This window comes from Oryza glaberrima, chromosome 1 (assembly GCF_000147395.1).
Source record: "Oryza glaberrima chromosome 1, OglaRS2, whole genome shotgun sequence".
In the NCBI taxonomy this organism is placed as follows: domain Eukaryota; kingdom Viridiplantae; phylum Streptophyta; class Magnoliopsida; order Poales; family Poaceae; genus Oryza; species Oryza glaberrima.
In genome coordinates, this window is record NC_068326.1 from 8,655,864 (window position 1) to 8,721,826 (window position 65,963).

A 65,963-nucleotide genomic window follows, 5' to 3' on the forward strand; every position below is an offset into this window, starting at 1 on the left:
CAAAAAGCTCTGATCCATGTCCAGTTCCTCATCTGCTTGCGGCCACTCAAAAATCCTATCCGACCTTAGCCAAGAGGTCAGGCTCCAATCAAGCTTGTTGTTGCCCCACTTCTCTCGAGCTCAGTCAAACGGGTGGGGCCCTAGTCAAGCTCGTCATTGATCTTGTCTTCTCCTCGTTTGTGGCAAGAGAGCAAAGGGAGGGAGGAGGAAGAAAAAGAAGGTAGGAGAGAGGTGGCATGTCGATGTAGGCTAGATGGCGTAGCAGGAAATAGGATTGGATCGAGAAGCTCGTTGGCTCCTTCATCCATCTTACTTGTCGTGTAATGTAACTTCTATATAGTAACTTATATGAATACCTTAAAAACACGTACTAGCGCACGGATTAGCGTTAAGCGCTTGTGTTCCCTTGTCATGAGTTTCACGTATCTAACAAATTTTTTCCCTCCCTACCACTAATTTTAAAACACATCCGGTTGTTGAAAAAATAATCTTAAAACACATCCGGCAGCTAAAAAAATGGAAGCCCCCACCACCCCCACCCCCCCCCCCCCCCCCCCCCCCAAAAAAAATACTCGATATTGCTCAGTGGGCCAAGTCAACTGGTGCACGGTGGCAGCACGCAGCTGCGTCAAACGCTACCACACGCCACTGGTTAGGTACAAACAAAATCCCGTTGACTCCCATCCCCCAACATTCTCACCGGCGACCCCCTCACGACCCCGCTTCTAAATCCCACTGACAACTCGGCCCCACACATGGTAGGCCCGCTCTGTAACCTGTAAGTGTGTGCATCGTGTCTCACTCGCTAAAATCCACGCGTATTAATTACTAATTAGGAGGAGTATTAATGTATTATTACACGTAATACCCATTTTCTTCTCCTGTTAATTATTCGCTTCCCTCGCAAGGGAGGAGGAGACGCGCCGCCCCTCGAATCCAAACCCCCCCAAAATTCCCAGAGAGATGAACGCGGCGGCGCGGAAGGCCGCCGCCGCGGCGCGGCTGCCGGCGGTGGTGCTGGTGGTGGTGGCGGTGGGGGCGTTCCTGATCTCCTACAACCTCCTGGCCATCGTGCTCCGGGGTGGCGGCGGCGCGGCCGCCGGGGCGGGGAGGGAGAGGGACCCGGTGGTGGCGATGCCGGGGTGGATGCGGGCGGCCGGGTCGGCGGGCGGGGGGCGGCGGCGGCCGTTCCACGTGGCGCTCACGGCGACCGACGCCGCGTACAGCCGGTGGCAGTGCCGGGTGATGTACTACTGGTACAAGCGGATGCAGGCGCGGCCGGAGGGCGCCGACATGGGAGGCTTCACCCGCGTGCTCCACTCCGGTAAGCCCGACGCCCTCATGGGCGAGATCCCCACCTTCGTCGTCGACCCCCTCCCCGCCGGCAAGGACCATGTACGCAAGCGATCAAACCAAATTTTCTCTCTCTCTCTCGTTTCATCAGTTTTGTCTGTTGCGCAATGTGGGGGCAGTGGCATTGTGGTCCAGCAGGTGTTCAGAAGAACACATGTGCTTGTGAATTTTAGACGGGACTAAGTTTTTTTTCCCCTTCATTTTTTGGATGAAAATGACCGCTTCTATGCAACTCTTAATGACAAACCGAATGTTCTTTTTTACAACATTATGATTTGAGAACAGCTTCCGGATAGATAGTGTCTGTGAATTTCGGCAAGAAGATTGCGTGAGAAGTGAACAGTCATGGCTTACTTTTCAATGGTACTTCACAGAACAATAATATCATAACTGAAGGTTTTCTTCAGTTTTCTGACCCACTTGTCTGAACTTATGCCTCCTTTTCTTGCCTTCCCATGTGGGTACTATTCTCTGTTCGGTTGTACATTGAATTTGCTTGTTGTGTTTGTGTGTGTGTGTTTTATGAGGATTTGTGGCGTGTTTTACTTTTGTACGCAACTATTTGCGCCGAAATCACTTTGCAGAGTATACATACATGATCAGTCAATTTGGTAACTGACCAAACTTTTTGTTTTTGTTTTGAATTGTTTGCAGGGCTATGTCGTACTAAATAGGCCCTGGGCATTTGTACAGTGGCTGGAGAAAGCAAAGATTGAAGAAGAGTGAGTTAAAATTTATCTGCCATTTCATTGAGTTACTTTATTTGTGGTTTTGACATTTAACCTTACTCTGATGGACACTTGGACGCATATCTAGAATCCCAACATGCATGATTTAACAACATGTGAATAGCTTAATTATTTTCTTGGTGTTGGGTTTTGAGATGAAGAACATTGTTGGCGTTGGTAATTTATTTGTGCTAAAATAATGTGGATGTTCTGATGTGTTTTTAATTTTCTGTTTTGTTGAAACATGGCAGATACATATTGATGGCAGAACCAGATCATATATTTGTGAGACCTTTACCAAATTTAGCCCGCGATGATCCAGCAGCATTCCCTTTCTTTTACATTACACCATCAGAACATGAAAGTGTTCTCAGGAAATATTATCCTAAAGAAAGAGGCCCTGTCACAAATATCGACCCTATTGGGAATTCCCCTGTAATCATTAAGAAGGTAACACATATTGCAGAATTGACGTGGTATACCTTGAAGTCTCATGCATGAGGAGTATTTCCTTGGATTTTATTTTTACATTACTTACATGCCAGTTGCTAGTTATTAATGTTTTGAATTGATGAGCTTCAATTTTTAACTCTATCCCTTATCATCTGAGGAAACTTTTAGACACAACTTGAGAAGATTGCCCCTACATGGATGAATGTATCGATTCAAATGAAAGAAGATCAGGAGACAGATAAAGCTTTTGGATGGGTCTTGGAAATGTGAGAATTACACTTGTGTATATTTTCATAATGCATTTACTTGCTTGTTACATTGTTATGATTCCAGGTTCTTGTTTTTACTTGACTTCTAGGTATGCATATGCTGTTGCTAGTGCACTCCATGGGGTTCAACATATCCTTCGAAAAGATTTCATGATTCAGGTGCTCTACTTGTTTATGGTTTTTTGTCAATGCTTGACAACAGACTTGCCTGACTTCAGAGTAGTTGTGTTGAGTTTCATGATGAGAGTGCTATTGATGGTCCAGTAAAAATTTGCAGCCACCTTTTGATACCAAACTTGGGAATACATTTATTATCCACTTCACTTACGGATGTGACTATACACTCAAGGTATTGAAATCCCAGATCTGTAATGTTTTTCTACAGATATAAATATTCATCGGAAGCTAAAATTTCTGAGGTGATAAAGTAAAGAAGCCACTATTGTTTTTGTTTTGCTAACATGATGTAATTGACATTACACTGGCAAATGATTTCAGGGTGTACTAACCTATGGAAAAATTGGTGAATGGAGATTTGACAAGAGAGCATACCAAGACAGGCCACCGCCACGAAATCTTACATTGCCCCCTCCAGGAGTACCAGAAAGTGTGGTATGTTTACTAGCAAATTAATTTGTAAAATACAAAATTTTCATTATGTCGTAAAAGAAATATTGTAACCTTTAAGATGTTAAGGTGTTATTAGTGTCTTGTATTTTTTAGTATAATATAGTCTTGCTAGTACAAAACTCAACGTTTTATTTTTGCTAGACAGAAAAATATTTTTTTCTCATTTAAATTAATTCAGATGCCATGTTAATACACTAGAGCAATGCTTCACTGGCACTGTTTTATTATATAACTCAATTGTTATCTGTATAATTTCCTCCTTAACCCAATTATTTGTAAGATATTGTAATTGGCATAATTTTGATTTATATGATTGATTGCATGATGGTCTTGGCATAAATTGTCCTTTTTCTTGGGCTTAGAAGTCAGAGTGGTTTGCCATCTTTTTCCTTTCAAGTGCCACTTTGAGTCCATTGATGGTGGCATCCCCTCTGGAAGTTTGAATACATAATTAAGTTGCTTACACAATGCTGGCACATTGCCATCATCAGCAAATACTAAACTATGTGATTCCCGTGTCAAGGTCATCACCCAATTTTCTGTCTTCCTTTCCAACATGATCATTAACTACTTGTTAGCTAGATTTCTTAGCTTATATGCTTACGTCTGAGTACTGCACAAATTTTAAAGCACAACAGTACCCAGCTAGTAAATTGTTACATAAGGAGTATTAGTATATCATATATGAACCATGTGTTTTTTTCATGTATGGTGGGTTCATGTGGCTTGGAATTGTCCTTTTACCTGACAAATTGTTGTTAGCATTACTTTATTTATGCCAATCCTGAATAATTGTGTGAACAGAACAATAGGAGAAGTGCATAATGATAACTATTGGACTGGCCATATGGCTTACCTGAATAATGTTATACATAATCTAGGATGTAGGAAAATATGGTAGGGAAGTTATCTATGCATTAGAGTCAATCGATGTCTAACTTTAATACTCCTACATAAATTCATGATACAATTCAAAAACTGCAAAGATGAGTATCCAATATACTAAGAAAACTTCTCAGCAGCACCTCAAAACCCCAGTTTACCCCATTCGTACCAGATCCTGTCTGGCACTGACAATTAAATACAAGGCCCTGCAAAAACTGTGTATGCCAAATGAATGTGTCCCAGGGTCTACAGAAAATGTGCTACTGGTGCAGCTTCCGAAATTCACCTTTATTAAACTGGGCGAAGATGAGAAGTGTTCCAAAGGAATGCAATATATGTTCCGCAGCAAAACTGCAAAATGTACATATCTTTTAGTTGTTTAAGATGTTCTGCGGATTCTGATAGAAAATATCCAGAAAATAGATGCTTCATGCATTTTTTTAATTTTTCTAAGTTGTCTGCTGACATTTGTTTGATTTATTCCATGGTCAAGTTGGGTTTCTGGCTCAGATTTTTTAGTTGATATTCTTGAATTTACAAATGCTACTCCCAGTAGCTGGCGTTGTTCCTATAAAAAAGAATAGCTAAAATGGTGTTGCACTAACAAGGGTTAATACCATGCTTGTGAAATTGTACCATTATCCTGTTTGCGAAAAGTCTCTGAGAATTCAGGTTTCATGCTTTTATTTTTAGCCATAACCTATATATTTTCTTAATGCAGGTTACACTTGTAAAGATGGTAAACGAGGCTACCGCAAACCTTCCAGGGTGGGATGATGGAAGATAGACTATGACGACAAATGTTGCTGATTAGTGATTACTCATTCTGATAGCTGCCCCATTCCTCTCTATTCAGGGGCAATACACCATAAATGATAGAAATCGATAGTTTTCCCAGTATACTTACAGAAAGAAAACAAGATAGCAGCCCAAAAGTTTTTTTGATGAAATTATATCGAAATGCTACTAGTATAAACACCTAAAGTATAGTTATGCCAGTAAAATGGTGATTGCACCTCTGACATCTCTATAGAGTTACTGAGCATATGTTGATCTGTTGTCCAATTGTTTGTTCGAACTATACCGCTGTGTAAATAGTGAACTGTAGCTTATTGGCATGCAAACAATGTTTGCGAATGCCAAAGTTAAATATCGCCTATATAATGTCAATAAAATACAATGGTTTAGTCGTTCGTTTTGCAAAATAACTTTGCAAATTGCCTGAATGAGCCACACATATTGCATATTGTTTTTGGTTGCCGCTTGTGACTTGTGTCCGAATTCTATTTTAACTCGATGACTCCAAGACATATGCTTGTGTGCATCTGGACTGATAGGAGCATTCCTTCGTAGATCATACGTTCATACGTTGGTCGCGTTTACATTGGACATTCGAATGGCCTGATCTCTATTTTTTGAAAGATTTTTACTGGATTTAGGTTAAATCCTTCGAAAATCTCTATTTCACACACACAAAAAGAAGTTTAGTTGGCTAGGGCGACAACGAAGTCCATCGGGACTGAAGAGGTCAAGAAGATGAACTGCCTTTATGTGGATCTGAACCATCCAGTGGATTAGATCCAACACAGTTACTTTAGAACAATCCATGCATATTGGCTAAACTTTTTGCAAAATTCAAATCATGCTCCGGGTGAGTTCAAATCACGTAGATTGATCCATTTATGACGAATGTATCAAACCAAGTTGAACAAATAACATTAGAATTAGATACTGCTAAAACACGCATCCTCTGTATCCCTTCCCTTGGAGAGGATCAAAGAGGCAACCAGCGAAAGGAATACACAATGCAAACAATTATATTTGTCTTACACGGCATGATTAAGCAGTAATAATACCTACTTAAATGCTGGACACAATCTAATTAATCAAGTTGTTACTAACGACAGATAAACATCAAACCAAGCAGCCTAAATGAAGATTAGCCAATGAACTACTTGCAAGCGAACTGATCACTGAAGCAGCAGGACGAGGCCGGCGAGAACACCCATCGCCGCCGCGGCGACGGCGCCGCCGGCGCCGCCGGCGGCAACCGCGGCGGCTCCGGACGACGCGCCGGGGCCGGAGGCAGAGGCGCCAGGATGCGAGGTCGCCGCCGCCGCGGCCGACGGCGCGGGGGCCGGGGCTCCCGGCGCCGGGTGCACCATGACGCGCACGATGAGCCTCTGGCCGCCGTCGCAGTGCCCCGGCGCGCCGCTGATGAAGCAGAAGAAGCCCGGGCGGCCGAGCGGCACGGTGGTGGCGCCGCCGGCGAACCTGGCCACCGGCTCCGTCGCGTTGCAGCCGTCGAACGCCTCCCGGTCGACGACGAGCACCGAGTCGCCGCCGCCGTACCTGAAGTCTGCAAGCACACGGATCCAAGAACTCGCCGTGAATCCATCATCCACATCCTGCAACAGACAGCGGCAAGGTCCGCAGGCGGCGGCAATGGCGAGACGAGTGGAAGCAAAGCTACTCACAGAGCGAGTCGCCGACGTGGAAGCGGTTGTTCATCGCCCACCAGGCGTAGCTGGTGTTGGCGTCCGGGACGCGCCACCCGCGCGGCCCGCCGACGTGGAACACCAGCCCCGGCGTCGCCGTCGCCGACGCCGTCGCCGCGACCGCCACGACGACGCCGCCAGCGCCAGGAGCGCCGCCGCCGCAGAGGAGGAAGAGGAGGGCGGAGGCGGCGAGGAGCAGAGCCTGCCGCCGCCGCGGCTGGTCGTCGCGAGGCCTTGCTGCCGTCGCCATCATCGGCGGCGCCATGGATGGCACGATCGATCGAGCGACGCTTGGGTGGTGAGGTGAGGTTGAAACTGCAGAGCGATGTGTGTGTGTGCGCGGGTGAGGGGGTGGGGTTTATATATATAAGATGCGGGTCGTGGGGTAATTAGTAGTAGTAATAATTTGTTTGACCGCGGTTAATTAAATTTGTTTGACCGCGGGGGCGCGCTTCGGGGGTTGGGGGAGGGTGGGGAAAGTCGGGGAGACGTGGCCACGTGGCGGAGTTTGATTGGAGGAAGTGGGGTGACGACGTGGTTTTGACACTTTGACTGCCGTTACGTTGGATGGCCCATGAAATGCAAGCCCGTAATACTAGGAGCGGTTCATCTCCAGTCACACACGCGGACACGCGTAAAAAAAAAATACTCAGGAACTTTTACAGTTTTCAGGCAAAATCTGAATGCTGCAATCCATGCTAGGGCCCTGAGTTTCATAGGATTTAAATCCTATAAGAAATTTTTTTTTTGTCATTTGATATAAAGGATTGAAGTTTTTCAAATCATGTAAATTCATATCGAATGGCTCGTTATCTGTATATTTTAGAGGAAAACTTAGCTAGAGCTACAATCTCTTGAAAAATTTCCTTTGAGTCCATCTCTTTTATTCGATTTCTGTGTTTTTCCTGTTATTCAATTAAACGGTTATTTCTATAAAACAACATTTGTATTTTGCAATCATCTATTTTACATTTACATTTCTATTAGAATCATATCTTTTTTCTATTTCTCTATTTTTTTCGTCCATGTTTTTCCATTCGTGTGATTCAACCTAAATCCTCCTGTTTGCATAAATTTTCATGGATTGCAACCAGGTACGGGCTCGTGGAAACACGTCGGTGGGCCTGGTGCACGAAATGCGGCAGCCAGTTTGCATCTGCTGATCATAGTTGGTACTCCAGTTTGATTATTACCACCTTCTGTAATTCATTTACAATTGCGGAGCGAATTTAGAAAGCATTATAACCATTAGAGGGAAGAGATGGTAGCATCATCATGATTCATGAGCTCACTTCATCCAGTACAAATGATTGCGAAAATGCCATCGAAATTATATGTACAAGCTCGTGTTGTTTCAGTAAAACCGTATACACATGTAACGCATCGTCCTATCTAATTCTACCACGGCTCGGAGTTCTTCGTCCAGTAACTCGTGGCAGGTGATCTGCGGCTGCACCAGCCATCCTCTGCTAAAATCAAGCTTACCCGCGCTCTCAGGGTGTTCACCGCTTCGTCCTCCATGATCTCCAGCGGATTGTTCCAATGCTGCCCAGCCTTGGAGTGAAACAAATAGAGCGACATTTAGAGGTGCTGTGATTTCAACAATGATCGATCGAACGTACCGCATTTGAAGATGTATTATACCACTGCGGTTTGGTATGATGCCAAGTATTGCAGGCAGTCTTCATAGTACCCACAGTGGTAGAGAAGGGCGGCATAATCCCTCAGTTCACGGGGATCGTGGTTCAGTAGGATAAGTCGTTCACATGCTGCCATGAAGATGAAAGGTACGAATCTCTGGTTAGGAACTGCTGAAATGCCAAGCGAGTATTTTGAAGGAATTGCAGGAACACAGAGTTAGTGCAAAACAACGTTAGGCAAAACAATGACCAATTATATGGTACCAAAATTATTACGGCCTTAAAGGAGAAGGATCACACATTTAGGAAGTGGATGAGGTGCCAAAAAATAGATAGGTGACTTGTAACCAAAATCGCGAATGACTTGCAGTGTGTTATATACAACTCCCAGATTATGGTTGAAACATTAAACTTCTCATTTAGGAGATGCTATGGTAGTGCATCATATGTAAAATAACCAACTGTTCACTATTAAAACAGAAAAAAGGTGTTCTACCTGCTAAAGCACGCCGCATATCACCAAACCGGACATTAGTCCATACTCCACGCATCAACCTATGTTGAGCAGCTTTCGCAGCAGCCATCTCTATGGTACTGTCAATGGTTGCATGTCACTGTTATCATGCAGATAATATATGACAACAATAAAAAATACTTTGCTATGCAAGTCATGTTTAGAACAAACCTTATATTGCCATGTGGCGTTGTTTGATTATCACCTACATTACCAGGGCCATGTTGGTTTGCAGAAACAGCATTCAAAAATAAGCTACCAGACTGGTTGGACTGGAAAGGCCAAAATGTATTCTTCAGAGTTTTCAAAATCTGAAAAGGATAAGTCAAAGTAAGCGAAAAATGTTTTCTCATCAGAAAAAATTAACAGTCGAAGTCTCATAGCACCACCTTCAACAGAACACAGACCAAAAACATTAACTAATATAAAGAGCAGGAGCGACATGTCTGACAAAAAGAAGGAAACTATTAATGCTACATTCTAAAGTGCAGATGAAACCATCAACAGTATATATCTACCTATACAACTCCAAATCCAAGATATTTTGGTTTAATTCCAGATAAAATTACAAGTTGACTTGCAGAGATGTTGAATTATGCTTGGATCAGGTGGCACTTCCAAAATCGTTATGCTCCGGTACTTAGGACTACTTGATGACCAAGAAGGTGTACACTGAACTGTAAGGTCTCAAGCATGGCAGGGAGAAACAAATTCCCGGAGGACAAGAAGTAATTGACAAGTGTACCGTGTACAAAGCATGCACAAAGCCATGGAAGTACTTATGGCAACCACCTGAAAAGCTATAAACTACAAAACTCCCTTCTTTATTTCTGAAAGGACTTATACAGACAACCAAAGAACAATTATAAAAGGTTTTAGGCCTGTTCATAAGTGTTGTACTTGTATGTATAAACAAATGACCATAAATTCATGTCTGTACTTATGGAAATTGGTAGGAAATTCGTTCAAAAATAATTGACAGGAAATTGCATATGGAAATTTTCAAGCAGGAATCCAATTCAAGTCTTGTTCAGTAATCTGATGCATAAATGCAAACAATCTTTTTGCTGGTAAAGGTACTTGAGGAAATGGTTCCCCTGAAGCAAGCTAGAACAACATGAAAATTCCCTGCTGTAGGAAAGTTGTTGAGATTGCCACTATGGCTGGCGTGCTCCTATGAATTGGTAATTGGTGGTAAATGCTACCAGATATACAAATAGCTTGTAGCAGACAAAAAACATATTTACAGTTAAAAATGGAACATGGGTACTGAGGATAGAAAAAATACACACCTCAACCAAAAGTGACTTTGATGTCATAATATGCGGTTCATCGCCCAACTTGCTTTTGTGTTTGTCATAACCCCTAGGCAGACTGTTGAGATCATGTGGAAAGAAAATCTCCACATTGAATTCCAGTAAGCCATACAATCGTAGCATCTTCAGTATCTCGGAGTATATCAACGAGAGCATTAGAGCTGATCCCAACCGGCACGTCAGAACCTGGCCACCGTACAAATCAACACAAATTTAGATGAATCACATACAAGTAAGTCAGAAGAGAATACACATACAACACGGACAAGGTACAGTAAGGCTTTACCGAGTGAAGATATATTGCCCGCCCATCTGACGATCCATTTTTTCTCCGAAACCCCTGAATCGAAAGTCGCATAATAACGTATTTAGCACATCAATTCACTGTACGATTAGAGGGTACAGCAAGAAATTCTTCAGGATTTTATATCAAGGAATCGAACTAACAGAGTGAGCCTGAAGTCAAACGATTGAAAGAAGAATGAGAGATTCTCCGGTGCTTGGAAGTTATCTAGTCCATTGATCAATTAAAATCTAACGGTATACAAACAAAGGTACATTAGGAAAGGTAGCAAAAAAGTGGGACAGGTACTTAATTTGTAGATTAGGTGGAAGGTTAAATAGGTAATTGTGTGCCTCTTATCAAATTAAATTAGATAACTGAGAGAAGGCAAATCACGGTGTATGTATTTTTTTCTTTTGATAGTATGCTATACTATGTTGTGCCACTACATTCCAAAATTTCACGTCCGTTGATTGTGGGGGAAAAGTGCACTTAAATGTGTGAATGCTTAAAACTTTCACAAGAAAAAAAAAAGGTGAACACATGTAGATTGTGTAACGGGCGATAAATACCAGTTGATTATCTAGTATAGTCAAACAATACTAAATTGTTGTTTTATAGGAAACACAAGTTGGTTGATGCGTATTTTATTATTGTAAAGAAAAGAAGAACGTATTTAATACACTGATCATGCATAATTAATGATAAACTAAGTAATTAATCAATAATTGTGTATTTCCCTTCAATCTATACGATCAGATTCTAGTATTGTTCCCAGATAAAGAAAATATTCTCATATCAATTTGTCATGCCTTATGCTCACTCGAAATGGGAACAAATTAACGATCAATTTCATCCATGAGCCGGAGATGCAGGTTAATTTAATTTAGGTGAGCAACGGATGCCTGAAAAGTAGATGGACAGTTATGGCTAAGAGCTATTACTAAACTACCCATGTTTTTATAATTTTATTTACAAAATATTATCATTGAATCAACGGTGCGTATTTACTAGAAAGGGAGGTACCCACGGTACCTCTCAAGCACACTAAAAGACCTCAAGAAGAATATGCTTGTGCGAAATGATTTGTACCTTGTGGACGTAGAGGTAGCGGTCGAGGTGGTCGAGGAAGACCTGGGGCGGCGCGCCGGCGGGCGGGAGGTAGCCGTCGGCGAGGAAGCCGGTGGAGAGGTCGTCGAGGCGGGAGACGAAGGCCTCGACGGGGAGCGGCACGGAGGAGTGGGAGACGAGCGAGTCGTCCTCGGCGGCGACGCAGAGCGCGGCGCGGGCGAGGTCCGCGCCGCGGCTGATGGCGATGCTGGTCTCGGCGTCCAGCCGCGTCAGCCTCCCGACCTGCTTCGCGAACCCCTCCCTCGCCGCCCTCGCGTGCTCGGTCGACACCCCCGCCCCCTCGAGCGAGTCGTGCAGCACCATCCGCGCCGGCCGCCCTCCGCCGCCGCCGTCGCCGGACGCGTCCCCGCCCGCGCAGGCCCGGAAGGCGGAGGACGACGAGGAGGAGGCGCTCCCCCGCCGCCATCGCCCCCGCCGGTGCCGCGGCGGCACGGGGGAGGGCGAGCAGGGGGAAGGGACCCAGACCGCCGCGCAGCTCATGGCTCCGGTGGATCGGTCGGGGAGCAGCCGCGCGGTGAGGGCGGCGGCGAGCTACGAGGCGCGGTGAGACGGCGACACGACGCTAATATCTCGAACTGCACAAGATTTTTATTTTCTTTTTCGTATCTCTTCTTCTTCTCTTTTTTTTTTCTTTTTCTGAAAGGGATTTTTTTTCGTAACTCTCCCGTAGTAGTGATTATAGAGATGAGAGCTTTTACAGTGCTTGGAGGTATCCTAAGTACCTCCCCTGCTATTAAACATCCACCATTGATCTGTTAAAGGGTAGTTTATAGAGATAGAAATTAACATAACATGGTAGTTTAGTAATTGTTAAATTTTTTTATCAATTATCAACTAGAGGAACTTCTCTCCTAACTGTTTTTTTTCTCTCCACATAATCTTTACATAGCCATCTGTCGCTAGTTGTCGCCGTAGTTATTAGGACCGGACCGGACATCGAACCGGTCGAGACCTCGGTTCACGGTTTGATTGGTTCAACCGGTTGAACCGCCGGCCCAAGACGGTTTAAATAAACTGAGATATATAGTCCAATCACACAAGCATGCATAGCTCAGTGGTGGGGTTTCTTGAGTCTAAAGGGGAGGTTTCGAACCCCTCTGCCCATATTTTTCTCCTATTTTCTTCCCTCCCCCCATGCTCCCCCATGGTTTCAGCCGCACTTTCTCACCCACGTGTGGCCGGTCTTTAGCGGTTTATCTGCTCGGTTTTTCACCGGTTCTGGCTAAAAACCGGCGGTTCAATCGGTTTTTCCCGGGTTGATTGCATGGCCGATCTTTAAACTGGACCGGACCGGCTGAGCCCTTGGTTCCGGTTTTTTCCGGTAGGACCGGCGGTCCTAATAACTATGGTTGTCGCTAACTTTGTGAATTCTGCGACATATATATATCCTACCACTTAGCAAACTAATATCAACTGATTCTCATCAAACTAATATCTTCTTCCCCAACTGATTCTCATCTAAAATTGAATTTGACCACATTATTCTCCTCCATAATCAGACCACATCATTCTCCTCCATAACTGATTCTCATCTAAAATTATATTACTAACTGAGAGGACCACATTATTCTCCTCCATAATCATGGCTTAGGTTCCCCAACTGAGTCTCATCTAAAACTGAATTACTAACTGAGAGGACCACATTATTCTCCTCCATAACTGATTCTCATCTAAAATTGAATTACTAACTGAGAGGACCACATTATTCTCCTCCACAACTGATTCTCATCTAAAATTGAATTACTAACTGAGAGGACCACATTATTCTCCTCCATAATCATGGCTTAGGTACGTGGAGCCACCGGTGCACAACCAAATTTTATTGATATCATTTTATTGATATTTTTACTGAACGTTATAACTCATGATCAACCATGGCTTAGGTACGTGGAGCCACCGGTGCACAACCAAATTTTATTGATATCTTTACTGAACATTATAACTCATGATTAACCATCGTGATAGCAAGTTACTTCTGCCCATCAAACGTTGCCAGGTTAGCTTCCTCGCATCGTCTTTCTCATGTCGTATTTCTTCACCTGCATGCTTTGTCATCTATAAGTAACTGCGTACTAGAGCATCGACAGTTGATTTGCGCGGACCATGGCTGTGATGGCAGCATTGCTTAGTCTACTTCTTGATGAGATTATGGAGCAGATTCAATTAGGAGAAACATAGATTTTTATTATTAGCCTGCGCCATTGATTGTGGTACTACTACAAATTACTAATCTAACCTTTCATTTTTATGTTCAAGTTAATACCTGGCCCACATTTTTAAATACCTCCATGTTGGTTCTGACGATAGATTCTCTTAACTATCGTCAGATTGAAAGTAATCAACGGCTGTCATGCCTCCCAAGCACCTTAGAAATCTCTAGACATAACCAGTAGGGGGGCCTAGGCCCCCACTTAACGGCTGCCATGCCTCCCAAGCACCTTAGAAAACTATATAGAGATAACCAGTAGGGGGGCCTAGGCCCCCACTTAATTTTGCAGCGAATGTGTCTTTTTTTTTCTTTTTTTTGAAGGGATGTTTTTGGCACTTCTTCGCGTAGTAGTTATTATACGAATCGCTACGCTCTAGTTCGTAAAAGGGTAGTAGTGATTATAGAGATAACCAGTAGGGGCCTAGGCCCTACTTAATTTTGCAGCGAATGTGGACAAATGCCCGCGCGTGCATGTGGTCAGCTAGGCTATAAATACACCATGGCCTCACCGTGTTCCCTCGCAACCAACCAAACAAAGCTTGTTTCTGATCAAGATTGAGCTAACTGTGTCTGTGATGCTCAACGTGTTCCCTCACAACCAACCAAACATCAAAGATTGAGTTTCCTCGCAACCAAGATTGAGTCCTCGCAACCCACCAAACATCAAGATTGAGCTAACTGTGTCTGCGATGGGGAGAGGGAAGTTAGTGTTTGCTTTCTTTGGGTTCAAGAGTCGAATGTGCCTGTGATAGGGAGAGGGAAATCAGTTTTGCTTCCTTTGGGTTTAAGAGGCCTATGATGGGGAGAGGAAAGTCAGCGTTTGCTTCCTTTGGGTTTAAGAGCAATGGCAGCGAATGTGCCTGTGATGAGCGCCTGTGATAGAGAGAGGGAAGTCAGTTTTGCTTCCTTTGGGTTAAAAGAGCAACGGCAGCGAATGTGCTTATGGAATGTGCCTATGATGGAGTGCTTCCTTTGGGTTCAAGAGCAACGGCAGCGAATGTGGACAAATGCCCATGCGTGCGTGTGGTCAGCTAGGCTATAAATACGTATGGCCTCACTGTGTCGCCTCGCAACCAACCAAACAAATCTGGTTTCTGATCAAGATTGAGCTAGCTGTACCTGTGATGGGGAGAGGGAAGTCGGTGTTTGCTTCCAAAAACCTTTGGTTCAAGAGCAACGGTAGCAGCAGTGGTGTAAGGAAGGATGAGGCGGCGGCGGCGGAGAGGGAGCAGCAGAGGTGATGGGGAGAGGGAAGTTCGGTGTTTGCTTCCAAAGACCTTTGGGTTTAAGAGCAACGGCAACGAATGTGGACAAATGCCCGCGCGTGCGTGTGGTTGGCTAGGCTATAGGCCATGTCCCCTCACAACCAACCAAACAAATCTTGTTTGTGAGCTAGTTGTGCCAGTGATGGGGAGAGAGAAGTCAGTGTTTGCTTTCAAAATACCTTTGTTCAGAAGCAACGACAGCGGAGAGGTAGTAGTAGAGGTACTACGGCCACCAACAGCAGGAAGTACTACGACCACCAGCAGCAGGAAGAGGGAGAACGACGACGAAGGTGCGGTCAAGCAACTACGATGACGCCAACTACTACGGGGCTGTAGTGGTACGCCAAGCGTGACATCGACCGGGCCTCCGAGTTCATCGACAGGGTGCACCGCGGGATGCTCACCGACTCCAGCGGTGAGCAAGACGGATAGCCGGCCGCGGCTAGCTGGCGACGGTGGCGGAGAGGGAGCAGCAGAGGTACTACGGCCACCAGCAGCAGGAACGGGGGAGGACGACGACGAAAGTGCGGCCGAGCGACTACGATGACGACATCTACTACGGATGGTAGTGGTACGCCGAGCGTGACATCGACCGAAGGGCCTCTGAGTTCATCGACAGGGTGCACCACGGGATTGCTCGCCGACACTGGCGGTGAGCAAGACGGATAGCCGGCCGCGGCTAGCTGGCCGGCATGTGTTAGTCTGTAGTGGTACGCCGAGCGTGACATCGACCGGAGGGCCTTCGAGTTCATCAACAGGTACACCGAAGGATGCTCGCCGGCGCACTACGACGACAACAACTACTACGGACGGTAGTGGTACGCTGAGCGTGACATCGATCGGAGGGCCTCCGAGTTCATCGACAGGGTGCACCACGGGATGCTCGCCGGCGCCGGCGGCGAGCAAGACGGATAGCCGGGCACGGCTAGCTAGCCGACATGTGTTAGTCCGTAGTGGTACGCCGAGCGTGACATCGACCGGAGAGCCTCTGAGTTCATCGATACATGATTGTTCTTAATTTGATTAATCTAGCTAGTGTGGAATGCCGTGCATTATTAATGTCGGATATACATTATTAATGTCGGATATGATTGCGTGTTTGTTTACTCTCAAGCTTGGATTGGTTTTTTTTCCATTGTTCTTTAGTACTGTTTGTATACTTGTACTATAGCTCGTGTCCTCCCTATTAATATCAACTTGCGTTGAATAAAAATCAGAAATTGCATGATACCGTGAATCAAAAAAAATATCACCTCTGATCACATGTGCATTGTGCCCCAGAGCGCACTGTCTTAATCGATAAACTTACGCAGGTCCCAGCAGGGTCATATATTATCACGCCCAGAAATTCCCGAATAAAATTCCAAGCAGAATGTGCATTAAAATCCCCATCCAGGACCGGCCGGGGTACACAAACGACAATGTTGACATTCAGATCCACGTCTTACAAACATCATAAAGGTCTTACATAAATGCAGCGGAAAAACGAAAGACAACAGGAGCTAAGCCTTGACTAGAACTACAGCGGGAACAGCACTCCACAGGCATCCTCGACGGCACGGACGAAGCCTACTCCTCGGAGAAACCTCCATCTGACACATACTCGTACTCTGGGGTTGGGAAAAATAGAGCAAGACTGAGTACTACCCACTGTACTCAGCAAGTCATACCGCAATAGGGGTATAATGCAAGGAATTATCAAAGGAGAGCTAGAGTGGTTCATTTGCATAAAGCGAGCATTTATAAACAGAAGTTGAAAGAATTAAACAGTTGCAATAATTAATTAATATTGATCATCCGCTGTCCAACGCTATCCCACGTTGCAACAGGCCCAACCATCCACCTATACTATCCAATTTCATTAGACTAAACTAGGGTGAGACTAATCACGGTGAATCTGGTTGACCGCCCATAACCGCGGGCTCGGCTATTCGAATAGTTTTACTCTGATCAGAGATGTACAACTGTACCCACAAGACACAGCCCCACGACACATTTCCGTGCGCCGACATGCCACCATGACATACCGGAAAGAGGCCGTGACAGGACTCTTCGCATAACCCCCTCTAACCAAGCACACCACACCTCAGGTTTCACCCCCACTCCTCGCAAGGCAGCGGGCAGTCCCCTCTCGTGCCTAGGTGAATCCGGAAGCGACAGAGGCCGTCGCAGGGCCCGCCCCGCTCCATCACGCCCACCCTTGCCTGGATGCGTCGACTAGAGAAAAGCTACACTACAAGCCCAGCCGTTGCCCACGCTGACTTGTGGTAAGTACGATAAGTTCTTCTAGGGCATCCCGCGAACCGGTCCTTAACTGCCATGGGTGCGACTAGCAAAACCATGCACCCACAGCCCACCATGTGATTCATTTTAATTAACCAACACCAAAACGGTGGTACTAAACCAACCTTACCAATTGAACCTAAAGTCTATATTTTAGTGAGCTTTCTCCATTGTGTGCTAGTGGAACTAAGCATGGCTAAGCAATTCCTAGTCCAAAATCTATTCATATTATAACCCAAGCTAACAAAGGAGCATGATATCAAAATGGCATGGCTGTAACAATAGGTAAACACCCCATAGTAACATTATAAAACAATGCAATATTTGAAGAAAAACAATAGAGCATTTGCAATATAGGATCAACATGTTCAAGTGACAAGCATGACTTGCCTTGCTCTGCTGCTGGAGAAACCTCGGCGACTATCTCGAAGTACACCGGAGCGTCGGAAGAACCGGAATCTAGCGACATACAAGGCAAACATTGCAAACAGGCTATAAGACTACTGAAACAGAGAACAAAACCATTTTTAATGGATTCTACACATTTTTCTTGATTTACTGAGACTTGAATGGGCTTAAACGGAGCACGGATGAATTAGTTATGAATTTTAGAAGATTCACTGTGTTTATTACTATAACAAAAAGTCCTTAAATCATTTATTGCGCAATAATTCCCAGGGCTGACGTCATCAAGGGGGGCGGCGCCGACATGCGGGGCCCACCGGTCAGCGGCTCGGGAGAGAGGGAAAAGGGGCGCCGGCACGCGGGCCCCACTCAGCAGCGGCTCAAGGGGGGCGGTCCACCGTGGACCGGGACCACGCGGGTGGTCCACCGCCGGTCCACGGGACCGACGGCCCAGATCGCCCCCGGGGCTGATCGGACGGACGGCGACGACCCGGCTCAGCTCGGCTCAAGGCCGGCCGACCGGCCACGGCGATGGCGACGGCGCGCGCGCGCACGCGTTGCTGGCGACGGCAAACGGCGGCGCGAAGGCGACGCGTAGGCGGCGGCTAGGAAGGAAAGGGAGGGGAATAGAGGGGAGAGGAAGCCTCACCGAGGGTGGCCGGCGTGGAGGAAGACGACGGCGAACGGCGACGGCGACCACGGGCAAACGGCGGCGACGGGTGGACGAGGTCCGGAATGCCCTAAGGGAAGAAAAGAGAGAGGTTAGAGGGAGAGAGATGAACCACGGCGATCGGAAACCATGGCCGAAGGCAGCAGACATGGCGGCTCTCACCGTCGCACGGTGGGAACGGCGCTCCGGCGGCGAACCTCGACGAAGGAGGGGTGGACGGGGTGGATCTCGGCCACGCGAACCCGACGGCGGCGACGGCGAGGTGCGGCGGCGAGCCTAGCGGCGGCTAGTGGCGGCCGGAGCGGCGGGAAAGGCGGCGGTGGGTGGATGCACGGCGCGGGAGCGATGGGGAGCACGAGAGAGTTCGGCGAAATGGGGAAAAAGAGAGAGGGGGTGGCGACGGTGCTTAAATAGGGAGAGAGGGGGCCGGACGTGGCCGGGAGAGGCGGGAATCGCCGGCCAACGCGGGGGGGGGGAGTGGGAGAGGAGAGAGAGAGAGGCGGGATTCAAAAATCGAATCCCGGCCATCTCAGGCGCGGGCGCGGGCGGGAGAGAGAGGGGAGTGGGCGCGGGAGGTGCGGCGCACGTGCGGGCGTGGCCGACGTGGCCCGGAGGAGGCGGAGGCGTGGGCGCGGCGGCGGTTGCGGCGGGGTGGTGACCGGCGCAGGCGGCGGGAGGTTGGGGGAGGACCCGACAGGTGGGCCCCACCTGTCGGCGACCCCGGGAGAGGAGGGAGGCGGGGCGGCCTGGCTGGGCCTTGGCCTTCGGCTGGCCCAGCGGAGGGGAGGGGAGGAAGGAGAATGGGCCAGCGGCCCACTCGAAAAGAAAAGGGGGAACAAGAAAAACAAAAAGGAAGAAAAGGATTTTCCCTGGAATTAAAATATTGCTGGCTCAATTTTAATTGGTTAAAATTATTTCGAGAGCTCTGAAAATTCCACTAAAAATCCTGTTAGTGAATTTCGACATGTAGAACTCAAGAAAAATTCCACATGTCAGATTCGATTATTATTTGTATTACTTTCTTAGGGTTTTCTCTTGATTTGCACCGGCATTTTCTTAGGGTGATTTATAAATTCAATTTTAGGCTTAGGAGGAGAACTTCAGGGTGTGACATATATAATCTGGGACAGATCTAGAGTGTAACAAATGAAGGCCCACTCTTGTAACAAATGAGGGCCCACTCAATTTTGCAGCGAATGTGGACAAATACCCCCTTAGACATCAGCGAATGTGGACAAATACCCCCTTAGACATCGCTTAGCAAATACCTATATGGGATCATCCCAAAAAATATAACTTCATCCCTAAACCAAACATATGCCAGGTAAACGAGCTCTTAGAGTTGCCGGTAATAACTGTTGCACCAAGAAACATCTTCTCGACTCAAACAGTCTCAACACAACAGGCCAAAAAAAAAAAAATCCCATCTTGCATCAGACGACCTGGATTTGACCAACAGGGACAACGCATATTAGCCCCGATTTTCGAACTCGAAGTTACCAATAGAGAACCATATTTTTTCCACCAACTTGGTTTTAACCCTTTCACAAATTAAATTTGATCGCAGGTTTCAGCACACAAGTAGGAGTATAGTAGGAACATTGCAGGTTGAGAAAGCAATGGGGCACAAAGGGTACAAAAGTGCCTGACCCAGCATAGGTGCTACAGCTAAACATAACTGGGAAAAAAAAGTAGTTCAGATCTTCTGGGTGTTGCATTCCTCCAGCTCCTTCCTCAGCTGAAGCGAGAAGTCGTCATTGACGTCGTCATCATCCCAATCATCCTCCCATTGCTGGATGGCCTCATCACCATCCTCCTTGTCATCCCATTCTACAAAATATAAGAAAGCAGGAAGAATGGGTAAGTGCAAGCCTTACATAATAACATTGTAGCACCAGATCCACAACTTAACCCTAGGATCGCATATTGCTTGCAGAAGAATGTACAAAATGGGGGAAACAGATTGCAACACAGAAGTGACAGCCGCATGCCAAAAATCAAAGTGTGAAGCACAACTTGCTGACCATAAGGCACTGTAAAGAATAAATCAAAATGCTAAACTCAACTTCAAGAAAGTAGCTATTACCACCATATAGAGAGGAAGCCAATAGAAACATCCTAAAACTATAGAAGTTTTTTTTTTCCCTGTGAACCATATAGCTCAATACATGGAAGAAGCACCAAACAATAAGTTTGTGCCAAATCATATAACCCCGTGATGTCACAAAATATTAGGTTATCTGCTCATTTTAAATAGAAGAAAACACACCACATATAGTACAATGTGCATAAAAAATCCAACACATAAATGACAAAAGAAGTGGAAACCTCTACGTTGTTTGGTAGCCACTAAATCATACATAGGGCCTGTTTAGTTTTGCCATTTTGGATCCAAACACTAGTAGCAAAAGTTGGCAATTTGGCATTTGTCATTTGCTAGCCCAAGGTAGCAAATTTTGCCAAGAAGTGCTCCGGGACCACGCTCTCTCTCTCTAGTGCTAAAATGGCAAAACTCTAGGATGCATCTAAACACCAACTCCATGCCAAATCTTTTGCCATTTGCCATTCCAAATGGATCTAAACAGGCCCATAAGCACAAATCACAAGAAGGGTTTTAATGGAAGAAAAGCCATGATAATAAGGTAACAAGAAGAGCAGTTCCCAGTAAGGGGAAGGTAGTCTGCACATTTCCATTTCGCTTAAAAATAAAACCATTAATAGTAGCACAAGCTAGAAGTCCTTGTCTCATTCATATGTTGAGTACATATCTCCTTTTCTCTACTCGATAAACCATGGACAAAAAGCGATAAAATCTTCTATCCGTTAAATCACTATAGACCCTAAGAGGCTAGGACAACATAGAGCGTGCTTTCAGAACAGCTTCTTTGCAGGCTAGTGCCCAAGTGTACTGGTAGTGGAAGGGGTGCAATAGCTGGCTCCAACACTGCCACCCCCATTTGCAGGTGGCAACAGGACTGGAACCAACCTTGGTAATGTAATGGCCTCCATCACAATTCATGGACTAGTTGCCTCGAAGAGAGAGAGAAGATATCATGTGTTCCTAGAGGAGGAAGGGAGCAGGTATGGACTGGGATAATTACAAAATTAAATTGGGATGCCTATCATGAAAAGGTTTAAAGACAAAATTTTGGTCTAAAAACTAAACTACAAATTATTGTTCAATGGACTTGCAAAAGAACACAAAATTTCATCAACTGCTCACAATTGTTATGATTCACCTCAACAGGCAGCACCAATGGAAACATTTTCGGTCATATGCCCCTACACTTAAAAATCTTAGGGGTTTATCATTCTAAATTTCTACATTCTAATATGTGAATCTTTACACTATATGCCAGTGAGAGGAAGAAACCGGTACAGATACGAAAGCACACAAGGCACAGGTCACAATTGTCGCAAGCAAGCGAGCATGAATTAACTCGATAAGGAAAACAACAATACCAAAAGCAAACCAACTTAGAACATACATTGCATTATGCGAAACTAAAAGAGCACAGATTTTCCCCAAAAAAAGTAATAGAATCCACCAGATCGCACGAGATAGCAGGCCGCACGGTCTCCTGACCAACCAAACCAACTCGCCCAAACCGAAGGTCTCGGCCACGAACGCAACCTGCGGCGAATCGGCGTCGCTTCCCCCACCCTAGAGAACGCAAACAGTACCACGGCGATTCGACTCGACGATAGGTTGGGGGAGGGATAGGTCATAGGAGGGAGCCGCGGGCCGCGCATACCTTGGTCGATCTCAAACTCCTCGAACTCGTCGTCGTCCTCGAGGAGGTCCATCTTGGCCGCCTCCGCCTTCGCGTCCGCCGGCGCCGGCGCCGCCATCACCCTCTGCCGCTGCTGCTACACCTGCAAGGACGCGGCCGAACGGATCGGAAATCGTGAGCGATTCGTGCAATCGTGCGCGCGGGAGGAGGAGGAGGAAGAGGAATAGGAGGGATCAAGCGGGAGAGGGAGCGGCGCCCACCTGAATCGCGTCGCGCGCGGGTGGAAACCCTAGATTTTTGGAGGCGGTTTGTTCTTCTTCGGGTGCGAAGTGCGGTGGCGGCTTGGGTGAGTAGAAACGGTGGCGTCAAACCGACTTCCGCGAGGTCGGAGTAGCCGAGTAGGAGTCGTTCAGGATTTCAAATTTCTTTCGCCCTCTGTTGTTATTTTTCAAACTGCTAATATGTTTTGTATAAAAAAATTTTAAATGAAAGTTGCTTTAAAATATCAAATAAATCTTCATTTCATCAAATTTGTAGAGATTAAAACTCAAATAAGCATATGATAATGACTTTCTTGTGTACGTGTTCTTACTTACTCCCTCTGCTTCACAATGTAAATCATTCTAGCATTTCTCACATTCATATCGATGTTAATGAATCTAGATATGAATGTGAAAAATGCTAGCATGACTTACATTGTGAAAAGGAGGAAGTAATACATGTTATTTTCTTTCGTTCACAAATAATCTGATATGGATAAATTTGCTCGAAGGTAAAAAAATTGATGTTGAAAAAATATGCAAGACTTTAATTCTTTTATAATAGATGAACCCTAAGTTTTGTTATAGAACTGTTACCTCGTATTCTAGCGATTGTGTGAAATTTATAGAAGTAGGATAACTATACAATAGTATTCATGGTTTAAAAAAACATGCGGTAACCGTATGGTTACCACTATTATCGTGTGCGGTTATCTTTTCAGTTTTTAAAACTATGGTATATCTCGCGGCAACCGCCAAACCGTGGGGTGGCGGTAACCACCCAAAAAACAGTTTGGGAACCCTGATAGTATCTATCTATACTCTACCTATCTTTTTGTATTTTTCATTTTTTTTTTAGCGAAACACAAGTTCATTTGTATTGTGTTTCGCTAAAAGGATAAAAAATAGAGAAAGATAGGTAGAGTATCTGGAGGTCTATCAAATCTATATGTGGAGAACGAAAAAAAAAAACCAAAGTTGGGAATTCCAAACATTGGACATCTAACCAGGTCGACTATTCGATTTGATCTTTTCTTTAAAAGAAAAACCCTCAATTTTGGGTTTAGGATCTATTTTGAGACTATGTAAGGTGATGCTCTAACAATGAAAACAATAAAGAAACCCCTAAAATTAATCCTAATAATATCGAATTTCATAATTTTTAAAATAATTTTAGACCAAAAATGACATAGAGCGTAAAATCCGCATGAATTTCATCAACCCATCAGCCTATCACGGACTCACTGGCGAGCGGGCCAATGCGCGGACCAGGCCGCCCCCCGCCGCGGCCCACCGTACGCAACCTGTCACGTGGGCCCACCCCTCCGCCTCCCCACCCCCAAGTGTGAACGCGCCCCGCTTCTCCGGAAACTAGCCGTTGGGGCGCCGCCGCCGCGCCGCGCCGGAAAGCTGCCCCATCCACGCAACCCTGCAGCAACGGTCACTAAACCAATCCCTTATATACTCCCCACCGCGCCGCCTCCTCCTCCTCCTCCTCCTCCCTCCCTCTCTCTCTCTCTCTCTCTCTCTCTCTTCTCGAAGCGCCTCCACCGATCTCGAATTCTCTCGATCCAGGCAAGGAGGGAGGAGGATGGCGAGGGGCGAGAACAACACCGGCGCGCACGGCAGCGGCAACGTGCCTCCTCCCGCCACCGCCGCGTCCACGGCGGCGGGGACAGCGGCCGCGTCCGGGAAGCAGCAGGCGCGGGGGGCGGGGGCGGAGGGGCAGTCGGTGGTGCGGCGGCTGCAGTCGGAGCTGATGGCGCTGATGATGGGCGGCGACCCGGGCGTGTCCGCGTTCCCGGAGGGGGACAACATCTTCAGCTGGGTGGGCACCATCGCCGGGTCCGCCGCGACGGCGTACGAGGGCACCTCCTACCGCCTCTCCCTCGCCTTCCCCGGCGAGTACCCGTACAAGCCGCCCAAGGTGAGGTTCGAAACCCCCTGCTTCCACCCAAACGTGGACGCCCACGGCAACATCTGCCTCGACATCCTCCAGGACAAGTGGTCCTCCGCCTACGACGTCCGCACCATCCTCCTCTCCATCCAGAGCCTCCTCGGCGAGCCCAACAACGACTCCCCCCTCAACACCCAGGCCGCCGCCCTCTGGCCTAACCAGGACGAGTTCAGGAAGATGGTCGAGAAGCTCTACAAGCCCACCGCGTAGAAGTTGGTGGCGCCTTCGCCCGGCGATCTGATCTGGCCTTCTCACCTTGAATCGATGATGATTCGAATGCGATTGTTGTGCGAGTCGGATTGGAACTGTTCGATCTGTAATTTTTTTTTTGTTGGTTGTTTGAATGATTCATTTGTTTCGATGTAAGAGTGCTTGCCGTCGACAAGATGTGGTCATACTGGAATTTATATATGAGAAACAAATTCAAACGGATTAATGTTTTTCTTCAAAAAATTTAAATTAGTCCAGTACGTGAAAAGGGAAATTCCATTTAGGATCCTGCAATTTTGACACCGATGTTGTCCAACTTGGTTCTGTAATTGCTCCCTTGTGCTCCTTCGATGTTAACCAGCATAAGGTTTGACAACGATTCATACAGGTAAATATAATTAAGCATAAGCCTTGGCAGAACAGCAGCAAAATGGTGTTCAAGCTTAACTTCAAAAATCTTGGAGAGTTCTTTTAGCGAGGTTGCTGATCCAGTTATAAACTTGCCAAATCATTTTCCACAGGCACCCATTCAAAATTCACACCGAGTATGATATATTGGACAGCCATGTCAAAACTCTTATTTTCAAAACCATCAGAGTGTTCCCTTTCCTGTTCCCTGCCATGTGTCAGCTCCTAATTGGTTGGGGTTTTTCTGGTGGGCCTCTATGCTTTGCGCTCCTTTTTAATACTTACGGCCGTTAACGCCCGTTTCGTTTTCCACGCAAACGGCATGGAGTCTCACTTTTCTCTCTCTAATAATTCTACTCAGCTTCTCTCTAGTTTGTTTAGCACTTGAGCTAGTATAAGCAAAACGAATCAAAAATTCCCCACATTTTCTCCATCAACCAAGCCTCATCGAGCACGGGTGGTCCAGGCATGAGCACTCACACCGCCGGCCGCCGGATTGAGCTGCTTGTGGCGAAAACAGCGCGCGGTCGCACCGCTGGATTCCGCTGCTTGTGGTCAACAGGAGGAGCACAAGCGTCGCCACACGCGAGCATACCACTGCCTGTGATCTAGCTGCATCAAGTGCATGAGCTTGGATATTGGGTAAGGAATCCATCCTTTGTTGTTGCATGCCTTTTTTTCTCCAGATCTATTCATTTTGTTACAACTTGTGAATGCTATGGATGTTTTAGATAATAGTGTTTTATTTGGCCTGAAGAGGATTTCTGCCTATTTCAATGCTCATTTGCATGTCACCTATTGTAGATCTGACCAAAAAACACATTGCCTTCGGAAAAGTTGCATACTGCAAACGAGTAGAACAATAGTGGGGCTCCACATGTGAACTATAAGTAAACTAGATCACTGAAGTGTATATTTCAGTAAATTGAAAATATAAAATGTTTCTGTGCAAAATAGAAATAAATACTACGTTGAGACACGATACTGCAAGTAGAAATAAATATAGCGTTTGCGAAAAGAAATGAATACTGCAAGTAGATCAATTGAACAGATTGTATAAATCAGTGTCAAATTGTTGAATTGACCTCCCTTGCTGGTGCAACCCTTGATTTTCTGGAGTCATTGAGACATGAGTAGGATTTGAAGTTGATGCATCCAAAGCAGCGTAGTACCGTGAGACATGTAAAAATGCTTGGTCATTGGGAACCTCTAGATTACCCTAGGACAAGAAAAATAAGCGTAAGAATGGTCAGTCATGAAACCAAGAGCATGCAATTTTGGAGATAAATTATGTGAGCAATATACCAGTACTGTAGCATATGGCTGTGGCTGCATCTCTGTCACAGGTTGAAGTTCTACTATCTCGGCTGGGGAGTCTTCATTCTTCTTCTTTTTCCTTTTCTGAGATGATTTCTCTAAGCCACCGATAGGTCTAGCTGAACCACGAATTTCCTTTCTCTTGAGCTTAATGCCTTTTGGTTTACTAGCCATCTGATTTTCTTTCGCAACTAGAAAAGAGAAAGTTCAGACTTGGATAATTTATATTGTCATATGACTAATAATTATTGTATAGAAAACAAACCTTGTGGGGAAGGGGAGCTGTCTAAATCTGGATTACCTCTGATTTTCAAGAAGTTCTCTATATCTTCTGCCAATTTTTCGGCACAATTAGTAGACATGGAGTATGTTTCTTCAGATTTTGCAGCTCGACAAGCTATTTTAACAAACATTTTGCACAATGAGGAGTACCGATATGATAACTTAATTATAGGATCATCATGCATATTGCTACTGCCACTTATATGTAGTACTTTTGCATCAATTGTCCATCTTTTTAATATATACTGTTGCGGGACTGATTTGATATTGTTGATGTCAAGTATTTTCAGTGCATGAGAGCACAGGATGCCGACGAATTCGAACTTCTTGCAACTGCACTTAACAGAAGATTCCAACAGTGAGAATTTAACAACATGTTCATGATTCTTTCCACTAACCTTTATTTTGTACACCTTTTCTGCATCAACATCACCGCAGTAGAATATGTCACAATTCAAAGTCTGCATTACTTCTTCCTCAAATCTCTTATAGACTGCTGGAGTATAAACTTCTGCCACATCTCTTAGTATTCTCAACTCTGCCTTTAGCTTCGGTGTACTCTGTGTTGCTTTGAAATCACATTTTACCTCTTCATATCTTTTATCTCCCACCAATCTGTCAAAGTGCTCAAAAAAAGTAAGCATGTCATACTTTATTCAAGCTTTCATTCCTTTGTGTGGTACTCATATTAGCAGAAAATGTATTTCGCCCATATACTAGTGCCCATTGGTGCCTTTTATCAAAAAGCTGTCGCAACCATGTATTTTGCTGCAGCTCATATTTGTCAAGTAGTTGGTTCCATGCATGTATAAATTCTTCTTCCTCTTCTTGATCATATATGCAGTTCTGAAAGTCAGCATTAAATTTCTTATAGTCCTTAACACACCCAGCAAGGTGCTTGCAAGCATTCTGATTCATATGCCACACACATATCCGATGATGAGTTCCTTTAAATACTATTTTGATTGCTTTAGCCATGGCTGCATCTTCATCTGTAAAAATTGTTTTTGGCTTCTTCCCCGACATAACATTTAGAAAAGTATTAAATAACCAAACAAAACTATTAGCGGTCTCATCGTATAGAAGCGCAGCACCAAAAACAATAGTCTTCTTATGATTATTCACTCCTACAAGCAAACCAAAAGGACGTCCATCATCCAATTTTCTATATGTTGTGTCAAAGCAAACAACATCATAAAAATCTTCATAGTCAGAAACCATTTTAGAGTCAGCCCAGAAAATGTTTGTTATTAAATCATCCTCATCAACCTGAATAGAATAGAAAAACTTGACATCTTCTGATGCTTTCTTCTCCATATATTCCAAAACTCCTCCGGTATCACCTTGTTTTGTCTGCAGTGATCTCTTTGAGTATAATTTATTCTTCATGTCAACATGAGTAAAGCCGAGATTCTCAAATCCACATGCTTGTTTTGCCATCAAATCAATGGCTGCTTTAGTAGAAATCTCTACAGATTTTGCGACTTCAACACTTGCAACCTGAGCTTCATTTATCTTCCTTTGTGATCTTAACTGATGAGCCTGGCTTTTTGTTGCAAGATTATGACTATGTTCAGGCATAAAGTGGTAGACAGAATATAATCCATCTATGAGACTTATCTTCATACATGCTTGACACTTGCATCGAGTTTTTGGCCTACTAAAACTATCACCGTACCCTGCAGCTTCTGCTCTCTTATCAATACCTCTAGTACCTATTATTTCAATGAAGCAACTGAAATAAAATAACTCTAATTAAATGTTAATGTAAATACTAGAAATGAAAAAAATACCTTGACGAGAACAACAAAATGTCATGTTTTTAATAATTTTAGTATTTCCCACATGATGATAGCTGCTTCTTCTAATGCTGAAACCTTTTTCACCAGCATAAGCATTGTATAAGTCATAAGCTTCTTGTTCGGAGTTAAATTTCATTCCGACCTTTGGCACCTTGTCTTCCATAGATTTGGTTGCATCAGAAGTTCCATTTTTTCCTTGATCCTGATTTTATTGGGTGGTATTATTACCCATACAAATGCAAAAAAAAAAAGAAGATCAATAAAATTGACATTTAAGTGGTTCCTATGCACATACACTTGATTGGAATTATGAGAGTTGTCCAATGAGACAATTCAACTTAGATCCAAATAATTTAACAAAGTGTAAAGGAGAACAAATAGATCTTACATCTTCTAATTGATTTCTTCCTAGGCCATCGGGTGGATCCTTGGATTCATCAAGGTTTCTGAATGTTGGCGCCGAAGTATCATCCAAGATGCCATCCGATGGATCCTTGGATTCATCAAGGTCTCCGAATGTTGGCGCCGAAGGATCATACAAAATGCTAGTTGTTCCTGCATTCTGCAATTGTGATGGCACTGATACATGAATGGGAAATTCATCTGCCATGGTGCCAAGATTTGGCGGAGGCTTGTATTATTGTGGAGTAGCAATATGTGGATTTTAAGATAAAATAGTTGTGTAGTCTTGCGTATTAACTAGCTCAGTTATTTCTTCCCGCCACCAATTTTATTGGTTTGCCGCCATTTTTCTGTTAACGTCCTTAAATTACGTTGTTTCCACCTTAATCCTGATGTTAATCCTGATGTGACACAGAACGGCCGTTAACACCGTAGACGGAAAAAGGAGCGCAAGGCATAGAGGCCCACCAGAAGAACCCCAACCAATTAGGAGCTGACACATGGCAGGGAACAGTAAAAGGGAACACATCACAGGAACAGGGAAGCCGCATCCTCAAATCAGGGGCTATACATAAAGATATAGGGCAAACAACATCTAGAATCACTTGCTAATTGCTAGTATGTTCACAACAGGAACAACAAAGGCCAAACGAGAAACATCCAGGGGTCTTGACCTGGTTCGAAGTCTCATATCTTCTAATTATTTGATATTAAAAGTCCATTCCCTAATATTCGTGTTTTTTTTCAAAGGCCAAACGAAAGGATAAATAAAGGCCTCATGCCACTTCTAAAACAAGTTAGTTTCAGTCCACTATCTAGTAGAAGTCCGGTATATTGGAGATGTAATCGATAGTGCAATGGTAAAGGGTGTGTAGTTTCAACCCAAGGTCTTGTATTCAATTCGCAACACGCTCACAATTTCTTCTTAAAAAAAATATTTGAACGAACGTCTCTTCCTTCAAATCTCTTTTCTTTTTTTTTTTACCTCTGAAACCCAAACTAAGCTTCCCAGTTGAGCTTAGCCTTGTCTGAGAATGTGTGTCGATAGTGCAATGATAAGGGGTGTGTAGTTTTAACCCCAAGGTCTCGTATTCAATTCGCAATACGCTCGCAATTTTTTCTTAAAAAATGTTTGAACGAACGTCTCTTCTTTCAAATCTTTTTTTTATTTTTATTACCTCTGAAACCCAAACTAAGCTTCCCAGTTGAGCTTAGCCTTTTCTGAGAGAGGAGTTTTACGGTACATTATACTTGCAATATATACTTACAGTATAAATAATCTAACGGTGTGGATTCATCCGATCTTCTTTTTACAGTATAAATTGTGAAGGGTATATTTGTCTTTCCATATTTTTTGCGGGGGATATTTTTGTATTTTCGCGTTCTATTCTTTAGTCAGATCCGGATAGTGAGAAAGGGACTCGTCCCATGCGCTACTGCCGCCGCCGACAGCCACCGCGTCGCGCCCCGGCCCGCTCGCCGCTGACAGCCACCATGATCAAGCGCCACCACACTCGCATGCTATCACGTATGGGGAGAGAGGAAGGGGAAGCAGCACAGAGCACTGGAGCAGCAACATCAGCTCTGCAGTTGCTGTGTGTCTCTGAGATAGTTGAACGAGTGTTGGTGATTCTTCAGAGTTCAGGCTAGCGTGCAAGATGGAGGTAGATGTGTGTCGTTAATGGCTTACGGCATCTGAACTACGATGTACTGAATACTGTTTCAATTGGAAGGAATCGCTCTGCCTCCACGCGCGCTCGTCCGTCGACAATCGATTCGCCGCCACGCACAATGTATTCCGAAGAAGCGCTGCTGCTCTAGCCGAACGTACTACGAGATCCAGAACTAATACCAACTAAACAACCCGTCCGAGATTAACTCCGGGTGCAAATAAATCTCAAATTCAAATTACTAAACAGCCCTTTCTATATTTTTCACAAATACCAAACTTACCCTTCTATATACCACAAATATGCTTACATTAGAATTCTACTGTAAAAGTTCTCTTCCGAGAATGCGCGATATCTGCTGAAAGAATACAGGACACATCGCCGTGCTGAATTTTACAATCCTGTCCAGGGTGCCCAACGAGGAGTACTCGTATCATCATTCACCGCCACCAGGTTGGTCTACCCATGTCAGAGTGAACTGTAGCCTACAACAGTTTGAAAATTTCAGGCCGTGTTTAGTTTTTCCTCTATTCCTAACTTTCTATTATATTATATCACATCAAAAACTTTCCTACACACATAGACTGTGTTTAGGTCACACTGAAGTTTGGAAGTTTAGTTGAAATTGGTACGATGTGATACAAAAGTTGTGTGTGTGTGTGAAGAGAAAATTGCATATCTACCATTATATAAGATTGGCTTCGCAGAAATACCATCACTTACATCGGCTTCGCTAGAATACCACTCCCAACTAGAACGGCTTCGCCAAAATGCCATTTTGGATAAAAATGGCCCTGGTTCTTCTCCCTTCCTCCAATGCCGGAGGAGCTTGTCGGCAGCCACCGGTGCCACCTTGCCGGCGACGATGGGGGCGCTGCCCTCCTCGTCGTCCCCACCTTTTCATCCTGCCCGCCGTGCTAGGAGGAGGCCTCAGCCGACGTCATCAACATGGAGATGAACTCATCGGCGACGGAGGCGGGGTGGACGAACTCTCCGGCGATGGGGGTGACGCGTCGAGGTGCGGCGGAAGAACACGTTGAGGATGGGGGCGGTGCGTCGAGGCGGTAGATGAACTCGCCGGCGATGGGGACGATTCGTCGAATTCGCCGGCGACGGAGGCGGCGCGTCGTGGAGACAGAAGGCGATGGGGGCGGCGCAGCTAGGTGAGGCGGACAAACTCGCCGGAGAAGAGCACCGTCGTCCGCTTCTCATCTCACCCGCCGCTACCGCGCCGCGCGGCATTGCCGTTTGCTCGTGCCGGAGGTGGAAGAGACAGATGTAGGGTCATTTTCGTCCAAAATGGCATTTTGGCGAAGCCGTTCTAGTTGGGAGTGATATTCTAGCGAAGCCGATTTAAGCGATGGTATTTCTGCGAAGCCAATCTTATGCGATGGTAGATATGCAATTTTCTCGTGTGTGAAAGGTTTGATGTGATGGAAAGTTGGAGGTTTGGAAAAAAACTTTGGAACTAAACATGGACATAAACTTCCAACTTTTTTTCTAAACTCCCAATTTTCTTTAAACTTTTAACTTTTTTCAGAAACTAAACACACTCTCAGTTAGAAATGTAATTGGTTCCTTACGCTTGATTATGATCGTTACAAATCAAATGTTCTAACAGTATGGTTTTTTTAAGGGAATTCTAACAGTATAGTAAAAGGGATCGGAGTTATAAATCCTGAACTGAAAACATTGGTGACATGACCCTCAGGTTCTGCACCCAACATGTAACTACGGGCCTGTTTAGATCCCCTGGCAAAATTTTACACCCTATCATATCAAATGTTTAGACGCATGCGTAGAATATTAAATATAAATGATGTGACCATGGCTACCACGGATGCAACCATTGCTCACATCATGGATGAACAAGAAGATATCAAGATCAAGTCCTCCAAGTGCTGGAATCCGATTCGGCCACCTACTACACTGCTGACTTCAAACGGCCGCCGAATCTGCATACGACCTCCGTTTTCGGCCCGTGAGTACTTGATGGAAAGCTCATGGAGTCCTCTTTCCAATGGATCCAGCCTCATTGCGAAATTCCATCTTATGGAGCCGCAATTGAAGCAACAAGGTGCTGCGTCACCTATAATGGGCCTATGGGCTTGTAACTTCGTCTGGGACCCCGGCCCAAGTGCGGCCCATGTGGGGTGCGCCCCAACCAGGTGGAGCACGACCCTAGGGTTCCCTTAGGTCGTCCTCCCACCTCCTTAAATAGTTAGGTACCCCTTTAGAGTTTCTTGGGTTTTGATTAATTGTAAGTTTAGCCATTGCTACTTCGCTTGCAGCGCGCGTGTCGGCTAGACCGTCCGTCTGCTTGTTCGGAACCCCACTTTATAGTGTATCAATTTATCTTTGTGTGTCTTGTCTATCTAGCAATTCAGTTGCTTTATATCTTGTTCTTGCTTGTTCTCGATTGCTTGCAGGAATAGGGTTGGTCTGCACCGGCAAGATCAGCAACCCACGGAGAGGTGTATCGATCGCTAAGGCGCAACACAACGTCTAGTACGGTTGTAGTCGGATCGTCAACGTTTCTCCCAAATCGTAGTTATTACAACTCACCGAAAGATCGGGCCAACAACAGCCTTGAGTGTCGAGAGGAACTCAGGGTTCATCAGGTGGTATCAGAGCTTTCGTTGCCCGGTGAGTTTTTATCTTCCTATAACCAGAAAATAGCCATACAAAAAAAATTCTCATCATTTACCGAGCCATATTTGTGCCATTGCATTGTTCATTTCAGTTTTTGCTTTGTTGAGTTTGCGTTGCATCGTCTAGTCGTGTTGCTGGTCTTAGCGTTTAGTCCGTTTAGAGTTTCGAGTTCTGGTCACGTTTAGTACCTCTGTCGCCGCCGCTGTCGTGTCTTTGTTATCGTCGGGACCTACAAAAACGGAATCGTCTTTCCACCAAGGTTCCATTTTTCTAGTTTTCAGAAGCTTTTGTCGGTCGGTCTTGGAGTTGCTGAGTTGCATCAAGGGTTTGTCGTCTGTATTTGGCCGTGCTTGTTTCTGTTGCGCGAGGAAGAGGAGAGAAAGAAAAGATAACAGATCGGTTTTTGGAGGAAGTTTTGCAGATTAGATCAATCAGGTTGGTTAGTTTCCATCTAAGGCCAAACTTTCCACTTGGGCCGAGTCTATTTCCTCCCCCACGCGTGAAGACCGGTTGGCGCCATCTCCTTTTGTCGCCCACTTTCTGAGTCCGACTCCCTCCCTCTCACGTCGGTTTCGCCTGTTCCGAGTTGTGTCAAACACCTTGGTGAATTTTTGTTTGGTGTCAGTTTCGAGATCCGTTTGGAAAAACGGAACCAGTATAAATTCAGCATTCCATTTTTGTATAATTTTAATTTTTGAGTTTGGACTTTTACATTTGAGTCCCTGTAAATTTTTTGTTTACGTTTGAGTCCCTGTAACCTTACATTAAGGTCCTTGAGTCAGTTTTTGTTAAAAAGAATAAAGAAAAAAAAAGTGAGAAAAAAAAAGGCAGAAAGGTGCATAAAAAAAAGAAAAGAAAAGAAAAGCCGCACCAAAAAAAAAACAACAGAAAAGAAAAGGAAAGAAAAAAAAAAGAAAAGAAGAAAGAAGAAAGAAAGAAAAGAGAAAATACTGTTATGTTTGAGCTGAACTTCATATATCAGAGTTGTGCATGAGTTGTTTCTAGTGCTATCTTGTGGTATCGTTTGTGTCTAGGCTCGCGTCTCTAGTACGTTCTAGCCTAGGACCAGCACGGTACTTGACTTTGAACAATTATTCAACTTTGCATTCTCTAATTTGAGCATTTGCTATTCCTTTGCTACATATTTAAGCCTATCCAGAGCTCCACAGATTTGATTGCAGCCGTACAACAAGTGTTTGCCAAGGCATCGATACATCCAACCTCCATTGGGGTGCTTGTTTGAGTCGGTGTATGTCACCATTCCGCTTGCATTGGTAAGAACTTGTAAGAGCTCGATGTAAAGCTTGAGTGTGTGTGATTTGTGAGCTTCCACTACCTAGTAGTTGATAGGAACGTATATATTCTTGTATATGTTTCTTGTTTGCTACTAACTATGGCAGGGTTACACAAAGAGTTTGGAGCTGTTCGTGCTCCATGTGGACATTTTCACTTGCGACAACACATGGCAAGTGACCAGCATGACGCAAATAAGGTACATGATCATAATCTTGCAAGAGTGGAGTCTGTTTTGCCATCTTTTGATGGGAAGTATGATTCCGCTGCATACATTAATTGGGAGCTAGCAGTAGAAAAACAATTTGATGAGTATGATTTCTCTAATGCTCAAATGATTAAGGCTGCTAGTAATAAGTGTACCGGTTCTGCATCTTTTTGGTGGCATACTGTGGGAAATGAGCTTGAAACTTGGGATGAATGCAAAATACTAATGAGAAAAAGATTTGTGTTTTCATACTATAGACGTGCTCTCCTTGAGAAATTTGAACATCTAAAACAAGGTGACAAAACTGTTAGGGAGTACTTTCATGATTTTAAAATTTGTATCACTTATAGTGGTTTACAAGAATCTTATGAGAACACAATGACTAGATTTTTCAGAGGGCTTAATTCCAATATTCAGGCTGGGCTTGTTAATGTGACATATAATCATATAGGCCAATTGTTTATGCTTGCTTGCAATGTTGAGCGCAAAATTTTGGAGAACCCGACGCAGCAACAAGCTATGCGTGTGCCTCCTATCGCTGATGTTTTGCAGGAAGTTCAGAACAGTCCCCAAAATGAGAAGAACGATATGTTTGAGATGTCACTTCCATCACTCGCGAATGAGGAGAAGGCTGATGCACCTACATTATCTAAAGAGGGCATAAAAGGTAAATTAAATGGTGCAGAAATTACTCAAGGTGAGTATGCTTCTGATGAATTACATTTTTCCACTTTCCATGCTGACCTAGAGCAAACTTTAGTGGAACCTACTTCTGAATTGCCTTTGTCACAAGTTGATTTGCATTCTGTTCCTTGTGATAAAGAAGAGTTGTGCGATAGTACTTCACTTATATCCATTCCACAACTAGTGAATGAACATGCTACTTTTAATCTTGATTCTCCATGTACTGAATATAAGTATGTTATTCACACGTCCAGCGAGAATGATGAACTTCAATTGCAATCTTCTTTAAATACATTGGGCTATATTATGTTTGATGGTTCTTGTGAGCTCAATTGTTTGAAGGACAAAATATTTGCTCATTCTGATTTGCCATGTCCTCGTAATGTTATATTTCACATATTTGGCAATTATAATGATCTTGGAATATATTTTGTGCATAGAGTTTACGTTTGCTCAGATTTAGAACTTCCTGTACATGTGGATAAAACATGCAAGCTACAGAAAAATGTTATTGCTAACCAAATTGTCTCAAGTTTGCCTTGTTTTGATTGGAAGAAACAGGTTGTTGTAAATGGACTACGCAAAGAGCACCATATGGAAAAACCGAGGACGGTTTTCCGTGAAGAAGGGGAGGATGATGTGACCATGGCTACCACGGATGCAACCATTGCTCACATCATGGATGAACAAGAAGATATCAAGATCAAGTCCTCCAAGTGCTGGAATCCGATTCGGCCACCTACTACACTGCTGACTTCAAACGGCCGCCGAATCTGCATACGACCTCCGTTTTCGGCCCGTGAGTACTTGATGGAAAGCTCATGGAGTCCTCTTTCCAATGGATCCAGCCTCATTGCGAAATTCCATCTTATGGAGCCGCAATTGAAGCAACAAGGTGCTGCGTCACCTATAATGGGCCTATGGGCTTGTAACTTCGTCTGGGACCCCGGCCCAAGTGCGGCCCATGTGGGGTGCGCCCCAACCAGGTGGAGCACGACCCTAGGGTTCCCTTAGGTCGTCCTCCCACCTCCTTAAATAGTTAGGTACCCCTTTAGAGTTTCTTGGGTTTTGATTAATTGTAAGTTTAGCCATTGCTACTTCGCTTGCAGCGCGCGTGTCGGCTAGACCGTCCGTCTGCTTGTTCGGAACCCCACTTTATAGTGTATCAATTTATCTTTGTGTGTCTTGTCTATCTAGCAATTCAGTTGCTTTATATCTTGTTCTTGCTTGTTCTCGATTGCTTGCAGGAATAGGGTTGGTCTGCACCGGCAAGATCAGCAACCCACGGAGAGGTGTATCGATCGCTAAGGCGCAACACAACGTCTAGTACGGTTGTAGTCGGATCGTCAACGTTTCTCCCAAATCGTAGTTATCACAACTCACCGAAAGATCGGGCCAACAACAGCCTTGAGTGTCGAGAGGAACTCAGGGTTCATCAATAAACGAAAAAATAACTAATTACATAGATTGCATGCAAATTGCGAGACGAATCTTTTAAGTCTAATTGTGCTATAATTTGACAATGTGGTGCTACAGTAAACATTTACTAATGATGGATTAATTAGGCTTAATAAATTCATCTCACGGTTTACAAGCGAATTATGTAATTTGTTTTGTTATTAGACTATGTTTAATACTTCAAATGTGTGTTCGTATATCCGATGTGACACGCCAAAATTTTACACCCTGAATCTAAACACAGCATACACTGTATAGGCTAGTATATAAGTTCTGCTACAAACGACTGAGCTCCAAAGAGGGATGCAGATCGTCTACGGTACTCTATGTGTAGTACTGTAGAGGATCTCAATTGTCCAAAGAGATGTGTATATGCTCTCGAGAGATACAGTATGCATCATTCTAGACAAAGATATTAAAGCTGTACCGCTCTACGGTGTACTTGTGTCTATCCAAAATTAGATCACTGGGTTTAGCTGAGTCTGACAATTACTACCTCCGTTTCAAATTATAAGCCATAAGCTGCTTTAATTTTTCATAATCAAACTTCTTTAAATTTGATTAAATTTATAAAAAAGTAATTTAAGATTTTCATGTCCTCCGTATTTCAGGACATCCAAGTTTTTTTTTTAAAAAAAATACAAGATTTCAAATTTGGAGATGATCCACTCATCCTCCATATAGGTAGGCAAAAAAACCAAATAATATTTGAGTGGATCTATACCCGCAAGGTAGGCAAAGCTCCACACAAACGGAGTCCACCTTGGCCCGGATTGGCACCAAACCGACCAGCCTCAACCCCCTCTCCACCTTCCACTACTCACCACCGGTGGATCCTACCCTCTCGCTGAAATCTGGGGCCCACGCTACCTGGTCCCACACGTCATCGTCACGTACTCCAGGCTCTAGCCTAGTAGTAGGACGCTGCGGATCTACCCCGATTTATCCCGACGGCCACGCCACCCCACCTCTCCTCCGCCGCCTTCCACCCTCTCTCTCGAGAGCCCAGATCCAAATCCGAGCGAGCCGATGAATTTCTTCAGCTCCGTCCTCTCCGCCGCCGGCGTCGGCGGCGACGAGCACGAGGAGGAGCGGGGAGAGGGGGAGGAAGCCGCGGCGGAGCAGGGGGAGGAGGGGGAGGCGGAGTCCGGCGGCGGGTGGAGCTTCGGTGGGCTGATCAAGACGTTGGCGGAGGAGATCGATGTGCGGCCGCGCGACGAGCAGGAGGCGGAGGAGGGCGGGGAGGAGGTGGCGGAGGGGGAGGGGGAGGTCGAGGAGGAGGCTGATGCGGGCGGCGGGTGGATCTTCGGCGGGCTGATCAAGACGTTGGCGGAGGAGATAGAGGAGCAGCGGAAGGTGAACAGCCAGCTGGAAGCCGAGGAGGAGGCGGCGGCTGCTGCTGCTGCGGCTGCCGCGGCGGCGGCGGAAGAGGAGGGAGGGGAAACCGCGGGTTCGGGCGACGGCGGGGAGTGGAGCTTCGGGGGCCTGATCCAGACGTTCGCGACGCGGTCGGAGTCGGTGCTCGAGGGCTACCGCCGCGACATCCAGGACCTCGGCTCGGGCCTCCGCCTCGAGACGGCAACCCTCCGCGCCGCCGCCGCGCGGGCCGCCGCGGCGTTCCCCGGCGCGCTCGAGGCCGGCGCGTCCGCCGCCTCCAACAGGCTCGAGTCCGTCGGCCAGGCAGTCGACGACCTCGGCGCCGCCGCCGCCGTCCTCCTCTCCCACGCCAACGAGGCCCTCCGATCCGTCGACGCCGACGGCGAGGATGGCGCCGGTGACGGCTCCTCCCATCCCTCCGACTCCGCCTCCGCCTCCGGCGCCTCCTGGCGCGCGTCATTGCCGTCCAAGAAGTACACCCGTTTCGAGGCGCAGGTGCTCGCGCTGCGCGCCGACCCTGCCACCTTCACCGAGGAGCCGGAGGATGCCGATGGGTTCGCTAAGTGGCGGGATGCGTTCAGAATCGATGAGAGGAAAGAGGAGATCGAGGGGGTGCTGAAGGAGAGCCCCGGGCTGGAGAGCTTCGTAGAGAGGCTTGTGCCATCGGTGGTAGACTATGACATGTTCTGGTGCCGGTATTTCTTCGCCGTCGATAAGCTCAGACAAGCCGAGGATGTCCGCACCAAGCTTGTGACCAGGGCAATGTCAAAGGAGGATGAGGAAGAGCTCAGCTGGGATGTCGATGATGATGATGAGGATGACGACCATGGTGATCACAAGGAAGGTGCCAACACCGTAGTGAATAAGAAAGAAGAGCAAATTGAGGAGCCTGTTAGCCACAAAACAGAGGATGATAAACAAGGAGCGGATACACCTGATGTTTCAGAAGACAAGAAGACTACTCTGGCAGCTGAGAAGGATGGCAATGGCGAATCCAAGGATGAAGTAGCAGCACCAAAGTCGAGCAATGACATGGGGCGAGAAGAGAAAATCGACTCGTCTAAGGAGAGTGAATTCTCAGCGGCGTCTCCTCCATCTGCACAGGAGGAAGATCTTAGCTGGGAGGAGATCGAAGATGTTGGTGATGAAGATGAGAAGAAAAAACCGATTCCACGGTCAAGCCCTCCTAGTAAAGCTGAGGATATCAGAAAACGATTTAGTTCTGTCGAAGATGATGAAGAGCTGAGTTGGGATATTGATGAGTGAAAAAACCTCTGCATCACTTAATTTAGTGGTCTGAAAGTTGTCAGCTTAAAATGTTATCACACTTTTTTCCACTTTGGTGTCAATTGGGATTTCCACAGTGCTGGTTGACATATGATGTGAATATTGGATGGTCACTAGTCATTCAAATTCAATGGGGTTGTTTGTTTGATTACTGCCCCTGTAAAATTTTCAATAGAATGGTAGGGTTCTTCTGTTATGAACTTACGATTGGTAATTTGATTTCACATAGTGCCTACTTTTCTTCTTGAAGACAGCCTAGTGCTTTTCTTGCTGGTCAAATACTCATGGATTCAATGGATATCCATTTTGATTGATTATGATACCCTATTTAAAACACTTGCTCATAAATCAACTCATGCATTGTCATCATAGTTCATCAATAACTGGAGAATATATGCCTCAACTCATCAAATGCTTGAAGGCATTGGGTACTGGGGAGTATGGTTTATAAAGCCAATACTTGCACTGAAATTGCCACCTGCTGTCTTCCTTGGTCTTGTTTTCTTCTCTTCAATTTGACTTTGCTATAGCTGATATATGGATATAGCTATGTCTTTCTTCCTTTTGGTACAACAGTGTGAAATTGTACTGAATAAAGACTGAACTGCATGATGACTCATGACTTGCATCTATTTGTTGTATAGTTGTAGGTGCATTTTAAACATTTTTTTTTAAATATCCTCATTTGGATTGATTTTCTCTTTTGGCCTATAACTCAACCCTGAAAGAGAGACAGTGAACCGCCTTTTCATTTTCTTTTATTACAGTAACCCTTTCACCTTTGTTTCCCGAGAAAATATGATTTCTGAAAAGACCTTACGCTATAGCTGCATTTTTGTGTTCTTTGTTCCGAACTCCTCTAGACATAACGACCAATATTAAAAAATGAATTAGTCGTAAATACGAACACCCGTAATCTAAGACTTATTACTTATTAGAGCAGGTATAATAAGGCGGTAGATGCTGGCGATAGGATGACTATGTCAGCGTTAATGCTTAGCTGGAGGTGAAAAAGGTGGTGAGAGAGATTAAGCGGGCGACTAATTAGTCGCTAGCTGCTCACACTATCTAAGGCAATTGCATTTAACTGTAGTTGGCTGCATGCTATGGCAACGTAAGAAGCTGGGTGGGGTCACCCTCATTCTACCGCATACATAAGGTGGTGAGAGAGATTAAGCTGGAGGTGAAAAAGGTGGTGAGAGAGATTAAGTGGGCGACTAATTAGTCGCTAGTTGCTCACACTATCCAAGGCAATTGCATTTAGCTGTTGTTGGCTGCATACTATGGCAACGCAAGAAGCTGGGTGGGGTCACCCTCATTCTACCGCATGCAATTGTTCATGGTTGATGGGAATTATGTAGCGATAGAAGATACTTTCTCCGTTTCATAATGTAAGTCATTCTATCATTTCCCACATTCATATAGATGTGTATATATATATATGTGTGTGTGTTTAGAATCATTAACATCTATATGAATGTGGGAAATGCTAGAAAGTTTTACATTATGAAACAGAGGGAGTAGTAGATACCTATTGTATACACTAGCTGTTAGATTGGAACCATGCCATTATAATTTTCCAAAATTTGATATATGTTTTCCTGACCCACATATCATTGACTCATGTGGGTCCTACATGTCATTGAGATACCGATGGCATATCTCAAACTTTGCAAAATTATAATGGTATGGTTCCAAATTACCCTTATTTTTATAGCCGTTAGCTGGCTATACTATTGACATTGCTCTTAGTCTGAGTGAAAAAGTTCTACTACCAAAATACTAACTAGTTGAGCTAATCAGTTAGAATCCTTCCTTCAATAGTTAAAGAAACAACTACAAATCGGACAATCGATTTTTTCTCAAAAAATTAGGCATTGTTTCACCTCTTATAAAGCAATGTTTTAGCATTTAGTGAGGATGTGAAACAAAATCGGATCGTCAGATGAAATAATTTGCTTCAACATATGTAAGAAATGATTTAAAGACATTGAAACATCAACAAGATCCAAGTGAAATAAAAAAAAAAGAAACACCATAAAAAAACCCCACACTTCGATCTAACTAGTGAAACATCCAGACAAATAGACTAAAACATCAAAAAATCATCTTAAAAAAACACCAACTAGATCCACTTCTTTTTTATCTCCAATGGTTAGCCAGATCGTTGGCGACAACACCGCGTCGGTGGCGGGGGCTACTGAGTTGGGGCTAGGGATCTTGTTGCCGTTGTCGTCGCCATAGCCACTGGTGGACCCTGGCTAGCCGGGGAATAAGGTGGCGGCATTCAGTGCCGTTGTCGTCGCGGAGGAGGAGTGGGAAGAGAAGTGTGTGTTCCTCGCGTGGAGAGAAATGGTAGAGAGAGAGAGGGGAAGGGGAATGGATAGGACCGTGTCGGTGATATGGGTCCGGGGGTATCGTGTTTAGAGGGAGGAGGCTGGCCCCCAATGCCACATGGCCCTCCCCCGAGGGGAGTGAGGCCCGAGGTGGGGTGGCGGCCACTCTTTCCCAAAGACTAGACGGAGGAGGCTGCCCCCCAATGCCACGTGGCCCTCCCCTGAGGGGGGTCGGGCCCGAGGTGGGGCGGCGGCCACTCCCTCCCAAAGACTAGTCGGGGGAGGCTGCCCCCCAATGCCACGTGGCCCTCCCCCGAGGGGAGTGAGGCCCGAGGTGGGCTGGCGGCTACTCCTTCCCAAAGACTAGTCTGAGGAGGCTGCCCCCCAATGCCATGTGGCCCTCCCCTGAGGGGGGTCGGGCCCGAGGTGGGGCGGCGGCCACTCCTTCCCAAAGACTAGTCGGAGGAGGTTGCCCCCCAATGCCATGTGGCCCTCCCCTGAGGGGGGTCGGGCCCGAGGTGGGGCGGCGGCCACTCCTTCCCAAAGACTAGTCGGAGGAGGCTGCCCCCCAATGTCATGTGGCCCTCCCCCGAGGGGGGTCGGGCCTGAGGTGAGGCGGCGGCCACTCCCTCCCAGAGATTGGACGGAGGAGGCTGCCCCCCAATGCCACGTGGCCCTCCCCCGAGGGGGGAAACGGGCTCGAAGTCAGGCGGCGACCGCCCCCTCCTGTGACTAGGGGTCGGGCTCCCCCGACCCCCTCTCTAGGTCACCACGTACGGTGGGTTAGGTGTCCACCTATAGGTGCCCACCTACCCGCATTTAATGCGGCGTGCGGTGTACTCAACCGGTCTATGACCGGTCGAATGACCGATGGGACTGGGTAGTGCGCCTGTGCGCTGCTCGTGTGTCAGGCGGCGTGCAGCCTGACATGTCCCATCAAATAATGATGGTGAGAGGTTCTCATCCTCTTATCCCGGCCGGAGTCGGTCCTCCCGCTCTGGTCAAAGCTAGGCTCTCGTTTCCCGGTGTAATAGGAGCCCAGAAGTCTTCACCCATTAAATGGTGAATGACATGTGCGCCCCCCGTGTTAGGCAGCATGGTGTGGTAGGCCCCACGACCGAGGCGACGTGTATGCGGCTTCCAAGTTAAGAAATAACACATGCATTTAATGCAAAGATGGTAATACTTCTCGAGGAAGTTAGGTTGTTGGGCCTATGTGATATCCCCTTGAACTATAAAAGGAGGAACTTGCCCACCGAGAAAGGGGACGACTCTCAAAAAACCTGAACTTGTGGAGGAGGGAAGTAAGAGTGTTCTCCCAAGTTTAGGAACCCTTGTAACTCTCAGTCTAAATCCCATACACAGGAGTAGGGTATTACGCTTCATAGCGGCCCGAACCTGTATAAACCCCTTTTGTCTCATCGTCTTTGGGGGATTGAACCCCCTCAAGATCACACAGTTTCGCTCACCAAATCCTCGAATCTCACCCGCTGCCCCCGGCTGAACTCACAAAGGGGGGCCTCACAGTTTCCTAGTGGAGGAGTTCATTCTCCGACAGACCGAGAGAAAGGAGAGAAAAGGGCGGTGAGGCGTGGTCACCCGATATTCTCTTTCCCATAGGCGCCTGAGCCAGAGCGTTCTCGAATAGATACACTTCCATGCGTGATTAGTGTCATTCTTCCGTGTGCTGCAAGTTCTTGATCCCCTCACGCGCACTAAATACCTTCGGATTGATGGATTGGGAGAAAGTAGCCCTGGCCAACTTGCGTAGAGCAAGGGACATGGTGTTGGGACAATTTTTAGCAACTTTAAAGGGAACTATTGGAGCCAATTTTTTAAAGGGAACTATTAGACCCACTTTTTTAAGAGTACACTAAATTTTAGGGTTGGGTTTTATTTGGGGATTCTGCCACACATGCTTAGGTTAAGGTGATAAGAGTACTATATCAGAAATAATCAGTTGAAATCCTAAAAAGCCAAAAACTTAGTGATATCATGGATATGCCACCGTTTTCTATCTCTTTAAGCGTGTGTTAGCCTGTTAGGTGGCACTTATGGATATTTAAATCTAGTGACATGTGTGCATGCACACTCCTATGTAGTTATTATTATTATTATTATTATTATTATTATTATTATTATTATTATTATTATTATATTTGAGCAATTTTGGGTATTTCAATTGTAGCACGTTCTCTCCACCCCGAGCTGTCCCATCCCGCTAGCACCACTAGCATATGATCCTGCCTTTTCTTCATCTTATTTTTCTATTTTTAATACTCCCATTACTGATTGCTGATAGTGACGAGTAATGATATACAGGGCCGATTCAATCCATTTCCGTTTCTATTTTTCTTCTCCTTTATCTGTCCATGGCCCCACCCCTCAGCCTCTCCTGACAACGAAGCCCACGTCCCCTCCCTCGCCGCGCCGCCGCCGCCGCCGGCGATGGATCCGGCCGCCGATCCGCTGTCCGCCTCCGCCCCATTCCCCACCATCCCCGCCGCCTCGAGCCCCAGGCACCCCCGCGCCGCCAGGCCGCGGCGCCAGCCCGCGCCCTTCCGGTCGTCGGACCACCCCGGCGCCGCCTCCGCCTCCGCCTCCGCCTCCTCGTCCTCGTCGTCGTCGTCGACGCGGCGCCTCGGCGTCGATCTCCCGGTCCGCCACGGCGTGCGGCGTGGCGCTGGGGCCGCGGGATCGCGCGCTCCCTCGGGCTTCGTCTTCGGCGGCGGCGGCGGCGGCGGGGACACCGCGGCGCCCGGCCTCGTCGACGTGGAGGGGTGCTCGCCGACGTCGGCGAGCTCCTGGAGCTCGTCCAGCTTCGTGTTCGGGGCGTCGGACACGAGGAGCAGCTTCTCGTTTGGATCCAGCAAGGCCGCACCGTCGTCGAGCTTCTCAGCAACGGTGGGCGAGCTCACCATAGATGATCCCCGCAATAGGCAAGGCGATGCCGATGTTTCTGGAGGAAATGGTTCACTTCCGGAGATGATTACGGATTCGGTTTTGAGTCCGAATATTGTTCGTCAAGAGATCGATCACCGTGATGAAGGGCTTGGTGCTCCTTCTCAAACAATGGGACGCGAGAGTACAGAGAGTAGCTGCTCACTAGTTGGTCAAGTGGATAGGCCATCACTATGTACCGCAGAAAATGTTGCTACGCAATTCGCAAAGGATGAAGGCAAAATTTCTGCAGATGGTGCTGATAGCAGGGAGAGTAAATCTGTTTTTGTCTTTGGTGAGAATTCTGAGGAAAGGGGGTTCACTACAAAAATAACAGAAACTGAAATTAAGAAGGGAGATTCAGTAGAGAAAAAGATTGTAGCATTTGGTTCTGATCAGCTTGATGCCTCAGTTGCCGAAGGTAATGCATGCACCGAGTCCAGTTTTCAGGGTGAAAGGCATGGATGTGGCTCAAGTATGAGGGATCATCGTGGAGTTTCCACTAGAGCAAAAGCCTCAAATGCTTTACCTTTTGGCCTTGTAGTTCAGGATAGTGGTGCAAAGGTTTCTTCCACAAAGTTGTCTGATGAAAGACGAAGCGCTGGAGTACCAACATCAGAACTTGGCGATTTGGGGTTGGTTGATGAGCAATCCTTTACTGTACGTGACAACGATGCAACGTCCAGAGAATATGGAGGGGTTAAGGGTGTGAGCATGAATAAAAGAGCAGTTCAACAAGAGAAGTTCTCAGCCCACCAGGTGCCGCTACCACTCTTTATAAGCGATCAGAAAGCAGCTCCAGAAGTAAATTTGCATTTGAAGGAAGTCACTAACTTCGGACTAGAGGACTCTGATATCAGTAAAGGAAACTCTGGCACAAAGGAAGAAGATGTTAACTGCTTTAGCCCGCAAGCAACAGAGAGTAATCATGACAGAACAGTGTTTACTTCTGTGACAAACCTGGAAAATTCTAGTCGTTCTGATTTCATATTTGCGGCATCAACTGATCATAGTAAATTGCACTCACAAAGACGACCTAGCAAGAAAAAAATTGGAGGAATGAGTAATCATGCTAATTCTGTTGAAAGCCGTCCGTCATCTGCCATTGGTCTTGCACACTCAGAAATCTCAAGGCAGCAATACACAGATTTACCTGCTCAATGGACCAAATACAACAAAGTAGATCCTAAAACAGTTACAGTGAGTGTAGGACCAGCAATTAAGGAAAACATTGGACATCAAGAAGACTGTGAAACATGGCGTATAAGGTTCTCAAATCAGCCTTTGTCTTTAGTCACAGGCTTTTTAATTATACACGTTTTGGCATGTATACCAATTCCTTTTCAATAACTTACCTCTCAGCAACCAATTTTATTCTCAAATACAGACAAGCGTATGGTGGTTCTTTACATGTGCCGACGCACAGCATCCCTTTCAATGCCTTGTAATTTATAAATTTTGCAAATAGATTTTTATTGCATTGCTGTTTATTTACTTATTTTGGTTTATTTGTAGCAACGCAATCATTTGAGAAGTACAACCCTTTATTACTTAATATAAGACTACTTGCAGATCTTCCGTAACTGAACAAATGATATACATAACACTGTATATCAACCAACCAAATTCAGAAATAAGTATTTTACAATTCGACTGTGATTCAAACAATGGCACACATGTTTTTTCAATATTTTGTGATATTTGGCTTTGCCGCTTTTTAAGCTAAATTATTTGATGTGCATTAGGGGGAACCAAGCATATGCTGAAGGACAGTTAGCTAAGGCTGAGGAGTGCTATACCCATGGAATCAATTCTGTTTCTTTGAATGAGGCTTCTTGGAAATCATTGATGCTGTGCTACAGCAATCGTGCAGCTACTCGGATGTCTCTTGGTAGGATGAGAGAGGCCCTTTCTGATTGTCGAAAAGCCACTGATATTGATTCCAGCTTTCTGAAGGCTCAAATCAGAGCTGCCAAGTAAGATCAATGGCTAGGGATGTGCTTTCACTGAAGTGGCCAATATAATACGGCAAACTTTTGAAATTGCATTATAAATTCATATCATTTAGCATCAAAATATTAAGATATTTTATCATACATAAAAGATCAAGACATGGACTAATTAAATTAATTCTCCTAGGAATCAGTTATTTTTTTAATTCATCCTAATTGATTGCCGTATTTTTTGGCCTCCAGTTCTCAAAGTAAAGAAATATTTCCTTGTTTTAAAGTTTAAGGTCAAACTGTAACATTACTATCATAGCGTGATTACAACTTGCAAGGTGATACTATGTTGTTAGCCTTACTGATTCAAGCACCATAAATAGATGTTGTGTTTGTATCATTTATTCAATGAGCTGTGTACTCACGAATTAGTTAAGTACCATTACATAATCATGATCATTTTCTGAAACACACTACAGATATTAGTGTACCATCTTTTGAGTTTTCGAGAGCAAGCAATACAAGATATGGCCAAAATGCCCCTAAGGGTTACAATGTACTGTCACGCCGTGTCTAAGCTTGAGTGGGGTAACAGATGTTAGCTGTTACAGCTCTGCCTGACAACACTGTGTTGGATGGAGTCTCAACTGTAGTATTCCCAAACACGATGCCCTCGACAATTGCCACTGTCAAGGATATTTGCTAAAAGTCCAGCTGTGTCCTGTCCTTCATGCTGTATGCATCATTGGAGATGCCACGGCATTGTGAGCAGTTATCGCCTCCTCCAGATTGTGGGCGCTGCCACCAGTTTATGTCTAGGTTTAAATGGTTTATGGCGAATTTGTTAGGTAGGCAGGGCAGAGTTTCTGAGTTTCTAATTCAAGTCACTTATCTCTCATTTCATTCTTTTAAAAAAACTATATCGGGTGAATCATGTTTTGGCAAATGACCGTAATTTCATAGTGACACGTAATTAATTAACGAGTTTGAGGTTTGCTGTAGCCATTTTTGCATGATTTAGTCTAGAGAACAATTACTGTTAAATCTTGATGAAGGTAAAATGATTCCTCCGTCAAAGTTATATTCTGTGAGCTCAGCTCTGGGTCAGGGATGATGCTGAAATCAAATTCTGCATCACAGATTCAATAAGCATAACTAGATAATGCATTTAGTTGCTCATTTTTCTGGCCCTCAGTATACTTCATATTCAACATTGTGATTATGAACTAATCATTGTGCTTGTATAAATGGTATAGTTGCCTACTTGCTTTGGGGGATGTAGAAGAAGCACAAAAGGGTTTTGAAATATGTTTGAAGTCTAATCATGAAGCAAGCTTGGACAGTAAAATCACGGAAGAGGCTTCTGATGGCATAAAAAAAGCTAAGGTAGTCAGGTAGCGCAGAAAGTAATTATCTCATTTTCCGCTGTCATTTTCTAAATTTTGGCATATCTCTAGGAATCCTGGAATCTGTGAAATACGTTTCCTTTTACCATTAGTACATTAGTTTCTACTATGTTTTTTTGTAATCACAAGGTAAACAAGTTTGTAATTTGATTAAAATTTGATGACAACACACACATGTTATTCCTTTACTTATGAATAGCAAAATGAATAACTAGAAGCAAGCTGTTGAGGATCTCCTTGCAGAATAGCTATCTTAGTGGTGCTTATTTTACTTCCTCTAAAAAGAAGATCATGCTTATTTTGTGTGAAATTATTTTTTAATCTAAATTTGGTACATTAGAGGCCAGGGATGTTCTAAAACTAGATGTTATACCAACAGTAAAAATCTAGTTTTACATATCCTAAAGATTCATGCTGTTATGTATAACATTGCCAATCTCCTAAAGATTCATGTTACGTATCTCTTACTTCAACAGTACATACACCTTATAAACTCCCAACTTGTTGCCTCATATACCATTGAACGTGCCAGACAAACTGAGTGTAATTTAATATTACATAGTACGAGTATATGATAAATATGAGCAGACGCAGGTGGCAATGATGTTCACAGTACTTTTTTAAAATACAATCCTTTTACTGTGGCTGTTTGTAACATTTCTTCCCCTGGTTGCTTTCTAAACCAGACTTTTGGTCACTTTTTCTGTGACAGACTGATATATTTATTTCTTAATTCATTATATCCATTTAGTGAGAACTATCTTATTTAATGCAAAGGAAAAAACTTATCTTATTTTTACACCCTAATAAATTCTTTCAGGAATTATCTGTTCAAACCAAAATGCTTTGTAACTTTGTTACATGACAATTGACAATCTAATCAGTATGTTATTGTCTTTTTGTTGACAGAAAGTATCTAATTTTATGCTCCTATCCAAGGAATATATTGTAAAAAAGGAATTTGATAAGATACCCAGCGCCTTACAGATGATCTCTGATGCTTTGTCCACAAGTACTTATTCAGATAATTTGATGATGATGAAAGCAGAAGCTTTGTTACTGGTCTGTATTTACGGTAAATTTATTTTGCCTTGAACATGCCATACTGCTATGTTTTCATTGCTATCATCAGCTAGTGTATTTTTATTGGTTAACAATCGGTTTTCTGGGACTTAACAGTTACAACGATATGAAGAAGTAATTCGGTTTTGTGAAGAAACTCTACATCTGGCAGAGGAAAATAGCTTTTCTCCGTGTCAGCATTCAAAAATCATTGACTTGGACAATTGCAGTAGCTCTGTGAAATTGTGGCGTTATTATATTATAGCGAAGTCTTATTTCTTCATTGGAAAGCTTGAAGAGGCTCATCAGTTTTTAAAGAAGCTCGGACAGGAAGCACTTGTTGAATGCAGGCAATATTTTTAAATCAGTGGTTTGTTAATTTTATTTGTTTCTTGTATTCCATGCATCTTGTCTTATATAGTTTGCTAAGTTTGTGGAAACTAATTCAATAGGTACGGGAAGCAATCTCAGCAATCAGTTTCATCATTCTCCACGACAATCTGTGAACTACTTCGCCTTAAAGTATGCCATATGTTTGCCTTGTTAAGTTGTTTCAGTTTTAAGAGTTTTAGCTGATGGTATGATAGAGGCAGCAAATATGTGTTTTTCTCTGTCCACATGTTCTAACATAGTTTGTTTCCTTTATATCCAGCAATTTTCCTATACCTTATCCTCGTATTAATCATGTGCAAATATGATAGTCATACTCAAGAAATTGAACAAAAATTTCAAGGATTTCCCACTAGTGGCTTGAAATTATTGTTTGCTTCATTTCAGGCTGCTGGGAACAAAGCATTTCAAGCTGGTAAATATTCAGAGGCTGTGGAGCATTACACTGCTGCTTTGTTAAGCAATACCGAGTCACCGCGTTTTTCAGCAATCTGCTTTGCTAACCGCGCAGCTGCTTACCAAGCAATGGGCCAAATTTTAGATGCAATAGCAGATTGCTCACTAGCCATAGCCCTTGACTCCAATTATTCTAAGGTTCGTTAAAGTTTTCTTTTCTCTTGACCGAAATGACAACTGTAGCCATGTTCTTTCCTTTTCTTTATTTTGAAGAGTCTTGCCAAAACTATGTGTATAATCTTGTGTCATGCTGTCCATGTTTCTTTTACAAGTTACTTTGACAGTGTCTGTTCCTTCTTGTTGGATCATCCAGAGAAAATTGCCCTCCACTCTTATGGATCTTGTATCCTGGAGTTATTATTGATTTGTTTATCTGGAGCTACAACATTGATTTATTTCTTCTACATAATATGAACTTTATTTTTTATTGACAATATTTTACTGCATAAGTTTTGAATACTTCTATTGCTTGTTTATTTAGTTGATATGTGCTAAGTCTTTTACATAGATGGAGTTCTACCTGGATAACATTACCAACATGTTGTGCTTCCTATTTTTGTAGGCTATTTCTAGAAGAGCTGGTTTGTATGAACTTATAAGGGACTATGATCAGGCAGGGAATGATCTTCGTAGGTTAATTTCTCTTCTTGAGAGACAGCTTCAAGAAAATATATACATGTCTTCAGAAAAATCAGATGGTATTCGCAGCAGTCTGAACCGATCCAATCTTAAGCTTTCTGCTTTGGAGCGGGATGCCAAGAAGGGGATCTCACTGAATGTATATTTGATACTGTAAGTGCATACCCTTTAAAGATTTTAGTTCATGTTGAACATACAAAATCACATTCTTTATATAACAACATGCAATTCTATGATATAGATTGATGTTTTACCTATAACTTGTTCAGCTGTTGAATCTGTTTTTAAGTTATTTGAAACTGGTATTTCACTTTCTTACCTTATCAAGTTATATTATTCATGGTACCATCTTGTGCATTCAACAGGACTATCTGACTATATTTTTCTTTTAGGATGCACAACCTATGAGAAATCATGTTGTCAAAAGCTCCTTCACCAGTTTCCCAGTTCTCACACAATCACCCCAAACACTTGCACACACACATACTCACAGAAGTGGACAGCTATGTACTAAAATTGTTTCCTGTTCAAAAAATATGTACTAAAATTGCAATCACCAGCATCCAAGTTAGAGAGATTTTTTTTCCAGTGTCAAACCTTCTTGCATATGCACCTCAGCCTGCCGTGCATTTCTGTAGCTGGTGGTAGCATGTTGCCTGGGGCGTTCCTAAGTGTAGAAGGGCCTCAACTCTCTAATAATTCCAGTAGAGCCTGGGAACTATGGAAGCACTGGAATGGCTGTGTTTTTGAAGGGTAACCCAAATATTCAGGTGGTCCTACAAACTATAGCCTACGAGAGTAGCCATAGTGTTGGGCTGGAGCTTCTGCCGTTCAGGAGCTCCTCCTTCAGTCGCTCACCCTGGACAATTAAGTTTGATGTTGGTGGGATGGTCGTACTCGGCTTAGTCTCTTAAGTATGGGGAGTCAGTGTTTGTCGGTGTGTTTGGGTGAGGTTTCTTTGACCTCTCTTGGGTACTTTCTTTCCTCCTCTTAATGAAATGACATGCAAGTCTCTTGCGTGTTTGAGAAAAAAAAAACTTACAATAGGAAGAAAGGAGTACATTTTAAACCATGTTTAGAAGAAATTAATTCTGTATGAGTTTGTTCTGAAAGAAACCTTCTCCTCTACTGAAATTCGTTGGAAGTAAATTTACACCTTTTTTGCATGCAGAGGAATCGAACCATCTTGCACTTTCTTGGATATAAAGAAGGCATACCGCAAAGCAGCACTAAGGCATCATCCAGACAAAGTAATACTGAATACCATTTTCATCTAGTATGACTTTCCTTACTTTCTTCTCTTCTCTAATATTAATATGGCACAGGCTGGTAATTTTCTTGTGAGAAGTGAAAATATCAACGATGCAGTATGGAGAGATATTGCTAATGACATCCGCAAAGATGCTGACTATCTATTCAAACTAATTGGGAAAGCATATGCTATACTTTCGGACCCTACAACTAATTGGTATGCGATAATAGCTGCCGATCCATTTTGGTAACTTTGCTGTTACCATGTTTCATTTTTTTTCCCTTATAACGGAATCAGTGTCTCAGTAATCTGGACATTTTTGCGTGCTACAGTTTACTTTATCCTTCTTGTGTCCTTGTTTTCTGTTAGTTCAACTACAGTATGGAACACATACCCTAAAAAAAAATGCAATGCATGTTATGGAAATACTGAAACAGAAAAATTCCTGTATACCGTAAAATCACAAACTATAAAAAAATCCTGAAAGGGACATTATATTAAGAGTTCCCCTCATTTTCTGTAACAGAAAATTATGCTGCACTTTGGCTTTGCTTTGATTGGGAACAAGAATTTTTAATTATCATTGTGACTGCAGTACGACTAGCAAACTGTACTTCTTCCCCTTGCATAGTTGCATGCATGTTTATGTTCTTTCCTTTTTAAGTTACCTTGAAGCATGTTAGGTTATATCACAGAAACCAGCTGGAGTGCTAGATTAGACATTAACAAGCATTAGATTTGGTTGTGTTATTTTGAACTTTTGTACCTTTTATAATGCTTCTTATCTGATGGATCTGTTTTTTAATCAATATCCACCTGGTTTATCTAGAAAGCATATTCTGACGTGGTATTCAAGATCTGAATCTGGGGGCAAATTGCCGCATCTAAAAGTGGCAAATAGTTAAATATCTCGAATCTGGTGCTATGCCACTAATGTTTGAGAATCCTATATGCTTGGTCGTATGAACATGTGAACTGTGAGATAGTATGTCCTACTAATCATTAGACTTGAATGTGGGGCCTTGTTTACTTTGCCCTTTATCCGTTGCTTATGCTTCCGTTCATTCACTTATTTTTTGTACTGTTGAATTCCAAATTGTTTATTTTTTTGTATGAGGTTCCATATCTTCAACTGTTTGAATGCGCAAACTGAACTTGAGCTTCAAAGCAAGTTTATTTTTCTAAATCCAAAAAGTTTAAAATATTGTCTAATGTGGACTTAAAAGGAATGGCTATGTTTAGTTGAGAAGAGGAAAGGTAGAATGGAAGCTACCTAGAGCTGTAGAACCATTTCATGCCTACATTTCACAAGTAATTTGAACTGATGTTGCTAAATTAGCTGTTTGTTTTGTTTCCAGCGTCATATACATAAACAAATTCCAGTTGTTCTATATTATCCTCTCTGAATTCCATAAATACACACCTTGTGGATCCTTCGATCTATTTTTAGATAACAGGCATTTTACTACCCAGCTTTTGGAAGAAAGCCGAAAGAGAACAGAGTCTTGTAGGATCCTTCGATCTATGGTAGTTCAGTTTTAGGTGTCTAATTGTTCACTGTTTTTGCAACAGCAATTGGTTTGTCAGATATCACTGCCTTGTTGTTGATATTTGTTTAGTTTCTCTTGATGTCTAAAGCAAAATATCATCAGCTGCTTGCTAATTTTTGGCATTTACAATGTAATACAGAAAAGCAAATGATAGATGCACAATCTTTATTTTTCTGCGGGGATGTATACAGAATCTTTGATGTAGTAGTGCAAACAGCGCACATGAATATTACAGAAGTGGTCAGAGCAATGGAAACAATGACAGGAGCTTACAATGTTTGGAAAAATCATGAGGTGGTACACTGAAGAAACAGAAATGCATAATGGATCAGTCCTACCCTTTTTTTTCCCCTTTGAAGACTAGGTCCGACGCTAAAAGTTGGCTTCTGTTACGCAGGATTCAGGATGCCTGTGAGTCATGCCTAATCAACTGATGTCAGTTTTTTTTCTGCATGAATACCTTTACTCTGAAAAGCTGTCTATCCAGGTGTTCATGCCTAATCAATACTGTCTCTGTTTTCAGAAAAAGAAGCCTAGCCACTGATGTCAGAGTTTGCCGAATGCCAGGTTTGCGTCTCTTGGTGTGCAGAGTTTTTTGTTGTATGCCAGTGTTACTTCTCTTTCTCACAGCCAAAAAAAAAAAAAGATGTGCATAGATCCAATGGTATGTATAGTTCTTGAAGCAGTTGTAAATGGAATCAGAAACACTGTAAATACGGGAACACACCCATTTACATGAGCGTGGCAGAGGTATATGATTTGTTTGATGTGTTGATTGTAACACGGTGATTTTGTAACACACAGAGGGCAGGATTTTTTTTTTCTTTTTACCCTTTGAAGCTGCCCTCAGTACAGTTTTGTGTGAAACTGAACCAGTGAGTGATTCTTTTGTTGTAACAAACGATTAAAGCTGCATGAATGAATTGTGTGTTATTCTTGTTGCTAACTTGCTGGTTTTATTCTGTACTCCCTTCGTCCTAAAATATAGCAACCTAAGATGGGATGAGATCTATTCTAGGACAACGAATCTGGATATGCTCGTATCTAGATTTGATTTTGGGATGGAGAGAGTATTAACTTTCTTTGAAGCCGCACTTTGATATATTTGCGTAAAGAATGGGTCGCGTTCTGGAAGACGGTCAGTTCGGGACTTCGTGAGTCAAGTCAAAACTGGGCTGAAACCACTTGGCTGTTGCCGTGAACTCGCTTCCATGAGAGTATTATTCTCCAAGACATTTGGACCATAGCACCACTTTTCTAAAATGGAAAATGATAGCATCATTTGTCTGACATGGGATAAAATAGCTTAAACTGCTTAACCAACAATGCATTCTTGATACCTTAATCATTAGCAGCTTCTAATCCTGTCATGACCCCATACTTAAATCAGACCATCATCATCATGGTAGTTGATTCAAAAATCAAACGATAATTTGTTACCATCCAAAGCTAGAGCATAGGAGTATAGTAGAGCCAATCATGCAGTAGCTCAGTTTCTCAGAGACAGGAAGTTGGCAATGCCCCATTCAACTACAGTATGCTCTTCTGCACATTCCAATCGATCACAAGTTCCCATGTGAGTCAGTGCGTCGCAAGATTTTTCACAAGGAAACGTAGCATGTCCGCATCAGCCAGTCCAACATTCAGCATCATTTGATCAGTCCACTGGAGGGTCCATCGCTGGCAAACATCATCATCAACAGCGGCTGTCCATCCACAAAAATACATTTTTATATTTGATAATTATCTCGTCATGATTTGGGAGTTTGAGCTTGACCAGAAGAGGATTATGCATCGGGTCTGAAGATGTCACTGCAGATCAAAGACCGCTGCAAGAGAGATTCTCTATATTTAAGTTAATTCATATAAGTACAGATTTGTAACTACTAAGTATATCCGTTTCAAATAGTTTGTTATAAAATAAATTATTTCTTTACCTATCCCTTCTCATAACTAATCATAACTATTCTCTATTTAATTTTTTCATCTATTTTTTCTTATTAACCAATCACAAGTTTTCTTCAATTATTTTCATTTACTTTTTTATTACCCATGTTAACCAAAAAATACTTATATTTTAAAATGGAGGAAGTACAGTTATCTCTGTTTGCTGAAAACCGACAGATTTGAGGGCAACACAACTGCCTAGGCACTAGACTACGTTATCCCCAAAAGAGGGACATATATATAATTAAATTGCAGGAGATCTTAATATATACTAAACAATTAAGCATAAATATCACACTCATACTTTAAAATTAAATGTCGATCTTCAAATGAACTCCTCAAGAGAGTAATTAATAAAGCATGCATGGCGTGCAGGAATTTCAACATATTCCCACTGCTTATAACTTAATTAATTTTGTGATAGAAGGAATATGGGATTTTTTTTCTTTAAAGATAATAGAAGCTAGGAACAGGAGATATGATATGACATGCGTGATTCCTTTTTCTTTTGTTTGTTAATCTGTCTTCGATACAACTTTGTATGCAACTGAAAAGTGGCTCATTTGCCGTGGCAAGCTAAGAAAAGGAGGCCGGCTTAGTTTGTAGTTGCGTTAGTTTGTTGTCATTTTGGTCGTGTCCATTGTTTTCTTAATGTAAATATACTTTTGCGTGAAGTTTGATGTACTTTTCGAGATAGAAACATCAACTTTAAGCAATGGGCGACACAATTGGCGTATGCTAGAATTCATGTCTCGAGTAATTATATATTTGTCGATGGTTGATTATATTGGATGCTGACTTATATGATAGATGGAGATGCTCATAGTTGGAACCAAAGTGTATCGAAGACATGGTCATTCTTTCATGGTCCACTCAGCTGGAGGACTTTTCTTTTATTTACATGTGGTTGATGTCATGCATGGAAAATGTATGGGAAAAATGGAAATTAAGAGTGAAGAGAACCGTGCATCCTACTTGAGATAGTATTATGATTTTGCCAGACGAAAGATGTGGTAAAGATATAAAGAAGATAAAAAAAATAATGGAACATAACGAAAATTGTTATTAGCTATAGATGTTTATCTACAGTGCCGTGTCTGTATATATGTGAAATGGAGTTACAATATTGTAGATGCCAAACTAATGAGTTTATTCCATCCGTCCCAAAATAAACTAACATTTAGGGTCTAAATTAATTTTGTCTCAAAATATAAAAACCAATACCTACCTTCTTACCTACTACAGGTCCATGAATCGAAAAAATATTTCTTTAATAATTACTCATCTACCCATCCATTGATACTACTATTAATCAGGGATATTTCAGTCTTTTTTTCTTCATCCTTAAGTCATTGAGATGTTAGGATTTGTTTATTTATTTTACTAGAAAAAATACCCGTGCGTTGCAACGTTGCAACAGGTGAGGGTTATTTTAATCTTATTATTGTTATACGGTTTAATTAAGATGAAATTTACTGTGTGAATTTGCTTGAACATATATATTTTTTAGAAAATCATAAGCTGCAATTAGAAGTCCGATCATTTCAAGTTAGCATGCGAGTTTTTTAAAGACATTTCTTACTATATGACTTCTTTTGTATTTCCAAAAGCGAACGAACCTAAAAACTGACTCAAATACGGATATATATGTATTTCTAAAAGCGAACAAAGTTAAAAACCGACTCATACACGGATGACGTACCAAGCTACCGGCAAAAACAATTTTAATTTTTATAATAGTAGAGATATATTATATATTTGTATATATTCATCGCTTTCTATTTCTCAACCTTACCTTTATATGGGCTGCTATAAATATTAAAATCTTGCCGTAACTTCTTTTTTATTTCGGTCACGTTTCTTCGTTTTATAAGTCGCAACCAAAATAATGCTTTCCAAAAGTTCCAACATATTGATCATTTAGTTCATAATGCCCCCATCATTGGCCAACAATACCATTATCAACATGTATTCTTCAACCCTTAGATTATTATTCCTCCGACGGTCCGACCTGCCATTAACGCTTCGTAACGTTAATTATATATATATGTGGTCCTAATCTGCCAATGTGGTGTACTGTGTACATATATGTGGCTCATATAATGACCAGGTAAAAGAAAAGGACAATATTGTGGCCATGTCATATGAGGCATACAATCTTATTACAAGTAGAATATTCTACCTCAGGGAGGTAGACATACTAATACAGATTGCATTTTTGCAAATGGCTAGATTGCATTTTCGCAGGCGGGTCTAACACTCGCCTACCCCTAGGTCTCTAAAAAATAGCGATATTTTCATACGGGCACTCCAACCGTATGCGAAAATGGTTTTTTTTTTTCATATGGAGCGTTAGATCATCTGACTACACAAATTATTGTTGGCAAAAAAAAAATTCAAAACGGAAAAGTGTAACCCTTTGGAGAGATCCCATCTGTCACCACCATACCGGCCGCCAGATCCACTCATCGCTGTTGTCACCATAGAGGGAGAGGCCACTGGCTTAGCCCCTCCCATATAGCAGCCGCTGCCGAATCCATGCGCTGGAGGGGGAAGAGGCCGTTGGATCTATGGTGTCTACCGCTGGCCCTCCCCACCACTTCATTGCCGCCGCGTCCACTCCCCGCCCCTCCCGTCACCGCCACCCACGTTAGAGGAGCCAGCGGATCCTCCGCCCCTGTCTTTTTCGCCATCGCCAGCCGCTGCCACCTCCGTTGCGCACTGGGAAGGGGGAGAGGGCACGTAAGCCACTCCCGTTGTCGCCGCCCGTGTTGGAGGAGCCGACGCGCACAGGCCACTCCCGTCGCGTGGCCGCCGCTCCTGTTTGTTGTTGCCGGTGCCAGCGTCGCCGCCTGCTATGGGTTCGAGGATTTGAGGAGAGGGGAAAAGGAGAGGAGAGGGGAAGAAGATGGGGAACGAGAGGAAAGGATGAGGGAGGAGAGAGGAGATTTTTGAGTTCTCTATTTAGAGAGAAAGTTGCTTACCCACATAAATACAACACCACTAGGAGGGGAGGGCACCGAAACACAAGCCATAGCTACAAGCCACATCGCAGATCCACTCGAAGGAAGTGAATAGCTAGCCGCCAACTATAAGTCGTCGGTTAGTTATCGGTGAGTACTAGTTGGTAGGCTATATTAGCTAGCTTGCTCCACCATTCTGTTGGAGACATCCTAGAGCTATACATATAAACTAGATTAGGCCTATTCTCCATCTTTAGAGTTTGACCAATATAAAATTTTCTTATTTTCCACCTGCTTTACCGCAATTTCATGTGTACCTTTGTATCAACATCCCACACACTATACAAATATTATAGTCGGGTACAACCCTCAATAGCATGTGCATCTTTTATTTGACCCCGTTCTTTTTTATTAGGAGGCATATTCTACCTCTATTTTTGTTAGCACGTTTTTCACATTGCTAAATGCATGGTTGTTTTGTTTGAAAACTTTCTATATAGAAATTACTCTAAAATTGAGTAACAAATAAATCCATCTTTCAAATTTGTAATAAGTAACACTCAATTAATCATGTGTTAATGACTTTCTCATTTTACTTGCCCTTACTTAATCTTTATCTTCATCAGTTGTAAACATGACCATAATTTTTTTTAAAAAAAATTGTCCCTAGCTAGAGAGTTGGCATTTAGCTCCTCATAGATCTATTGGGGGCTGAAACGGATTATGGATTAGATTGCCAATTTAATCAAGCCAATGAGGAGAAATAAAGATATAAACTTGATCATCCAAAAAGGAGAGAGTTGGGCCAGGGCTACTCGATTTGAGCTTTTATCTCGGTTGCAAGCTTCTGGGAGACAGAGACAGAAAACAATGATTTACACAGAAGGTGTCGGGGCAGTGTTTTCCCCATACATTTGCTTAGAGAATCAAAATTTCTCATGAAATAATTTGTTTTTTTCGAGGAAGAGTATTATTTATGCTGAGTAAGTGTGTTGTTAACCACACATTTAATTGGTGACTTTTAGTTGTAATAAACAAAAAAATCATACTAAGTGCAAACAGGGTTGACGTTATTGTCGGGGTCCCTCTTCCCTTGACAATAATCTCTAGGGTGACGGTGACTGTTGGTGGACTTTTGCAATGTCTATGAAGCTCTACAGATTTAGGGTATTTGACAAGGCCTTCACTACTTTGGTTTTGTTTCTTACTCTGCACCTGGTGACTTTCATACTTTGTTTGTTTTTGCTGGGTGGAGTCGAAGTTATTTCGCTGTTGGGGAGCAACGAACCTTGGCAACGATGAAATGTTGCACTCTCTAGGAATGTTGGTGCTAGCTGTTTAGGAAGTGGTGCCTAGGTGGTTTGGACTGATGTTCATCATGGGTTTCGATGCTGATTGTTCGTTTTAGAGACGGGTTTGGATATGTGGACGCATCTTCTGTGAAGTCAGAGCTATTGTGTCACTAGTGTGGAAAACTCAGCAACAATGACACTTTTTTCGTAGTTGGGCCTACTTTGTCACTTTTATAGCAAGTTCAGCATCGATGCCTTGCGTTGGGCTCCGTTACTGTTCAGTTCTTAGACTAGTTGAAGTGTTTGTTTTAACTGTGGTTTTTGCTCAGTTTTCCCTAATTAACCGAGCAGTGTAAGGTTTGGTCACAGTTACTCCTTAAAATGGGATACCTTCTTCTTTTATATAAAACGTAGGCAATGGTATGATCATTTGAGAAAAACGTTATTGTCGGGAGAGAACCGAGCAAAATCAATAAAAACCAGATAAATTTTACCAAACATTTATATTGTTTGTTTATTTTTCAAAATTTGGTCGATAAACCAGAAAATATGTTTTTTACCACACCTTAGCAATAAGCCTAATAATCGTGGTTAGCGCACAATTTTTTTTTGACGAAAAACCAGCAGGAGAGGCTCCTACTGAAATGCATTGCCAATAGAAGATATTTACAATCCCAAAAAGTTCTGAGAGGGAGAAAGGAAGAAAGAAGAAAATAGAACTTAAAAGAACAAATTACAGATTATCTAGCCATGATTTCCAGGGTGGTATGTCCTGAGCTCTAACCCTATGCAAAAGTAGGGTAAAATCTTCACGGAAAAGAGATTTCCAGGAGTTGAATGTGGGCGTTATGTTGTTGAAGATATAATCATTCATGTTTCTCCAGATGTTCCACAATGCTACCGCAACAACCTCAACGAAAAAGACTTGGGAAAAATTCCTTTTTGCTTCAATGATCATGGGCATGAAACTCAGATTTGATTGCCATTGGATTCCACAATAGTTCCAGCATATGGTGGCAAAAGGGCAGCCAAAAAAGTGATGAATAAAATCCTCCAAAATTGAGAGGCTACACAAGATGCAATTTGGCCCAGATGGGACAGCTTGGTTTTTTCTTTGTAGCATATCTTTTGTGTTCAACCTGTCTACCATCAGAAGCCATAGAAAAACTTTCAGCTTCAAAGTGCATTTGCTCTTCCAAATGAAAGTGAGAGGCAAATCTACAGAGAGGTGATCATAGAATAGTGAGTAGACCCGTTTTGATTGAAAACCAGGATGTGACCATTTGTAACCCCAGTGATCATCCTCGTTATTTAAAGACACATGTGCAATAAGATTTTGCAGTGTATTCCATTCCTGAAGAGCTTGAGGTGAGATGGGCAGGTAGAATTGATTTGTGAGGTTTTGATCATTCATGAAACCAAAGATGGAAATGTCTTCTTTGGCGGCATAAGAGAAAAGGACTTTAAATTGCTCAGCAAAATAGGGATCAGTACCATGCTAGTCATCCTTCCAAAATAAAGTAGAGTCTCCTCCATGAGGGGTGATTATTGTGATTGCTCTGAAAAGAGGAATTAATCTGAAGATATCCTTCTACCAAAAGGACCCAATCTCTTTGCAAGCATGGGGTGGTAAACTTGCGTCCGGATAGTAGTTGGTCCAGATGAGCTTGACCTAGGGAATATCATGCTTGTTGAAGAATTTGTCCAGATGTTTCAGAAGAAGTGCATAGTTTTGAACTTCAAGATTAATTATGCCTAAACCTCCTTTATTCTTTGGTTTGCAAACCATATCCCAGTCTGCTAAAGAGTGAGTCTTTGCTGAAACTTCTGCTGTTTTTCTCCATAAACAATGTCGACGAGCTCTATCTATGTGCATGATGACCTTCTTTGGCAGCTTAATCGTACTCATGTAATATGTTGGCAGTCATGAGAGTACTGAGTTAACCATTGTTAGTCTTTGTCCATAATTTAGGAAGGTAGTGAGAGACGAAAGTCTACCTTCCAACCTGTCAATTAGAGGTGCAAAATCAGCAATTTTTGGTTTAGAAAGACCCATGGGCAATCCAAGGTATGTGAACGGCAAAGACCCAATTTGACATCCCAGAGTCCCTGATAGAATCTGCATTTTTTCTGGAGATACATTGATGGGGATCATGCAGGATTTATGAAAATTTATCTTGAGCCCTATATTTTGAGCAAAAATCTGCAATAAGCCTTTTAAGCAGAAAACTTCTTTTTGATCAGCTTTCATGATAACAAGTGTGTCATCTGCATATTGGATGGTTGGAAAAAGACCCGAGCTGTGAGGGATTGGAGAAGATAATAAGTTATGCCTGTGAGCTTCATTTACAATGCTTTGTAGGAGGTCAGCTACCAAAACAAAGAGAAGTGGTGAAAGAGGATCCCCTTGACGAACACCCCTTTTGCATGTGAAAGAGGTACCAGGAACACCATTTAGCAGAATTGAAGTAGATGCTGTTGATAAAATATCCTTCACCCATCCTCTCCACTTGTTATCAAAACCTTTGTGCTTAAGAATTTCAATAATAACATGATGCTCTACTGTCTCAAAGGCTTTCTCAAAATCAATCTTTAGAATCACTATTTCTTTTTTACTTTGATGACATTGATGTATGTATTCAAAGCACCATGCGAGACAGTCTTGAATTGTTCTACTTTTAATGAAACCATATTGATTTTCATGAATTAATTGAAGAATGACAGTCTGCAACCTGTCTGCCATTATCTTTGTGACAAATTTCAGAGATGAGCTTTGTAGAGCAATTGGTTTATAGTCATTTGCTGTTTCAAGATTTTGCTTTTTCGGAATCATAGTGATGAAAGATGTATTGAGATTTCTGATGGATGTCCTTCCTTCAAAGAAACTTGTTGCCATTTTATAATAATCTTCTGAAATGATGTGCCAACATTTTTTCAAAAAAAGTCCATTAAAACCATCTGGACCCAGAGCCTTGTCAATTGGCATTTTAGCTATAATCTTATCCATTTCTTCTTTCATTGGCAAGGAAGATAGCATGTCCAAATTTTCTGACCTAGTGAGGAGTATTGCAAGATCGATAGAGAGAGAGAGAGTTGTCTGCTAAAACACCTATTCTTGCCTTGTAACAGTTAAACAGAACAGCGACCTTGTCATTGTGCGAAGTCACCCTAACATTATCCCCCAAAGTGAGATGGGAAATTTTATTTCTTTGGAATCTAGCTATAGCAGAAGCCTGGAAAAACTTGATGTTTTCATCTCCAAATTTGACAAAGCGAATGGTGCATCTTTTCTTCCAAAAGTCATTCTTATACTTCAAGAGTTGAAGAATGTGTTGCTTGAGAATTTTCCTAAAATTGGATTCCTAGATAAAGAGTGGTCTTTGTTCCTCAAGCCAATCAAGATAAAAGAGGAAATCCTTTGAATTGGAAATGATGGTGTGCAAGTTAGATAGCCTTTTACTCCAGGTTTTTAGACCTCTTCGAAGGTTTTTAAGCTTATGATTGAGAGAGACCGCAGGATTACTGGAACTTGAATCAGATCCCCAGAAATGTTGCACTACATCATAGAAACCAGGGACATCTACCCAGAAATTTTCAAATTTGAAAAGGGGTGATTTGGGAGTTGATGTAGCAATACTGACAACACAAGGTGCATGGTCGGAGATACTCTTTGGAAGGGCCGTTAACTCCGTATGAGGATATTTCAGGATCCATGAGGGCGAGATAAAAACCAAGTCAGGCTGTTGCAAAAGGGGATGATTTTGCATGTTACTCCAAGTGAATGCCCTGCCTTTTAGAGGTAATTCAACCAGTCCAGCTGAGCTAATGGCTTCATTAAAAATCAAAATGTCATTCATATCTCCACCTGGCAGATTTCTATTTTCAGTTGATCTGATAAAGTTAAAATCACCCATAACAATCCAATTTTCATCATCCCCAATGTCTAGGTCATGTAACCAGTTAACAAATTCAGTTCTCAACTCTCCTTGACAAGGGCCATAAATATTAATCAATTTCCATGAATCATCAGGGGAACTTTGAGAGATAAAGTCAGCCCTAATTCCATAAGGCATAGTGAAAACAACATTTCCTTGGTAAGAAGAACTATTCCAAATAACAATGAGACCTCCAGAAGCCCCAACCGATGGTTGATACACAAATTTATCCAGTCTCATTGGACAGAATTTTCTGAGGTATGAGTGATCAAAAAGTTCCCTCTTTGTTTCTTGCAGACAAACAATATCGCAATTGCTGCTAGAGATTGTATCATGAATAGCGCGCCACTTGTCATCTGAGTTAATACCCCGAACATTCCAGCACAAAATATTACAAGATTTACAATTCATGGAAACACAGAAAGGAACAGACTAGTCCACTGAAACGTAGTTTCATCAAGATGTTATCAAACTGGCAAAAGTACTGAGTATTAAGTACAAATTTAGAGTGATTCACTTGGTTCAGTAAAATATAGATAGGAAGTCTAACAAAAGTAACAACCAACAAAACACATCTGCTGTTCTGAACGAGACTGAAAGAGATAGCCCATAAACAAACAGGGGCAAAGAGGCTGCGCAGAGCCTCATGAAACATATGAGAATTAAGCATCATCACTAGCTTGGGCCATCAGCTTGTCTTTGGTAACTTCCTCAGGAAGCATACCACACCTTTGCACTGCAACTGTCTGGATATGTTCAACAGAAAGTGGAGGTGGAATTTCCTTCCCAAAGCTTTCCTTCACAATGCCTTCAACAACAATCTTCAAAGAAGCAGAGATAGGTTGGGCTTTAGACTTCTTTTTTGGAGTACCAATGTTCAGTGCAGTCTGGTAACCATGGCCCAGGAATCGTGGGCTTCTTCTCAGATTTTTCAGTTGAAATGGGGGCTTTAGCACGAGGCCTTTTTCGTTTTGATTTTCCAGTTGCCTCCAAACCAGAGTCCTGCGAGGGTTCAAGCTGCTCTGAAGAACCCAGGCTAAAAGGTAAAGCCCTGACCACCTTCCTGCTAGGAGCAGAGAAATGCAAATTTATCGGTGGGCTATCGAGGATGCTGTCAGACTGAGGAAAGCTATCAGACTGGGCCGGGGATTGAAAATCCCAAGGGGCCAGGGGCAGAAAAAGTGAACCCCATGTGATAAACTCCTCTGGATTGATTAGTATAGAAGGAGAGCTCTATGTAAGAAGAGGAGTGATGACATTGTTCACTATCCAGATACAGACTTCAACTGGTAAAACTCTAAAAGGCATGAGCGGGTGTGGCAGGCCAAAGGGGACTATCTGCAGATGTTTGACAAATTGCTGATGAATGGAATCAATCTCCTGAACAGAGCCTGAATCATCCTGAGAAAAATCAGCAATGGACATAGAATCCTGTTGCATTTCATCCTGAGGAGGAGCGACATTGTTATCGTCTTGGTGCTCAACCAAATTCTGAATTTGATTGAGCAAATCCTCATTACCCTGCTGTAAGTCCTGAATTTCCATGTTAAGATCCTGGATTTGCTGCCAGAGAGGTGGCAGGTCTTCATCCATTGCAAAAACATCAGTGAATTCTCCATTCAAAACAAAAGTGTAGAGCGTCCAAGATTCCCCATTTCCCCCCATATTGGCGGGATTCTACATGACTATGCGTCGCGGAACAGCCTCTGGTTCAGTGTACATGCATTTAACAAGAACTCTCCCAAGAACCCTATCCTCGTTATGCCAGCGAATCACTTTACCAAAAGTTTTAACAACTTGCTTAATGTGGAACTCATTTCTGTAATCCGGAGGAATACCCAGAATAAGAACCCAACCAGATCTGTTAAAAGGGCAATTCCTCCAATTGGCAAGAGTACCAGGACGCACAAATTAACTTAGCTTGAAAAACCTCATTATCTAGATTAAGGTGCCCACTAGCTACAAGAATATCTCTATGGAGTTCCGAAGCAACTTGGATGAGACACAAAGCAAGTGGAAACCTGACTGCCCTGAAGACGTGCATGTGATGATGATTGTTGATGAAGTGGATCACTTGATGAATCAGGTTGGGGAACGCTTCTGGAGGCGGCTGCGGCTCAACTTGAACAGCCACAAAATCTTCATGAACTCTGGCAGCGGGGGCTTGAACCGTGAACTCAGAGCGAGCCGCACGGACAAGAGGTTCCTCAATCTCGAAGCCAGGAGGAACAAAAAACTCAGGAGTGAAGAGGGCTACCGGAAGGTTCGCCATCGGTGAAACAGTGATCAGAGAGAGAGAGAGAGAGAGAGATGAGAGGT

At 43.5% G+C, this 65,963-nt stretch overlaps 7 protein-coding genes, 1 long non-coding RNA gene and 1 pseudogene across 10 annotated transcripts; 6 read left to right on the plus strand and 3 right to left on the minus strand.

Annotated features, from left to right (window-relative positions):
- The first annotated feature begins 899 nt into the window (after positions 1 to 899).
- LOC127763728 (hydroxyproline O-arabinosyltransferase NOD3-like) lies at positions 900 to 5,723 on the plus strand. Its single transcript, XM_052288516.1, has 8 exons — positions 900 to 1,395; positions 2,008 to 2,075; positions 2,333 to 2,531; positions 2,703 to 2,800; positions 2,893 to 2,962; positions 3,081 to 3,152; positions 3,302 to 3,415; positions 5,040 to 5,723. Exons 1-8 carry the CDS (start codon positions 964 to 966, stop codon positions 5,103 to 5,105), a joined length of 1,119 nt encoding a protein of 372 aa, XP_052144476.1. The 5' UTR covers positions 900 to 963; the 3' UTR covers positions 5,106 to 5,723.
- A 304-nt stretch (positions 5,724 to 6,027) lies between these two features.
- On the minus strand, positions 6,028 to 7,135 carry LOC127760475 (early nodulin-like protein 1). The gene is made up of 2 exons (XM_052284743.1): positions 6,796 to 7,135; positions 6,028 to 6,677 (listed from the first exon to the last, which is right to left on the minus strand). Exons 1-2 carry the CDS (start codon positions 7,079 to 7,081, stop codon positions 6,289 to 6,291), a joined length of 675 nt encoding a protein of 224 aa, XP_052140703.1. The 5' UTR covers positions 7,082 to 7,135; the 3' UTR covers positions 6,028 to 6,288.
- An 819-nt stretch (positions 7,136 to 7,954) lies between these two features.
- LOC127762988 (uncharacterized) lies at positions 7,955 to 12,353 on the minus strand. The gene is made up of 7 exons (XM_052287538.1): positions 11,662 to 12,353; positions 10,573 to 10,626; positions 10,263 to 10,472; positions 9,142 to 9,281; positions 8,953 to 9,050; positions 8,461 to 8,585; positions 7,955 to 8,370 (listed from the first exon to the last, which is right to left on the minus strand). The coding sequence occupies exons 1-7, from the start codon at positions 12,178 to 12,180 to the stop codon at positions 8,215 to 8,217; spliced, it is 1,302 nt and encodes a 433-aa protein (XP_052143498.1). The 5' UTR covers positions 12,181 to 12,353; the 3' UTR covers positions 7,955 to 8,214.
- A 2,354-nt stretch (positions 12,354 to 14,707) lies between these two features.
- On the plus strand, positions 14,708 to 16,089 carry LOC127760148 (uncharacterized; annotated as a pseudogene).
- Positions 16,090 to 19,987: 3,898 nt separating this feature from the next.
- On the minus strand, positions 19,988 to 22,669 carry LOC127764061 (protein DELETION OF SUV3 SUPPRESSOR 1(I)-like). The gene is made up of 3 exons (XM_052288889.1): positions 22,527 to 22,669; positions 22,288 to 22,408; positions 19,988 to 20,362 (listed from the first exon to the last, which is right to left on the minus strand). The coding sequence occupies exons 2-3, from the start codon at positions 22,382 to 22,384 to the stop codon at positions 20,229 to 20,231; spliced, it is 231 nt and encodes a 76-aa protein (XP_052144849.1). The 5' UTR covers positions 22,385 to 22,408; positions 22,527 to 22,669; the 3' UTR covers positions 19,988 to 20,228.
- Positions 22,670 to 24,017: 1,348 nt separating this feature from the next.
- On the plus strand, positions 24,018 to 24,967 carry LOC127767624 (uncharacterized). Its single transcript, XM_052293023.1, has one exon. The coding sequence runs from the start codon at positions 24,118 to 24,120 to the stop codon at positions 24,691 to 24,693; it is 576 nt and encodes a 191-aa protein (XP_052148983.1). The 5' UTR covers positions 24,018 to 24,117; the 3' UTR covers positions 24,694 to 24,967.
- Positions 24,968 to 25,400: 433 nt separating this feature from the next.
- On the plus strand, positions 25,401 to 29,230 carry LOC127757479 (uncharacterized). Its single transcript, XR_008013481.1, has 3 exons — positions 25,401 to 25,743; positions 26,991 to 27,058; positions 28,915 to 29,230. It is a non-coding gene; the product is annotated as an uncharacterized LOC127757479 (long non-coding RNA).
- An 8,589-nt stretch (positions 29,231 to 37,819) lies between these two features.
- On the plus strand, positions 37,820 to 39,761 carry LOC127778745 (uncharacterized). The gene has a single exon (XM_052305395.1). The coding sequence runs from the start codon at positions 37,899 to 37,901 to the stop codon at positions 39,510 to 39,512; it is 1,614 nt and encodes a 537-aa protein (XP_052161355.1). The 5' UTR covers positions 37,820 to 37,898; the 3' UTR covers positions 39,513 to 39,761.
- A 4,451-nt stretch (positions 39,762 to 44,212) lies between these two features.
- On the plus strand, positions 44,213 to 54,453 carry LOC127777313 (uncharacterized). Of its 3 annotated transcripts, XM_052303906.1 has the most exons (13): positions 44,213 to 46,077; positions 46,555 to 46,785; positions 48,009 to 48,138; positions 49,068 to 49,220; positions 49,338 to 49,570; positions 49,673 to 49,742; positions 49,998 to 50,204; positions 50,629 to 50,858; positions 51,877 to 51,955; positions 52,031 to 52,173; positions 53,647 to 53,801; positions 53,905 to 53,942; positions 54,031 to 54,453. In XM_052303906.1, coding segments are annotated over exons 1-11 (3,237 nt in total). In that variant the 5' UTR covers positions 44,213 to 44,317; the 3' UTR covers positions 53,648 to 53,801; positions 53,905 to 53,942; positions 54,031 to 54,453. The 3 variants fall into 3 exon arrangements, with proteins under 3 accessions (XP_052159866.1, XP_052159858.1, XP_052159851.1); XM_052303898.1 differs by having other exon boundaries at positions 53,647 to 53,942; XM_052303891.1 differs by having other exon boundaries at positions 53,647 to 53,918.
- Positions 54,454 to 65,963: the final 11,510 nt, after the last annotated feature.

Coding starts and splice junctions, on each gene's coding strand:
- LOC127763728 (XM_052288516.1), top strand. CDS start 964: ATGAACGCGGCGGCGCGGAAGGCCGCCGCCGCGGCGCGGCTGCCGGCG. Junction 1,396..2,007: donor TCCCCGCCGGCAAGGACCAT/GTACGCAAGCGA, acceptor AATTGTTTGCAG/GGCTATGTCGTACTAAATAG. Junction 2,532..2,702: donor CCCCTGTAATCATTAAGAAG/GTAACACATATT, acceptor GGAAACTTTTAG/ACACAACTTGAGAAGATTGC.
- LOC127760475 (XM_052284743.1), bottom strand. CDS start 7,081: ATGGCGCCGCCGATGATGGCGACGGCAGCAAGGCCTCGCGACGACCAG. Junction 6,678..6,795: donor CCACGTCGGCGACTCGCTCT/GTGAGTAGCTTT, acceptor GTGTGCTTGCAG/ACTTCAGGTACGGCGGCGGC.
- LOC127762988 (XM_052287538.1), bottom strand. CDS start 12,180: ATGAGCTGCGCGGCGGTCTGGGTCCCTTCCCCCTGCTCGCCCTCCCCC. Junction 10,627..11,661: donor GCTACCTCTACGTCCACAAG/GTACAAATCATT, acceptor CTTTCGATTCAG/GGGTTTCGGAGAAAAAATGG. Junction 8,586..8,952: donor TATGCGGCGTGCTTTAGCAG/GTAGAACACCTT, acceptor TCTTCATGGCAG/CATGTGAACGACTTATCCTA.
- LOC127764061 (XM_052288889.1), bottom strand. CDS start 22,384: ATGGCGGCGCCGGCGCCGGCGGACGCGAAGGCGGAGGCGGCCAAGATG. Junction 20,363..22,287: donor GGAGTTTGAGATCGACCAAG/GTATGCGCGGCC, acceptor TATATTTTGTAG/AATGGGATGACAAGGAGGAT.
- LOC127767624 (XM_052293023.1), top strand. CDS start 24,118: ATGGCGAGGGGCGAGAACAACACCGGCGCGCACGGCAGCGGCAACGTG.
- LOC127778745 (XM_052305395.1), top strand. CDS start 37,899: ATGAATTTCTTCAGCTCCGTCCTCTCCGCCGCCGGCGTCGGCGGCGAC.
- LOC127777313 (XM_052303898.1), top strand. CDS start 44,318: ATGGATCCGGCCGCCGATCCGCTGTCCGCCTCCGCCCCATTCCCCACC. Junction 50,205..50,628: donor TTGACTCCAATTATTCTAAG/GTTCGTTAAAGT, acceptor CTATTTTTGTAG/GCTATTTCTAGAAGAGCTGG. Junction 50,859..51,876: donor CTGAATGTATATTTGATACT/GTAAGTGCATAC, acceptor TTTTGCATGCAG/AGGAATCGAACCATCTTGCA.